This window comes from Urtica dioica, chromosome 7 (genome assembly GCF_054948205.1).
Source record: "Urtica dioica subsp. dioica isolate 48M chromosome 7, U.dioica_male_clone48M_v1_H2, whole genome shotgun sequence".
NCBI classification, from domain to species: domain Eukaryota; kingdom Viridiplantae; phylum Streptophyta; class Magnoliopsida; order Rosales; family Urticaceae; genus Urtica; species Urtica dioica.
The window spans coordinates 35,262,505-35,334,593 of record NC_142762.1 but is presented as its reverse complement, the minus strand read 5'-3'; the positions used below and the strand labels follow the sequence as shown (position 1 = coordinate 35,334,593).

General features: G+C 37.1%; 3 protein-coding genes across 3 annotated transcripts; 2 read left to right on the top strand and 1 right to left on the bottom strand.

The window, feature by feature from the left end:
* Positions 1 to 35,421: 35,421 nt before the first annotated feature.
* On the bottom strand, positions 35,422 to 38,323 carry LOC149391074 (auxin transporter-like protein 3). The gene is made up of 8 exons (XM_089618867.1): positions 37,925 to 38,323; positions 37,635 to 37,820; positions 37,428 to 37,540; positions 36,993 to 37,176; positions 36,784 to 36,881; positions 36,487 to 36,694; positions 36,154 to 36,411; positions 35,422 to 36,027 (listed from the first exon to the last, which is right to left on the bottom strand). The coding sequence occupies exons 1-8, from the start codon at positions 38,093 to 38,095 to the stop codon at positions 35,833 to 35,835; spliced, it is 1,413 nt and encodes a 470-aa protein (XP_089474993.1). The 5' UTR covers positions 38,096 to 38,323; the 3' UTR covers positions 35,422 to 35,832.
* A 6,472-nt stretch (positions 38,324 to 44,795) lies between these two features.
* On the top strand, positions 44,796 to 47,980 carry LOC149391073 (Pathogenesis-related thaumatin superfamily protein). The gene is made up of 3 exons (XM_089618868.1): positions 44,796 to 44,925; positions 46,096 to 46,762; positions 47,637 to 47,980. Exons 1-3 carry the CDS (start codon positions 44,871 to 44,873, stop codon positions 47,770 to 47,772), a joined length of 858 nt encoding a protein of 285 aa, XP_089474994.1. The 5' UTR covers positions 44,796 to 44,870; the 3' UTR covers positions 47,773 to 47,980.
* Positions 47,981 to 68,072: 20,092 nt separating this feature from the next.
* CCP2 (ubiquitin-fold modifier) lies at positions 68,073 to 71,119 on the top strand. The gene is made up of 4 exons (XM_089621233.1): positions 68,073 to 68,229; positions 68,415 to 68,512; positions 70,600 to 70,632; positions 70,826 to 71,119. The coding sequence occupies exons 1-4, from the start codon at positions 68,162 to 68,164 to the stop codon at positions 70,921 to 70,923; spliced, it is 297 nt and encodes a 98-aa protein (XP_089477359.1). The 5' UTR covers positions 68,073 to 68,161; the 3' UTR covers positions 70,924 to 71,119.
* Positions 71,120 to 72,089: the final 970 nt, after the last annotated feature.

The window sequence follows — 72,089 nt, the reverse complement described above, 5'->3', positions numbered from 1 at the left end:
CAAATTTTCAGAGTTAATTCAACAAACATATGGTCGATAATTGATAGAGGCATATAGCATCAGTATTTATAAATTAACAGCAAACATTTGAAATACAAAAAATATATACAGTTGAGGAAAAAAAAAAGAAGTACCAGAATGGGAGTTGCGTCGGTGCTTCGTTCATCGGAGTCCTACGAGGAAATTGTAATTAAAACATTACCGTCGATTAAGAACCCGGGTCGGAGTCCTACGAGAAAATTGTAATTAAAACATTATCGTCGATTAAGAACCCGAGTTCTTCTTCTGATTCCTCTATATTCATCAATAACTTAAAAAAAAAACAAAAAAAACAAAAAAAACAAAAAAAAAACAAAAAAAACAAAAAAACTCACCTAGGAGAGGGCTTTTAGGCTGAGCCTGCAGCGAAATCGCTGTCGGAGACGAACGTTGAAGGAGATTAGATTGGACAAAACTAACCACGAAGGCGTGGCAAAAGCGCGGCCGGTGTCGGACCGAAAGCGGTTCGGCGGAGTCAAGTTCGAGGAGATGGAGAGGGACTGCATGCTAGCCAACGGGGCGTCGGCCAACCTCCACGAGCGCCTCTTCACGGTCAGCGACTCGTCTTAGATGAGTGTTTGCCGCGTCTGCGACAGCGTCGCCACCGTCGTCCAGCGGCCCGTCGTCGGAGGCCACAAGATCCTGCAACTCCACCGACTCCAAGGAAGAGTGTGATTTCGAGCTTTCTCTTTGTCGCAACATTCTCAATTTCCTCTCCTTCCTTTAGGTTCGTTGGTTTTTAAGAACCATGGACGTTTGTCGAAGAAGGGGAGAAGACAGGAGAAGAAAATCAAATAGAGAAGATAAGGCTTGACCAGCAAGAGCCACGTGTCACCAAGGCTCCGTTTGGAACTTGGAAAATAGGAGCTAAAGAAAAATGGAAATCCCTCCTATTTTACTTAGCTTGTTTGGATTGAGGAAAATATGGTAGAAAAAAAATATGATGGAAAATGCGAGGGAAAGTGTATAACTAAAATGAGGATTTCATTTTCCTTCGAAAATCAAATGGAAAATGAGAATCTCTCCACATTTGTCTATGAGGGGATCACATTTGTCTAGGGTAAAAATGTAAAACTTTTTAAAAATGGACAAAAAATGTAAATAAAAAAATTTAAGAGGGGCTAATTAAAAAAAATCATGGTAAAAATGAATTTTTTTTAAAAAAATGGGTCAAAAGTGTAAATTTTTTAGGGTAAAAATGTAAAACTTTTTAAAAATGGGCAAAAATGTAAATAAAAAAATTTAAGGGGGGCTAATAAAAAAATATCATGGTGTAAATGAAATTTTTTTTAAAAATGGGTCAAAAATTGTACATTTTTTAGGGTAAAAATGTAAAAAATTTTTAAAATTGGCAAAAAATGTAAATAAAAAAATTTTAGGGGGCTATAATTAAAAAAAATTCATGGTAAAAATGACATTTTTTTAAAAAAATGGGTTAAAAGTGTAAATATATAAGGGTAAAAAATGTAAATTTTTTTAAAAATGGGCAAAAAATGTAAACAAAAAAATTTGATTGGGAGGGGGCTAGAGCCCACCCTGGACTTGAGTTAGCTCTGTCCCTAGTCTCATCGTTACTTTCCCGTCAATTTTCTCTCATATTTTCTATGACTTTCAAACACAATTAGAATTTTGACTTTTTCTATTATTTTCTCTTACATTTTCATTTTCTCTATTATTTTCACTTTCTCTCTTATTTTCCGGGTTCCAAACGGAACCTAAGGGAGTAGATAATTTTTTGTCACGTGGCGCTCAAGGATGGGGGCAAATGATTGTCACGTGGCTCACCCTGGATAGAAGTTTAAGTACCATAGACTCTTATTATCTATGGTATGGATTAGACCTTCATTGACTTTCTTATAGATGTATCGTTGAAATCAGGGACGAAGCTAGAATTTCACTTTAGGGGGGCTAATTTGTAAAAAAAATTCAGGGGGGGCTAATTTGTAAATTTTAAGAGTAAAAAATTGTAAAAATAAAATGAAAAGTGGGTAAAAAGTGCAAAAAAATAAAAATTCAGGGGGGGCTATAGCCCACCCTCACTTACACTTGGCTTCGTGCCTGGTTGAAATTGTAGTACGCCACGTGGCTTACTGATGCTGGTGGACACATCGGTGTATATTAACTCTACAACAACGGTTCTATATGGTGCTTTACAAGCTTCGTGGAAAAGGTCAATAAAAAAAGAAAAAAAAATATTTGATTATTTGTTTATTTGAACTCTACAATCATTTTTTTAAGGGGGGACTAAGTATCTAGCCCAAACAGTCCCCCTATTTTAAAATTATAGCCAAACTATTAATATATTTAGGAAAATAGCCAATTTATTATAATAACATTCTAATATTTCAATAATACTCTTAAGAGTTGTTATTATTAACTTTCAGAGTAAATATTATTAACGGTAACAAGAAAAATAGTAAATCTCATTACTCGTAACAAGAACAACAATAAATCTTATTAACTGTAACAAGAACAACAATAAATCTTATTAACTTTCATCTCCGCCGTACTCCGGCGCCGGAATCCGAGTTTTCATCAAAGTTTCAAACGATGAAATCTCAACCCTGCCTTCAAACAGTCGGATCTGTGCAGCCGTACGACTCACTGATGTTTGAGATCGTTTCCGGAGGAGTATCGCCACGGTTAATCGAATTAACATTCACGGTAAATCTAATTAACTATCACGGTTAATATGCATAATTGAACTTGCGACCTTCGAATGACCGGATCGACGCAATCGCGAGACTCGCTGATATTCAAATCATATTTCAGAAGAAGTTCGTCATAGTTAATTAGATTAACTGTGACAGTTAATCAGATTCACAGTTAATCTGATTAACTATGATAGATAGTTAATCAGATTAACTGTTACAGTTAATCTGATTAACTGTTAAACGAAAAACCCTAAAATATGAAATCGCACCTCCACCGCCACGTGCGCCGGCCCCGCCTCCGCCGCCTTCGAGTTCGACACGTGATTTAACTCCGAATTTGGCGACCCGAGCAACAACCACGTCGGAATCAACCTCGGAACCACCGATGAGGAGAATCAGTGCGAGCTTCTCTGTTAGGGACACGAGGCGATGGCGATCGAGTCCGAAGCTCGTTCTTTGTGGTCGGCGACGGCAAGTCTCCAGCGAAGATCCGGTGGATCGTAGAGGAAGATTGTGGTGTGGTGTTTGGGTGTGAGTGTGGTGTTTGGGTGTAGGAGAGAAGGGTATTTTTGGGACTTTAATCAGTGTTTGCCATCTTTTAAAATAAATTGATAGTTTGTCTACTATTTTAATCTTCTATCTTAATAGAGGCTAGATACTAATAAATCTCTTTTTTTAACGATGTTTTAAAATATATTTGGTAATTAATATAAGGTAAATCTATATACTCTTATGACGTGTTTATATATAGGATTTATAGATAAATCTAAGTCTTCTCTCAGCTCATTATTCCATATTTTTATCATCTATTAATTAAAGTTTGTCAAACTCAAAGGGCCATGAGAGAGAAACGTAATTCCAAAGATCAACTGTTTCAGTCACCCTTCTCTATAAAAGTAAGTTTTCTGATTTATTATTTGTCTTTGCAAATCATTTAATTTTAAGATCTTAAGTATTTTTTATCTTTTATTTGTCTTTGAAAATCATTTAATTTAAGATCTTATCTATTACGTTCTGTGTGATATTAGAGATTTGGGATGGGTTGAATTATGCTAACATTTAGTATTGTACTAGTTTTTTAGCATCGCACGAATGATTTTAGCATATTATAATGATAATAACAAGTAAAATTTGTAGAGGTTAATTTGTGTTATCAAGATTTGTAAACAATGGACACCAAAGAAACCGGCAATTAAGAAAAAATCCTTAAAAATAATAAACGAATAATAAAATGAAAAAAATTTATTTTGTACATTGATTAGACTTTCATGGGTAAATAAGACTTGCGTTCGCTTTCCAATGAAATATGGAGACACATATAAGGTGAAGGAAAATAAATATCAAAGAGAAACTAATAAAGAAAATATAAAACTGTTGTCGCTGTTTTTCGGACAACGATTTAGGAGTCGCAGGCGGTTAGACCCGAGGCCGGACCAAGTGGTCTCGTCTCGACTCGAGCGTGTCGGACTCGGTGTCCCGAGTCTTCCCTTAGCTGTCAGTGGTGTTTGAGCTCGCCGGCCCACCTGGAAAAGATGAGAGAACCGTGAGCTAAGAAGGGAAAACAGAGGGGGTGCCTCTGTTTACCTCTCTGACGCTCAACATTAGTGGGATTGAGGTGGAGTATAGAGGATTTAGAGGGTGAGAGGCCAAAGATGAGTGAAACGAGAGAAGTATGAGTTCTATAGTGTTTCGGGACTCAAAAATGGGTTACCTTTTGAAGATGGTGGGCTTCTTGTATTTATAGGCGACCAAGGGATCATTGGTGGGTCCCTTGGCCGAGGATAACATAGGCTCGGCCATTGGCCGAGGATAGCCTAGGCTCGGCCGAGGATAGCATAGGGTGGCCGAGGATAACATAGGCTTGGCCGAGGATAGCATAGGATGGCCGAGGTCGAGCTCGTGAGGCCGACGTCGAGCTAAGGCCGAGGTCGAGCTCATGAGGCCGAGGTCGAGCTGAGGCCGAGGCCAAGCTCATGAGACCGAAGTCGAGCTGAGGCCGAGGTCGAGCTCATGAGGCCGAGGTCGAGCTGAGGCCGAGGTCGAGCTCGTGAGGCCGAGGTCGAGCTCGTGAGGCCGAGGTCGAGCTGAGGCCGAGGTCGAGCTCGTGAGGCCGAGGTCGAGCTCGTGAGGCCGAGGTCGAGCTCGTGAGGCCGATGTCGAGCTCGTGAGGCCGAGGTCGAGCTGAGGCCGAGGCCGAGCTCATGAGACCGAAGTCGAGCTCATGAGGCCGAGGCCGAACTCATGAGGCCGAGGTCGAGCTGAGGCCGAGGTCGAGCTCATGAGGCCGAGGTCGAGCTGAGGCCGCGGTCGAGCTAATGAGGCCGAGGTCGAGCTGAGGCCGAGGTCGAGCTCGTGAGGCCGAGGTCGAGCTCGTGAGGCCGAGGTCGAGCTCGTGAGGCCGAGGTCGAGCTGAGGGCGAGGTCGAACTCATGAGGCCGAAGTCGAGCTCATGAGGCCGAGGTCGAGCTCATGAGGACGCGGTCGAGCTGAGGCCGAGGCCGAGCTCATGAGGCCGAGGTCGAGCTGAGGCCGAGGCCGAGCTAATGAGACCGAAGTCGAGCTCATGAGGCCGAGGCTGAACTCATGAGGCCGAGGTCGAGCTGAGGCCGAGGTCGAGCTCGTGAGGCCGAAGTCGAGCTCGTGAGGCCGATGTCGAGCTCGTGAGGCCGAGGTCGAGCTGAGGCCGAGGTCGAGCTCATGAGGCCGAAGTCGAGCTTGTGAGGCCGAGGTCGAGCTGAGGCCGAAGCCGAGCTCATGAGGGCGAGGTCGAGCTGAGGCTGAGGCCGAACTCATGAGGCCGAGGTCGAGCTCATGAGGCCGAGGTCGAGCTGAGGCCGAGCTCATGAGACCGGTCTTTGGCCCCTCGGCCATGGGACCCCGCGGGCGCCCGCGGGCGCCGTCGACCCGGAATGGACTGACAACAAAAACTAACATACACTCAAAAGAATGTATGTTATTGATATAGGCTACGTTTGTTTGGGATTAAAAAGCCTTGTTTTTGTTTTTAGGAAAAACAAAACTGTTTATCCGGTGATTGGCAAAACTGTTTATCCGGTGATTGGTAAAACTGTTTTTACAAAAAATTTCAAAAACGTTTTTAGATTTTGTACATGAGATAGAAAAGCTAGGATTCTTAACTTTTAGAAAAAGTGTTTTTAAGTTTGCTATATAAATTACTGTAATATCATCGTAAAAAATATTATTTATATATATGTATATAAATAAGCAATAATTATTATTTAATTATTAAGAACATAACTATTTTAGTTTTTTTACTATAATATATTTATTTTACCAAACGCTAAATCAGTTTTTGTTACCAGAAACAACTGTTTTATAAACAGTTTACCAAACACTTTGTCATTTTTATTTTTAAAAGTTTTTTATAAAATCAATTTTTTTAAAAACAAATCTATGTCAAACGGGGCCATATTATAATATAGCATTAGTAATTATGACTTGATTATGATTATAAAATAACATAAAAAAATTACACAAAATATATTGATGAGAGAGAGAGGAAAAAAAAAAAAATATATATATATATATATATATATAAATACAAAATAGATTGGATAAAAAAAAAAAAAAACGAACCAATGAAATATGTAGACACATATAAGGTGAAGGGAAATAAATATCAAAGAGAAAAAGAAAGATAATCTAATAAAGAAAATATAAAACTTATATACACTCAAAATGATGTATGTTATTGATATAGTATAATATAACATACATTATGATTATAAAATACATAAAAAAAATTACACAAAATATATTGATGAGAGAGGGAGGAAAAAAACAATATATATAAAAAAAGTTACAAAATAGATTGGAAAAAAACAAAAAAAAACGAAAAAAACGAACTAATGAAATATGGAGACACATATAAGGTGAAGGGAAATAAATATCAAAGAGAAAAAGAAATATAATCTAATAAAGAAAATATAAAACTAATATACACTCAAAATAATGTATGTTATTGATATAGTATAATATAGCATCAGTAATTATGATTATAAAATAAAAAAAAAATTATACAAAATATATTGATGAGAGAGGGAGAAAAAAAAACAATATACTAATATACACTCAAAATAATGTATGTTATTGATATAGTATAATATAGCATCAGTAATTATGATCATAAAATTAAAAAAATTATACAAAATATATTGATGAGAGAGGGAGAAAAAAAACAATATACATAATTTTTTTTTTACAAAATAGATTGGAAAAAAAAAAGAAACCCCAAAAAGGCAAAGGCAAAAAGAAAAAAAAAAACCGGAAAAGGCAAAGAAAATAGAAAAAAAAAAAAAAAAAAAAAAGAGGCTGGCAAGGTAAAAAAGAAAAAAAAAAGGAAAAAAAAAAGGAAAAAAAAAAAAAAAAAAAAAAACCGCCACGTGGCGGCGTGTGGATGAAAGTTGAGAATACCCTCCTCTTTATTATCTATGTTATAGATATGTAACTCGAGTTATTTCTTAGCTTCAAAGCCTCTTGGACCTTTCCCATAAGACACAATGACCCAATTGAATATTTAGAAGTATAAGCCCACACATAATGGGCCTCAAGCCTTTTTGCAGATCACTTGCAAATCCACGCAACAACGAAATCCCATGACCAATCTACATCATCCCCTCATTATCAACAAAAGGCATTAAATATCCTTAAATATCTTCTTTTTTCCTTTATTTTCTCTTTTTGCCCAAAAGTTATTTTTCCTGTATTTATTTTTTTCATTACAACGACAATGGTAAATATAGGGTTACTCATGAAGTTCTATTTTACAGTTTGATGGTGATACACCGTAGATAGTAGTATAGATTATTCCTATATAGTAGGCTAGTTAAGGAATATTATCCTTATATTAAGTTAGTTACGGAATAATATGTTAGTCTAAAATATTGTTAGTTAGCAAATGGCTATAAAAAAGCTTTAGTCAGTTTAATGAATCAGACAGTCAATGAACAAAGAATTAGTATCTCTTTTATGCTTTTTGTTGGAGTTCACTCTCACTCTCATGGACGCCATCAACGAGAGACAAAATTAAGCCATCAACGACGGAGTGGATGTCGCAAGATTCGGCATTCGGCACCAAAAGTCACACAAGCTGCGGAAGATGACTTGGTTTGTGAAAGACTGGGGAAAATTAAGTGCTACTGCTTGAGGTAGAGATCAAAAAAACTACGGAGATGCGACAGAATACATCAAGCACATAGAACGACGAGATGGAGGTTTTGAGCATGCCTCAACACACCCAATTAAGTGGAGGAGACGTAATTTCGGGTCTCTGGCGTCGACATTGACACTACAACAAAACTACTTTTAGAAGCGATTTCTTTTAATTAGAAGCGACTTGTCCCTTCCGAAGTATTCGACGAAATTTCATGCATTCTACCTTGAAAAAGTCAAATTTTTAACCATAGAAAGCAACAAATGTCGCTTCTAATATTTTACCGCAATTTTGAAGCGAAAATAGAAGCGATATTTTTCTCATTATTTTTCGCTTCTAATACAACCGATATTTTTCGCTTCTAATACAACCGAAATTTTTTTCTCATTATTTTTTCCGCCAAATTTTCAGTTTTTTTAACAAAACGACGTCGTTTAGTCAAATTTAGAAGAGACTTGTCGCTTCCACGATATCGAAATTTTGACTCCTTATTTTCTCCGCCAATATTTAATTTTTTAACAAAACGACGTCGTTTTGAATGACCTAAAAATTAGAAGTGACTTATCGCTTCTAAATGCTAAGTCAGACTATAAATACGCGACTTCATCTTCTTCACCGAGCCAAACCAAAAATCCCCCAAAAAACTCGACTGCAACTTTTCTGCTCCGATTCTGCTCCCTCTCTTTCCGATTCTGCTCCGAAATTTTGGCCACCACCACCACCACAACTTCGGTGGTCTTATTCCAGCCTCCTCTCTCTCTCTCTCTCTCTCTCTCTCTCTCTACCTCACCTTCACAACTCCAGCGACCACCACTATCACCACCACCTCTTCCACGACTCCGGCTACCACCGACACCACATCTACTCCCTGCAACCACACTCTACTACCCACCGCGCCTCCATCATACACAACTACCACCACCCACCACACACTACAACCGAAACACACCACCCCCACCCATACACCACAACCGAGACCCACTATTATTTAATCATGTTAGCGTGTTTGGCCTAATTAAAAACCGATCCATTTATTTAGAGACTCAAATCCGCTTTAAATCGTGTCGTAACCGTTTTGTATTTCGAGTTCAGACCAAATTGCCATCCCTAGCTCAAGCTAGCAGAGGACGTCGCGACCCCGACCCAGATGAGCCCGGATATGGACCAGCTGGAAGACCCGGATCACACGAAGGACGCAGAGGAACTCCCAACGTTGATCGCGATTATTATTAGTATTTGTATTTACACTTTTTATTATGTTATTCAGACTATGTTTATTTTGTCTAGACTTTTTATTAGACTTATTACTATGTATTTTGCTATGAATATAACTTTTCATTTCATGTTTTTGAAAATTAAATTAAGTAAAATCTGCTAATTTTAATTAGAATAAAAAAATATATTTAAATAAAAAATAATAAACAGCAATATTATAAGCAATAATCCGCTTCTAATATAGTTTTCAAATATTTCTCGCAAAATGACGGGAAGCGTTTAGAAGCGACATTTCGCTTTTAATATCGCTTCCAAACTCTTCCCGCCATTTCGCGGAAGCCATTTAAGGCACCAAATTTTTTTAACTTAGAAACGACATTAGAGGCGACAGAAGAGACTTTAGAAGTGATTGACATTTTAGAAGCGGGCGTTTAGAAGCAACTTCTGTCACTTCTAAAGATCCATTAGAAGCGACTTTTCGGCCTTAAGAAGTGACTTCTAAAGGTCCTTTTGTAGTAGTGTGAGCTTGAAAATCAATGGCGGTGGTGTTGAAGAAGACAAACACGGGTGTTGGAAATTTTGTAATTGATCGCTGGAAGCAATTGCGGTGGCTCTTGGGCACGGGAGGCGCAAAAAAAAAAAAAAAATAGTGAGGTCTTCTTCGATATTCACAGAGGCGGTGAGTTACGTTGTAGAAGATGTTGCTGGCCAACATGTTGAGGATTTGGGTTGGGCTATTAGGGTAGTCATTTAATTATTGTTTCTCGCTCAACAATATCAATAGTATGACTTTGATGAAAACAAATAATCTAGATAAGTTTTTTTTTTTTTTTTTTTTTTCTTTTTCGTTCTTTTTTCTACTTTCTAGGTACGTTTTAATTACCACCTTAAGGACGAGATGATTTTGAAGGGTTGAAGAAAGATACACCCTTGGGTACAGTGACGGAGCCAGAAAAGCCCATCAGGGGGGGTTAATTTGAAAAAAAAAATTCAGGAGAGGCTTAATTGTAAAAAATTTATAAAAATTGTGTCAAAAGTATAAATTTTCAAGGGAAAAAAATGTAATTTTTTTTTTAAATGGGCAAAAAGTGCAAAAAAAAAATTTGAGGGAGGGCTTAAGCCCCCATGGGCCTTAGCTGGCTCCGTCACTGCTTGGGTAGTAGTTTAGATTATTCCTATATATATATAAAGCTAGTTAAGGAATATTATCCTTATATTAAGCTAGTTAAGGAATATTATGTAATAGTCTAGAATATTGTTAATTAGCAAATGGCCGCCTAAGTCAATGTAATAAATCAGGCAGTCAATGAACAAAAAAATTAGTCTCTCTTTTATGTTTTTCGTTGGAGTTGGGGTTCACTAATTCGAAGAGAATTTATCTGATACACCAGGATCGTATCAATTGGTGATTGATACAACATTTTGGATAAAACTCATCTCCAGAAACTAGCTATTAAAGAGAGGGTGTCCAGAAAATTATAAATTCACACACTGTTCATACTTTATTGATGTGAGACTCTTACATGGTAATTTCATACTTGACAATGTAAGAATCATCTAAGATCGTAAGAGATGGGTCTCCGGTCTTCACTCTTCAATCTTCATATTGTTATCATGTTAATATTATTAATATTGCCAACTTCTTTATCATGCATTATCAATAACAACACCACATACACATCGCTATGAGATTAAGAACAAATCTCCCTTTTCTTCACTTGGACCAAACCCTTTTGAGAGGGACGAGTCTTGGTAATCCAATATCAAAGTCAGTGTCAATGCTCTCGAAAAGTTGAAACTATGCCGTCAGCTTTATTTACTAATTATTATAAAGCAATATAATACATATCAAAGAGAAACTTTCATATTTTTTTTGGACCCTCCCGCTTTGACCAAACAAAACCTTCTTTCGTAGCCTCTCTATATCTCTCTCTTTCTCAGCGAAGATAACATAACACATAATATAAAAGGCATTGCATTGTTTTGGATTCAGGGATTCTGAGAAAGTAAAAGAAGAAAAGAAAGTATGAGAGACTAGATCATGTGGATGTTGTATGGGCCGTAATATATATATATATATATTTTGTTAGTCTTCTTTTTAATTTATACCGTCATATCAGGTCGGTCCATTGGAGATTAAGAAGGGAAAAAAAAAAAAAAAAAAAAAAAAGTTCACGTTAGGTGATAAGTCGGTAGGGAATATTACAGTTCCAAATTATTATGTATTTCCTTACATAAGCCAGTGATTTTGGAAAGGGAAAAAAAGTCGTTTTAGAAAGTGAAAGCTTGTATATATTATTGTTTCATGTTTATTTAGAACAACCCCACCCATGCCTAAATAACTGTAAAGAGTGTGTTTTGTCCAATTTTCACAAAATTTTAATCCAATTTTACAGCATGCGGTTTAATAGAATTTAAACCATGACCAATAAAGCGTCACATCAATAAAAATCCACAAAAACTAAACGGCCGTGATTTATTTGCGACTGAAATATATTCTAAAATATAGTGAGTGAATGCGTCAAAACTACTAAGGGCGTAACATTTTCCTTTTATAATAAACAACATCTTTGGAAGTCGAATTATGGTTTCTTTACTCATTCACGTGGAAAAGATATATGAAGGTCTTTCGCGAATCATTCTAGCGAAACAATAAACTTACTATAAATACAGTTCTGCACACAGTGACCAAGATGTCTCTACATATCTTGAAACATGTTACAAGACATCTTGTCAAACAAACTTGCACTAAAAAATAAGTCAACAACACACGTAACGACATTCTTGATAACCCTTTTTATTTTCTCTATCATTATTATTATTATCCTCATTATTTATGTTTCTTTTATAAATGTTTACAACAATATATATATATATATATATATATATATATATATATATATATATATATATAAATAATACGCTACTATAACAAGAAGAAACTGGTATGAAATATCACATGATTACCTTAAATTAAAATTATAGTATAACGGTTTAAATATTTAATATATAGCCAACTCATGTCAGCATTTTTTTTATAATATAGCATAAATGTCTTGTCATAGTTTTGACTATCTTCTTACATCTTAGATAATTAAACTAAATCTTAATGTACGCATAGTTTAGATAAATGACTGTCTAACTCACCCTTATTCCAATTACTAATTATTATATAAATTAGCTTTAAACATAAAGAACTAATTAAATAGTTATTCAGAAATATTATCATCTAATAAAGTCTTGAATAAAATTATTATATAAATAATTTTAACTGTGATCAACTCAATGAGGCCATTTCCACTCTATATAAAACTCAAATTATAACACATTATATGAAAAAACTAGTAGCGTGAAACAATTACGTGTTTAAGTTTTACATGTCGGTGTAATTGTATCGATTCAATTTCTACTATTCTTCATAACCCAAATTGAAATTATGCAAAATAATTATTTTGAAACTAATTGATTAGTAAAATATATAAAGTTTTAAATTTTCAGCAAAGTACCTAAAATTACGCTGTCAATTTTTTTTTTACACCAAATTTTTTTTTTTTTATGATTATTGCACATTTTGACTATTTCACTAATTTTAGACAATGGACATTTTGGCCAGTAGCCCAACACTCCACCCTCCTTTTAAAAAGTAGTTAAAGTTTCATTTTATTTATAAAATAAATAGACCATTAGGTCTGCAGTAAATTAATTAACTAAAGAGTAATATGCGGGCATGGTTGACTATTTTTTTAATAAAATGAAACTTTGGATAGAATCTTAAAATGAGTTAGAAGAATGACTAGTTGCGACAAATTCTTGTTTAGACAAAGCTTGCTATTTTACAAATCCAATAATTTAAATTGATTATTAAACTAAATCACCCGATTTTTTAATTTTTTTTACTAGTATTTAGATAGCTAGATTGGTCGAAAATAGAAATGTAATTTGGTTATCTAATTTTAAAAACGTTTATCCGAAACAAGATTGGAAAATTTGGCATCTAGCTTTAAACTAATTTAAATATTGGTTAACTGATTCCAAAAAAAATTTATCTTGGTTCAAACATCTATGTTACGCAAATTATTTTACCGAAATTTGGCTATCCAAATAAATGGTTATTCGGTCATTTAATGTCAATTTTGATAAATAAATACACAAAAACATAAGAAATAAATTAACAAGAAATAGATAGCTGAATTTATGATTATGATATATTTATCTATATATGTTGTACAATATGAATTTAACATTTTGACTAAAACACAATAGATGGTTTTTTCCCTTACAAAATTGAGTACTCTAATTGCATTTTATATTTTACTTTTTTAACCTATTGATTTTGCCATAAGTGGTCCATGTTAATGTAGGGTCCTGAATAACCGAATTCAATACGTAAAAACCAAATGGAAAAAAGATGAACGGTAAACTTTTAGACCAATTACCAAACTATATCATTTAAACATTAACATTTAGCAGGGAAAGGAGTGACATGAAATTAAGAATAATATAATCAATTAACTCTCCATTCCAATCATCTATCTAATTTGGGGAGCGACGAAGAAAGAGTTCTAGCAACGGTGAAGGTCGTCAAACTAAACACAATTTATAATCTCACACACTCACAAACACAATATAATAATAATTATTAGCTCTTGCATTTATCATTTATATATCTCATACAAGTATATAATAATGACTTTTTGTTGGTGTCAAGTTGTCACATTGCAAAGACAATAATGGGTCCAAGAAACATTATCCATTACTGTCGAACAACATGCACGATTGGTCTCAAGCGAGGTCAAGATTTTTATTCCCTTTTATCACAAAATTACAACAACTAGAACAAAACTTCCTTGAAATCGCCTACTATATACCGCTATTCCATGCATATTAATGCCAAGCATTATTAATATCCTTGTTCCTCCGCACAAATTGCTTCTTAAATTTTAGGCTACGTACATCGAGACCTAATTTGTTGATAACGTAGTTTAGAAAATAGAGTTATGAAATTATTTATGTTGATATACAATGATGAAAACGGAGTTTAAAACGTGAATTGTTATATTATAATAGAGAAATTTATTCTAAAATGCATAATTAAGAAAAATGTAAAGAAATTATGAATTGCAATAGTAAACGGACTCTTATTCACATCAATGTGAACAAAATACTCCGTGGAGCTTGTAGCTCAATACAAAGAAAAGCAGGGAAAATAGTAATTTTAGTTTGTAAAAATAATCAAGATGCCATTTTCGCTAAAAAAAAAAGTAGTATATTATTAATAGCCGATCGAATATTACAATGTAATATGACCTTCCTTTATTATGGAGGAACACGTCACCGTTGAATTGATCTTCTCCGCTCAGCTCGCGATACGTGTTCTTTCGATTTAAAATGAGATATACGGTTGAGGAAGAGCATTGATTGATTTTCTTCTCTGAGATTCGAGGAGTCCGTTGAATGATATCAGTAAAGCGAGCTTGCTTGGGCTCTTAGCGACTAAGGCCTTAGGTAGCTGACTTCGAATAGGTCTTGCCCGGTTTGCCAAGTATGTGATGGATTGGGCAAGTCTGGTTCGGTGCACTTGGGCTAGGGGATCAGATTGATTCAGGTCCAAAAGTACATTTTTTTTCGAAAAGGACAACATCCTATACCAACAATGATCATGCTTTAAACATTTTAAAATTATTTATGCCTTACATTACTTTTTAAGATGTATTATGGGTTTCAACTAAATAATAAATATTCTTAAATATAAGCATAAACACACGAAACCCTAAAAATCATAGAAGGAACTTAAATAATTGGATCTTTTAGCTATATAGTCATTTGATTTATGGCGGTTTTTTATAATAATTAACCTTTTTGTAAATTTTCTATAAATAGACATCTCAACTTATTTACGACACTTAAAAAGACAAAAAACTCAAATAAGCGGGAATGTTTTTGGGTATTTTTGTTTTTTTAGTGCCGTAAATAAGTTGAGATAACTATTTACAAAAAAATTATAAAAGGTTGGCTACCTAGCAATTCTTAGATTTTCGGAGGCTTATTTGGCTAATTTTTTGTAAATAATTTGTTAAACTTTAAAAATATTGTTAACAACGACTACTTGAAAACCAATAATTAATTAAAAAAAATTCAAAATTTTTAATTATTAAATTGTGGTTTGCTTACTTTTTAATACATAAGTTCATTAAAGTTTTAAATGTATTTAACTTGTTGAAGTGTTGATCTATCAACATAGACATATATAAATATGCTAAAACTGTTCTATGGTGCCTACACGTTAAGTTATAGTTTCAATAATCCTAGAATATATAACTCGTATGTTGCTAATATGCCCGAGTAATTTTGTAGTTGTAGATAAGTAAGAGGAATTATTAAAAAAAAAAGAAACAAAAAACAAAAACAAGACGAGCATGATTTGGATCTAATATACATATGATATCTTAACTAAACACGTATAAGTGAGTTAGTTGAACTGAGATGGAGAACAAACCAAGGATCGAAATACCTTTACTGATATCATACCGATACTCATATTTTATTGGGTTATTGAGAGATACCAGTAGTTTATCAGGGTATCCAGTGAATGTAAGGGTAAATTGAACCGAGAAGTTACCGTTACCGACGTAGTTTACCGAAAAATATCGGATTTACCAAAGGGTTATCCAATGAACACATCATTATAAAAAAAGTGTTTTCATACATAGGATAAAAACATAAATAGTCTACAATATTTTCACTACAATACATAACGTTTTGCAATTCAACACATTCATTGAAGCAATCAACCCTCTATTGTTTAACACCCACGATCATGAGCTTAAAATTTCAAAATTTTCAAAAAGTCGGTCCACGACCATTGGCTGAATTTTTTTAAGATTTAAAAAAATTGACCTGGTTTCGGTAACCGATTCAGTTTTCTTCTGATAACCGGCGATTTCCCCCGTATCTAGCGGTTTTGTTCATACCGCTACAACCGGTATACCGACCGATTTTCTTCTGATAACCTCAATATTTCAATCCAGGAACAAACAATGAATCAATCTCTCTCTCTCCCTCTCTCTCTCTCTCTCTCATACACACACATATTATATCCTATTAGATTTTGTTTATATGAAGTTTTGAAGGAAAGATAGAAATACAAAAGAATCTATCTTTTTATTGAGTTTTAGACCAAAAAGCTTTGATGGGTTGAAGTGAAGTGAGGATCACAAATCTTTTAACTGCTCCATTATGACATTTGTGCCCATTAAGGGGTCCCTTATTTTCGCCGCTGATCAGAAATGAATATGAAAGGTACTTTAGTTATATATAGTTATATATATATATATATATATAAATAAAAATATATATATCTTTCGGCCACCAAGCCCAAAGTCCTTTTACACTATGCATATGTCTCTACCATGAACGTGGATCCTACCCAAACTATATATGCTGTCGCAATCACTTAGACCGACCTTGTGTTCAAGTTTGTTTTTTATATTTTTTTTTATGAAGTTGAATTAGAGTGATTACTTTTATAAGATCAAATTAATACCAGAAAAAACAAAACACTAAAAGACTGATATGTCATTCGCAGTGTTTATTTCTCAAGAGCGCATAACATATTTAATTAGACTTAAACGGTCTAGAACACTATTAATTTTGAGAATCCAGAATCAAACAATCACGAAACTTTTATTTAAATTAAATGTTTAGCAAAATAGTAAAAGTTTCATAAATTAATACATTTTAGCAACTTATAATGTAAACATACTAATATACTTTTAATGTTCGGGTGAATCCTTTTTTCTAGAATTTCAAAATAATTGATATAGTTGTCAAACATTTTAATTTTGCTCATCCGCAACGAGAAGGACGTGTTAAAATATTTAATCATGCTTTTAAAAAATTAATCCATTGTTCGATAACAAAAACTCAAAACCGAAAACGGAAGAAAACGAAGAAGAAGAAGAAGAAGAAGAAGAAGAAGAAGAAGAAGAAGAAGAAGAAGAAGAAGAAGAAGAAGCGTGTCAACATATTTAATCATGTTTCAAAAACTCGCCAGACGTGCCACCGTTCCGGATCTCGGTCACAGAGGCTCAGATCCAGACTCGGAACTTGAGAGTTGACTCGGCCGTGCCTCGAACTCCGTCGCCACTGGTGAAACAGCTTTCGTCTCCGTCAAATTCCCAATCCAAACCCTTGTTGGACCGCTGATCGAAGAAACCCCAACTAGATAGTCCAGCGAACCCTAGCCCGAACGAAAACCCTAACTTGAGCCAAATCCTGGCGAAGGCATCGCTGAATAACCCCGATCTAAGTTCGTTCATTCTAAATCTCGCGCGACACACGATCGCTTCCGGCGACGGTCCGATGAAGGCACTGGACTTTGTGGTGAACGGATCTCCAGCATCGTGGAATCGCCGGAGATGACGACGATCCTCCGTCGTCGAACTCGTGGATGGCGACGAGGACGAAAAGCTGGGAGTCTCTGGCGATGATTTGGATTGGAGAGGATGAAGATCGTTTACGGTTTAGCTTGATCCTTTTGATTTAAAATATGGATATTTTTGTGATTTTTCAAATTTTGGGCTAGTTTGTCTCAATTTTGCAAAGTTTGGCTATTTCGCTAAGCCCAAAGTTTTATTTTATTTATTAAAACAATCCATAATTTATTTATTATATTTAATGGAACTCAATTTCACGTGGTAGATGATCCAATTCAAGAATCGAAAAGAGAAGATAAAAATAAAAGCGATAATAATAATAAAATAATAATAATAATAATAATAATAACAACAACGAGAGTATTGCTGATGAAATGTAAGTTGTATATTGATTTTTTGAGTTACAACAAAGACTAGCATAAATATGTATATGTAAAAGTAAGTGTGTTCTCCTTCTACGATAAACTATTTAATAGACAAAGTATTTAAAATATTAGATCCTAGAAGAATGGGTGATGTGGTTGTAGCCGTTATGTCATCTCATCCTACTCGTGCCGTGTGGCCCTTCTCGATCCGCGATACGAACTCCTCTTGGTTTGATCGAGATATCCACGAGCTGACTTGGACTCCTTCAACGGCGCTTTTGTTCGTGCTTTGTTGGTTCTCAGGTCCTTTGTGGGCACGTCGTGTTGGGTTTGCCTCTTTGTGGGCCCGTTTCTTTGTCGTAGTATTTCTTTTAGAAATTGCCACAAGTAGGAGTAAATTATTAGATTTGGACACATTACTATCTTTCTTGAAAAATGGCACATCTAGGAGTAGGTATTTGAATTTGATGTGTACAATTACAAATATGCCCTTCTCCCCAATTTGTTTCCCTCTATATAAACGTTTGTTATCCCGCGACTGTTCATTTTCTTCTCCATTTCTTCTCCATCTCTTCATTTCTTTCTCCACCACTTCAACGTAACCAACGAAACCGCCGCCGAGTCCTTCACGTTCATCGTCACCTCCCTCTCCTTTTTCCTGTTTCTCCCACGATCTCTGGTTTATCTCCAAATCGCAAACCCCCAAATCGCGAAATCCCCAAATCGCGAACCTAAGTTCAAGCAGTCGCGAACCCAAATCGCGAACCAAGTTCAACCACCATTGTCCTTGTCCGAACCCCATACCATTTACAGAATACCCAAAATGACGAAAAGAGATTACCCAAAAATGAAGAAAAGAAAACTGGTAGAAGGCGATGGAAACTCCCAAAAAAACCAAAAATCCAAACTTCCCGATCAAACGCCACCGCGGCGGAATGTTAGGGTCGCTTCGTCGCCGATGAAGAAAACGACGGAGAAGAAAACTGAGGCGGAGTCATCTAGGTCAAAGAAAAAGAGTCCAGCAAATAGAACCCCAAATTCAAAGCGTCAGAGAGCGAGCAACGGTGAGGAGTCCGATTCCTACTGTGACGTTAATCAGAGGCAGGAAAACCTGATTCAGGTGTGTTGAGGTCATTTTTGCGAAACTTGTAGGGGTGCATGTTTGGATCGGTTGTAGTGATGTTGAAATTTGTTGGTATAGATAATTTACTCCTAATTCCGGTGAGTGAGTTTAGGTAGTTTTTTCAAAACTTGTTTGGGTGCATGTTTGGATTGGTTGTAATGATGTTGGAATTTGGTTGTGACTAGAAGTTTGATTTCGAAGACCCATGGTTGAAGACCATTTTTTGTGACGTTACTGTTTTTTTTGTTAAATGTAACTAATTTAGTAATGTTACTGGTTTTTATGTATATATTTATAGGGTTGGACTAGATACGTGACGGATGATTCTGTGGGGCAGTTCAACTTCAACTTCCACGGGAACGTCATGTCTTTCGTTGAAGAAGCTGCCATGTCGAAACAGGAATCAGACCTGTTTAGAGAGTCCTGCTTTGGCCATTTTTTGGAGATGCCCTCGATAACCCGCTCGTCTAAGATCCTCAGTAACCTTATGATGAGGACGGGTTACTTTGACGGACTTCCCAAAGCAGAAGATAGATTACATATAGAGATTGGTGGCGTCCCTAGGGAGTTCACCAGGGAAGATTTCAGTCTTATCACAGGTCTCCGAGTAGATGACTCGTACAAGGCGCGGAGTACGACGAGGTTGCACCAGGGGGTCTATATGTTGAAACCTTCAAGCAAGGGGCACTTGCCACACGGGGCAACATTGCAGCACTCATCAAGGACAGCAAGGACTGGAATGACGTTGAGAAGCGAGTCTGGTTTCTTCTTCTCCACTTCCTCTACAATGTGCTTCTCCCGGGCCAACGAACAGTTGCCATGAAGAACACATCATACATAAAGATGGTTGATGATCCGGCCACATTCAACGGATTCCCCTAGGTAAATGTTGTATGGGATCACTTCATGCTGACCATGAGGAGTTTTGTGAAGAAAGCTGCCAGCCCAAGTAGCCCATCCAAAACCAAAAAGGTTCATTTCGAAGCCTTCCTGCTACCTTTGCAGGTATGGGCGTACGAGTTTATACCCAAATTGGAGTCTTTGGGTTTATGCACAGTATTTAAAGACGATGCTAGACCGTTGATTCTGCGATGGTCTTCTTCCGCCAGAGTATCCGAATCTGCATTGCAGTCCATTCGGTTACAAGAGGTACCATAATTTACATTTCAAGAGGTACCATAGTTTATGCACAGATCCTAAGAAGTGTTTATAATGTTTTCCAGGTTGAGTTTAGAGCCATTGGGAGTGACATCGTACAACCCCCCTCTCAGCCCGACTCAACCATTAGTCGCAGTCGAAAGAAATTGAAAACATTTGCGGAGAATGAAAACTCATGTGCTGATCATGAGGTAATTTACATAGATTTGAGTATGGAACTAATTTATAGATTTTAGTGACCTGTATGAATCTAAGTTATAGATTATAGTTACCTGTTTGCAACTAATTTATAGATTTTAGTGACTTGTATATAGATTTTAGTGACTTGTATGTAACTACGTTATAGATTTTAGTGACATGTATGTATCTAAATTATAGATTTTAGTGACTTGTATGTAACTAAGTTATAGATTTTAGTGACATGTTTGTATCTAAGTTATAGATTTTAGTGAGATGTATGTATCTAATTTACAGATTGTAGTGACGTGTATGTAACTAATTTATAATATTAGTGACTTCTATCTATTTGAGTTACAGATTTTAGTGAGTTGTATGTATCTAATTTACATATTGTAGTGACGTGTATGTAACTAAATCACATTGTTAATGACGTTGTTTCAGGATAGATTAGCCAATCTGGAGAAAGAGTTCAGTAACATGCATACTGATTTCATTGATCTTCATCGAGAGATCAAAAGGATATCAGAGGACATGAAGTTTGTCCTGGATACGCTGACCACCTTCTCGGCACAAAAGGCTGCGAAGGAAAAGCTTATGGAGGACCAGGCAGAGAAGCTGTCAGAGGAGAGACGGAAACGTGACCATGAGGAAGAGAAAGAGAAAGAAGAGCAACAACAACAGAGAGAAGAGAAAGAAGAGCAAGAAGAAAAGGAACAACCAAAAGAGAAAGATGGGAAAGAAGAGCAACAAGAAGCGAGAGAAGAGAAAGAAGAGCAAGAAGAAAAGGAACAACCAAAAGAGAAAGATGGGAAAGAAAAGATAGCATTAGAGAAAGAGAAATGAGAAGAAGAAACAGAGAAAGATAACAAAAATGGAAAGAGGGAAGAAGATGATAATGAGGAGGAGTTGGTTACGAAGTGCAAAGAAGATTCAGTACAAAAAAAAGACGACGACGAAGAGGACAAAAAAGGAGGGAACCACAACGACACCCGCAAGACACACAACGATGAGGGATTGTGCAAGACAGAAGAAGATAAAACAACTGATAGTGAGTGTCCTGGTGGTGGTGGGGGAGGTAAAGGTGGCGTTGAAGCGTCGGACTCAGACGACAACGACAGTGATGGCATATCGGCCACACTAGGACCTCTTCGCTCTCCTCAACCATATTCTTATGGAGGGGTTGAGTCTTATGCCATGTCGGGATCTGAATGTAATTTCACTGTACCCGAAAGATCTCAAACAGTGGATGGAGAGGCATCTGAGGTGACCACTGACCAGGTGATTTCCCTTTGTGAATCACCGGAAAGACAATCACGTGTAAGGCGGGCGGCAATACATTTTACGCCAACAGTAGAGCCGAAGATCTACTCAAAGTTCACAAGAGGGCGGCCCAAACCTTTAAAGCATCCACTGGCGGACCCATTCGCGCCCCCGAACGATGGCGATGTGCCAGTAATGCAGGACTGGGTGTTGAAGGGATTAAAGAAGTTAGTCCCCTTTTTTTAATTTGTTGTTTGAGGATGATTGAATGGTGGTTATTAATTTTTGTTTTGATGAACAGGGTTATTGACGTTGACGATGAGCTTATGTACACCAAATTGGAAGAAGAACTATGGCCAAGGGTGTTTGATTTTCGTGTAGAGGTCATTTCACAGAAGACCTGGTTCTACAAGATTTGGACACCGGCAGCTTGGCTCAGTGGTTCCGTAAGTTTCATGTGGATAACTAATGAATGTAATTTAGTGACATGTTTATAACTAAATACTCATAATTTAGTTACGTCCGAATAACTAATTACGATAATTTAGTTACTATGGAGAACTGATTAGTTACATGTTGATAACTAATAACTATAATTTAGTTACTATGGACAACTAGTTACTCTAATTTAGTTACGTCCGAATTACTAATGAATATAATTTAGTTACATGTTGATAAATAATGAGTATAATTTAGTTACTATGGATAAAAAATTAGTTACATGTTGATAACTAATGACTATAATTTAGTAACTATGGATAACTAATTACTCTAATTTAGATACGTATGAATAATTAATTACATTGTTTTTGTTACTTATGTTAATTTGCAGCACTTAAATGTGGCTTTCTACTACCTGAGGAAAAAAGCAAAACTGGTGACGCATAGGTACACTACTGCGGACAGTCAGTTTTGTCAGCTAGTGGAAAAAACATACAAAGAGTGGGATGAATTGAAAGATAAAGATGATTACGATTGGACTGGACGACACGCCTTGGTTGAGCAAATTCTGGCTGAGAGACCCCGGAATAGAGCAGAAAGGCCGTGGGTGAAAGCCGGGACTATATATGTTCCCGTCCATGTCAAAGGCAACCATTGGGTCCTTGCGGTGATTTCCATCCCTGAGAGGTCTGTCACTGTTTACGACTCGTTGCTGACCGGAAGATATGGTGTCATCGATCACATGGCAGAGCTAATTCCAATCATACTCTGTAAACGAGTTTGGGATATTCGCACAGATGAATATCATAGCTCACTGCCTTTCGACGTAGTGTACGCGTCTTTCATGCCACAACAACGTAACGGGTAATGAAAGAAACATATTATACCATTGATGTGATCATGAGTTACTTGAATCTAACAACACTACTTTGGCGACTTTTTTGTAGCGGTGATTACGGCATGTTCACCATCAAAGCTGCAGAATTTCTTGTACATTACTCTCCATTGGCCAATCTGAAACAAGACGACATGATAATGTTTAGACAGAAGCTGTGTATCGACTTGTATAAGCACGGGGCACTTAAAAACGCAAGTCCGAATATTAATTCGGACTCGGAAAATTATATATAGGGTTCATATTTGGAGACAAGTATGTATGTGTTATTTAACATTAGACGTTGTATTTTGGGACAAGTATGTATGTGTTATTTAACATTAGACGTTGTATTTTGGGACAAGTATTTTGTAATTACTCATATGTAACTAAAACGTAATATTAGTTCAGAATAGTTCCTCATATGTAACTAAAACATAATATTAGTTATATATTATCAAATTCTATCTGTTAATTAGTTACGCACATGCAACTAAAATCTATATTGTAGTTACTCATTTGTAACTAAATCATAACATTAGTTATGTATACGTAACTACAATCTATAAATTAGTGTTTGGTAGTTTCTTATATATAACTAATTCATAAAATTAGTTACATATAACTATGAAGCCTCTCCCAGGCCCAAGACGTTTATAGTCTCTCTCAGGCCCAAGAAGCCCCAAAAAAGCCCCCAAAAAACCTCAACCCCCAAAAAACGTTATATATACATATGTTATGATTATTATATACACAAAAAACCCTAGGAATAAGTACTTTTAGAATTCAGAATGGAAGGAAAGCCTGACACGACCAAAGCGACTCCGAAGGTAATCATATTACGCGATGAAGCGTCTTCATCGAGTTCTACAAATAGAAGGCTCAAGTATGGGGCAGACCTAACAGAAGCTGAATACAATGAATATTTGGAGAATAGAGGATGTGAGGATAATAGAAGTCCCATATTGGTTGCTCCGTCCGTGATGGAAGAACTGTTCGGCGAGAATTGGGAGGCATTTTTGAAAGCCAATGGAGCTATGGCGGAAGTCCCAAACACTAGAGGCAAGGTTTCTGCGCCAACCTCGGAAGCGGAGAAGAAGCCCTGAAACAGATAATTCAACTTCTTTTGCTATTCTAGTTCTTCGGATTTCTAATTGTACTTCTTACTTTTCCTAATAATAGTTCCTTGTTTGTAACGAAATGATCGATTATAGTTATATGTTCGTAATGTTCCTTGTTTGTAACTAAATGATCGATTGTAGTTACCGGTTTGTAACAAAATGATCGACTGTAGTAACCTGTTTGTAACAAACTGATCAATTATAGTTACCTGTTTGTAACTAAATTATTGATTATAGTTATATGTACGTAACTAAATGATCGATTTTAGTTACCTTTTCGTAACTGATATGGAAAACCATTCCCAATCGGATAATGACGACGGCAATAAATGCAGATTTAAGAATTATGGTTGAGGGCATTTAATAACGATAAATGCAGCTTTCAAACCTGATACCTTTATATTGTTGACTATATTAAATAGCATTCAATGCTTCTTAGAATTATGGTTGAGGGCATTTAATAACGATAATGGAAGCTTTCAAACCTGATACATTTATATTTTGACTATATTAAATAGCATTCAATGCTTCTTAGAATTATGGTTGAGGGAATTTATAGTTATTTAATGCCCTACACCATAATGTTTACATTTGCATTTATTGCCGTCAACAACATTTAGTTACATGTTTGTAACTAAATTATCGATAATAGTTACCTGTTTGTAACGAATTATCGATGTTAGTTACCTGTTTGTAACTAAATTATCGATTATAGTTATATGTACGTAACAAATTGATCGATTATAGTTACCTGTTTGTAACTAAATTATCGACTATAGTTATATGTACATAACTAAATGATCGATTATAAATAGCATTCAGTGCTTCATATAGTAATGTTGGATGACATTTAATTTTAAGCTACATTTATTGTAAAATGTAGCATTATGGTAATTCAAATTCAAAGTCACATACACCATAAAACTGAAATTAAAAGTTCATAACAAATTTATTATTGCATTTCGTTCAACGGAATTGGACTACGACAAGTTGCCCGATTGTGTCCTACTCTTCCGCATCGAGAACATTTTCGACAACCATTGGTATTACCTTCGCCTTGAGATGGTATTCTTCTCTTTTTCGGTCTGCCAGCCTGACGTGCGTACGTTGAGGGTGGTTTGACTATGATCTGTTTCACGTTGTCGGGAATCAACCATGATTCAACGTTGCCGTGTGGATGGATTACACCTGTATAAGAAGATTTCCAATAGTCTGTAGTGTAAAACAAAGAAATGTAGTCCTCAACAACATAGTTCCGAAAGCGGCAACATGCGATCCCGTGAGGACATATAAAGTTGTCTATTTGAAACATTCGACACGTGCATGTCTTATTCGTCAAATTTACAGCCCATGACTGACCATCCCTGTCAATGACCTCGAACTCGTACACCGACGACGGTCGTACCTTCACAATCACAATTAATCTATTTTAGTTCCATATGACTATTATATTTTAGTTCCCTTTAAGAAACTAAAACACATATATAAGTTACGTATTGGTAACTAAATACCAGACACATACCCAACTTATATATGTTTTTTAGTTTCTTAAAGGGAACTAATTACCAAAAATTAGTTACGAGTAATTTATATTCGTATATTAGTTACTTATAACAAACTAATTACCTGCATTCCACAAGCTTGGCCGATGTACCCGATAAGCTTTGCATTCGAATCCACAGAGAGAGCAGTCATGGTACCAAGAGCTTTCTCTCTTCTTTCGTAAAACCATTTTGTCATCCTCTCCCTCAAAAAATCAAAGATCTTCGCGATCGAGAACTCCCGAGCTTTGAGAAGCACGGAGTTCAAAGATTCGGCATTGTTGGAGGTCATGATGGAGTACCTTTTTTCGGTGAAATGTGCCCGAGCCCACTTCTCATGGCCTACCTCCTTCTCAAGGTAGGTTCGGATTTCCGCATCTTCTTCATCAAGCATACCCATAAACCTTTCCCACTCGACGTGAGTGTACGCCTTGGCGGCACCGGAAAATTTCCATGCCGCTTCTTTCGTCAAACCTTTGAATTTATTCCTCACATTTTTCAGTAGATGGTACATGCAATACCCGTGATCGGATTCTCTAAATACCTTTCCAACAGCCTGAAGTATTCCTTTGTTCCTATCTGACACAATCACTTGGTGTTGTCTCTCCCCAATTGCTTTTTTTAACTGTGTTAAGAAGTAAACCCACGACTCCGTAGACTCTGAATCACCAACACCAAAGGCGAGTGGAAAAATCTGTTCGTTTGCATCCATCCCGAAGGCGGAAAACAGCGTGCCTTTGTAGTAATTCGTCAGAAAAGTTCTGTCGATGATAATTACGGGACGAAGGTATTTCCATCCTCTTTTCCACGCGCTAAGGGACATAAAGAAGTATCTAAAACGACGGGAACGTACAGTAGTCACAAGGTCGAATGAAGAACCTGGATTGGCCATCTCCATCATGTACCTCAATGTAGGCAACCTTGCGAACGATCCATCCTCAGTCCCATATAACGATTCTAAAGCTTTCTCTCTAGCCCTCCATGCTTTTTTATAATTCAATTGTACTCCGTAATCCTACTCCATGTGCGCCATGATGTCTTTGGGCCTACATGGTGATAATGTTGGATCAACGAGTCTGTGTTTCACAACCTCCCCAACCAAATACATGGTCGCCTGAGGATGTTGTCCTTGCCTGTATTGTGCAGCACAAGTGTGCTCAGGGTCGAACCTACAAACATCAGGCACAATAACAAGTTATATGCATGTAAACTGACGACAGCTTGGAAAGATTTACACTACTCTAATTGTTTTTGTAGTATTACCTCCTTATATGGAATAATAGTGTTTTCCTCAGTCTAACTGCACGCACGGTCCACTTACAAGAGTCATCACGACAAACCACGTGGAGATACTGTGTAGTAGACGTTCTAACCTTGAACGTAAAATGATTGTTGATTGCATACATGCTCAAATGTTTTTGCAACGCGGCTTTGTTAGCATACAATCCTCCTTTACATACCCTTATGGGAGAATGTATGTCCATCACGTCCAAGAGCGTGGAATCCGATGATGGAACTGTTGTCGCTCCTTGAGAAGGCGAAGGACTGCTCGGTTCGCCGGGGACTGGAGAAGGGGGCTGGCTCGGTTCACCGGCGGCTGAAGGAGGGGGCTGGCTCGGTTCACCGGCGGCTGGAGGAGGGGGCTGGCTCGGTTCACCGGCGGCAGGAGGAGGGGGCTGGCTCGGTTCACCGACGGCAGGAGGAGGGGGCTGGCTCGTTTCACCGGCAGCTGGAGGAGGATCACTCTCACTACTGTCAGATATGTTTTCGTTGATGTGGACATCAGATGGTTCACCGGCTGGCAGAGGAGACTCACGTTTCATCACAGGCGGTAAGAGAGCTGCTCCTGGAAAACCACTCTCTCCGGTATTCGGAGTCGAACCAACATGCGCAGAAGAAGTCTTCAATGACTCAATCTCCAAAACCAGAGACATTATTGATGTATTCGGTTTCTCTTTCCGAATATGTAAATAACATGCCAAACTAATGTCGGAGTCAATTACTATTGGTTTTACCGCCCCTTCTGTTTCATATTTCACACTAACAACCTTATGACTGTTTTGATTTAACTTTCCCCCGGAACAGGTGAACAGAACTTTTGTCAAATCTTCATACTTGGTCGTCGGCGGTATGAGAGCTGCATACGAAACACCGGCCTGGTAATAATCATCTCTTAGCCACTCACCGCCATGCTTGACGTACGTGAATATATCTCCTTTCATAGCCGCTGCAAAATTATTAATTACAGAGAATTACACTGCTTGCATAGCAGTGTGGCGTGTTAGTTACGTGTACGTAACTACACAAGAAAACTACCGGCATTAGTTATGGAAACATAACTAAACAAAAAAAAAACAGACATTTCTCAGTAACGTTTAATCTGGGTTTTGGCATGTCAATCTGGGTTCCGGATTTTTTTTAATCAACAATATCTGAGACTAACCTGTATTGAATTGATTGATGCAGATCTGGGCCCGAAATTTACTGGGATCCAGTGAAGATCTTTGGTATGAACACCAGCCCGATTATCGGATGGACTTGACGATGATCGGTGATCGGAAAATTTCTTCACGGCGGTTTACTTCAGACACCTCGGCGACAGAGGTGGGACACACCCCGGCGACATAGGTGGGACAACCGAAGATGATGACGTGGGACACCTCGGCGACAGAGTTGGGACAACCGAAGATGATGACGAGGCGAAAACTTGGATGGGAAACGGCGTTTTTTTTTTTGTTAGCAGGAGAGAGCCGATGGCTGGATTCGGTGGGTTGGTTCGGTGGAAGGCAGAAGGGGTTAGGGATAGGGGTTAGGTATATAGGGTGGTAGTGAAGTAATTACGGATTTAAATGGAGGTTAAAATGGGTAATTTTTTCTCCTCTCTCAATTGACCATATTTATCTCTCATTTGACTTCTCCTAGATGTGCCATTTTTCAAAAAAAGTAGTTATGTGTCCAACCACCATAATTTACTCCTAGTTATGTCAATCCCCCTATTTCTTTTGGTGTTACTTATTTCAAATTGGGCCTTCGTTGGGCTTCTATGATAGTAGGACTACTCTAACAGTCACCCCCGGCCAGTTCGATAAGTGTTATAAGCACTTAGACGAACAGAGGCTGTTTGATCCGGGCATGGTTTCTTTGTATAGGAACATAATACAAATTTATCATATCATCATTGGGAGTCGGTTTAAATTTTGGTGGCGTAGATAGACACGTGTCGAAACTCTGATTATGCGTGCACCTTTCTTCTCAAAGTGAACCATCATTAGATATCAAAAACGGTTTGGATTTCTCGCGATTTCTCGGGCAATACAGGCAAGTGGTTCCAATGAGTTCGATTTTAATTTATTTGACTCTTATAAAGAGATGAAAAGTCATTATAGTATTTTAGAGGAGGCAAAATAATGAGAAACTAAAAGAAAAAAGAAACCAAATATTACACAAATAAATGAGTGATTTCCATAGTTGAATGGTATTGTTTGAAGCTGCACACGCTGATCATGGTGATGAAGCGAAGGGGTGTTGCTTTTGTCATCTTCGCCACATGTTGTATGATGATTTGCTGCTTTGAAAGGGTGATGACTTGTGGCAAATGCTGAATGGAGAGAGAAACATGATGCTTCATTTGAAATAGGTCTCACGTCCATGAATGCACTTTGTTAATTTGAAAATGAGTAAATCACTCTCATGACACAAACGGATGCAAACTTAGAGCATCCTGAGAATTGAAGGCACGGGCTCGTCATCCACGGAGAGAAATAGAGAACTTGCCGAATGAGTTGCTTTCTTGGGTGCGAACATGATATTGGCTTTTTAATCAACAATTAATCTTGCATAATAAAATGTATCAAATTAGATATTTGCATAATTATAATACCCAAAATAACTATTTTCCAATTAAAATTGTAGTCCATAAAAACCAAGAAAATACTTGAGTAAATAAAAATCATGTGAATAATACAAATCATTAAGCAAAAATATAGTACACTTTTGTGCACTAATCAAGTAGCCATCAACGTCTCTGAATTTTAAAATTTCTACAAAGCGAGGCTCGAAGTCTTTCAAGCTCAGAAGAGATCTTGCGCCAGCTTTTCCAAAGCTCGAATACGTGGTTCTAGTGCATGGGACGAAAATCGAATTTTGAAAGAATAAGATATATTATTCCAAATATATTGCTCGTTCTGAGGTTCTTGACTCCAACCTCATTCTAATTATGGCATCCTCTTGATATCGTAATTGAGAGAGGAGGTCCAATTCCTGACATGAATTTTCGTGCCATCCGACGCACCGAGCTTGTTGACGAGATGAGGGTTGTCAACGAGCAGACCGGCTCTAAAGGGGTTGTTGAGCCCTTACCTCTTGCCTCTTTGGCGATCATCATTTCTCAAGCTTCACAAAATGATTACCTGGAACAAGTCGGACATAATCCTTGTGATGAGCCGAGCTCTTGCGATGAACAGACTCGGTAGGAGAAATATGAGCGGCGAGAAGAGCTTGTGGAGATTGAGACGGAGATGGATCAGGATATTAACCGCGAGAAAGAGTTGGAGACCGTGGATGAGACTAACCATTCTAGGAATGAAGACAATGTCCTTGTCAAGGATCGATTTGAGGATGGATCCGTCGAGGCTACTGCCTCAAAATGCAAAGAGACTATTATGGTGAGGTCGGACCCTTCTGCGTGTGGCAAAGACGTGCACCCTTAGTCGAGTACGAGGGTGAGATCTCGCTCCCATTTTCAAGAAGGATCCAAGTGCAAGGATGGTCCTACTGAATGCCAAACGACCAAGCGGGCTAAGACCAATGACAAAAACCAAGCCCATTCTTTCTCATGATGGTATACGATGCTAACGTCCCTATGGCCGCTATCCTACTTCGTGTGGCGATTTGGAAAAGCAGATCATCCTTCCCAGATCACGCCTTCATGCGGCCAAATACATGTTCGACTACGAGCAATACTGTCGGCCTACGACGACCAATATTGGTGTAATTATTTTTTTTAAGTCTTACTTGCGCGATCTATTTAGGTGTTAATCCTAAGTGTGAATAAACATTTTTTTATAGTACGTCTCTGAGGTCAACGCACTAGCCTTCTCTTACGAGCGTGAGCTCTACTAGCTACGGAGGGCTAACTCGAATTTTCGAGGAAGAGCTCAAAGCCAAGTTGGAGAAACAACGTGTTTATGTCGTGTGGAAGGATGGAATCGAGGTGGAGTTACGCAAGAAGTTGGATGAGTCTGACTCCACGCTGAGGATCAAAATCGACGAAAGGCAAATGCTTCTCGCAGATAAGAAAGATGCGAAGAAGGAGACTGCTCTGGCGAACGACATGGTCGAGAAGCTGCAGAAGGATCTTTATGCTTCGACGAGAAAACTCATGATCGATATCCAAAAGGCGATAAATGAGGGTCGGAAGGCGGCATCGATGAAGTATCGGCTCTTCCTAGAGAAGATAAAAGCTTACCTTTCCAAAAAGGAGGATGCCTACAAGACCGAGTTGTTGAATGTTTAGGCTAAGGCCAACACAACTCTCATTAAGGAGATGGATGACGGAGAGGTTTCTAATTTTCAAAGAAGTTTGATGCTTGCATCCAATCCGTAGAGAACAAACAACTTGAGCTGGATGCATTGATGATCCCCAATCTCGATGTAGACAAATTAGTCTTCACGCCATACATTGACAGCTCCCACCCGATTGTTCTCGACGATGAAGAGATGGATGATGACACAAGCCGATAAATGGATGTTGATCGAATCAAGACCAACTTAGGCCTTGCGTCTCTTATTGCTGATTAGGTGGATGAAACTCGTCTTGCAAGGGTATGGTCCTGGAATGCTTCTTTTGTAGAAACAGTTGTTTAACATACAATACCTTGAACTTATGCTCTTGATTTTTATCACATATTTTTGTCAAGTGAGGATATTCCATCTCGTACATACTGTATAATTGGTGTTCGCTAATCGGGGTTCTCGATCTCAATGAAATTGAGGTCCATCAAAATACTTGGCTCACTAATTATCTGTACTGAGATGATTTTTTTCACTTCAAGGTCCAAGGTCGAAGCTAGGTGTGCCAAGGCGTCGACGGAGGGTTCTCGCTCTTGGGGATATGTTCGAGCTTGAAGGTTTTGAACTGTTTTGCAAGTTCGCGGACTACCTCTAAATATGCCTCAATCTGTTCGTTCTTCGTGCTGAACTCTCCGCTGAATTGATTAACAACGAGCTGCGAATCGCAAAGTGCTGATATTTTCATGCTCATATTCCTTTAGCTTGTTTAAGGTCAACGATTAGGGCCTCGTACTCGACCTCGTCATTCGATGCCTTGAAGTCTAGTTGAAAATATTGTTCTACAATTTCTCTTGTGGGGGATGAGAGGTGTATATACATATCATGTATCCGTGCGTCGAAGAGGCTCAATCAACTTCCAACGTCCATTTCCCTTTTGTTTCCTGCTCGCTAGAGTTAGTGGGTAGCTCGATTATGAAGTCTGCCAAGACTTGTGACTTCGCACATGTTCGTTTTTTGTACTCGATATCGTACTCGCTTAGTTCTATTGCTCATTTTGTTAATCTTCCTGATTGATTGGGTCTATAGAGTATAGTTCGTAGGGGTTGTGGTCATCATGATTAGGAGTGTGCACCGTCTGGTCCGGTCCGGTCTAAAACCGATCAAGAAACCAAGTCGGACCGGTCTAAACGTTTTTGAAAAAATAAATTGGACCGGACCAAATAAGAAAAAAATTGGACCGGACCAAACCGGTTAAAGCGTTAGACGTTTTAGACCGTTTGTACCATTTTATATCGGATCGTTCTTGACTGTTTTAGACCGAACTGTTTTAGATTATACCGTTTTTTTAATATATTTTTATTATAATTTTCATAAATAATCGGTCCGGTCCATTTTTGAATCGTTTTATACCGTATTATTTTAAACATATTTTTATTATATACTTTTTTTAAAATATAATCGGTCCGGTTCGGTCCGAAACTTAAATTTTTTAGATCGGATTGGACACAAACTGGACCGGATCGGACGTGCATTGTTTCTATTTGTACAAGACGTAGTTGCTCTCGTACGTCAATATACTTCAATATCATTATCATAATATAGCGTAAAAGAAAATATTATTACACCATATAGCGTAATTAAGTAGATAAAGAATTAGGTATATAGCATTTCAAATTAGTTATAGTAATAGTAGTGATTAGACATGGTGACTTATTGCAACATCAACCGATCAACAGATTAGATTCTGTGGTGACTTGTAGTATCGATCACTACAAAAGATTACCCAATTGCTCGAAAATAAAACCATAATACAATATCGTTTATTAGTAATAAATAGTTTATTTGACCAGATGTAACGCTTAGAAAATACACCATATTATAATGCTTATTTGTAATTAACCAATAGTTTATTCCAAGTGTAACGCTAAAATGAATAGGTAAGAATGTCATATTTGACCGAGTTTTGTTTATTTAAGAACATATAAAGATTTTATAATAGAATTTTCAGAAACTATGGTTATAACCCATGAACTTTAGATTAAGAGATGATAATGTTAAATATTTAGTTTTTTATGTGCATTTTCAAAAAATTTGGTGGAAATTTTACTAATGGTAGTTTTTTTTGTTATATTTATATTTATTTTGTATCATAAAATTCAAGATATAAGTAATTTTTAGATTTTTTTTCGTAGAAAAAAATGTAGTTTCTGCAATTCGTCGCGTCGTCACATTTGGTTGCAACGAAAAATCTGTTTTAAGTTTTAATTTTATGGTACAAAACAATTTTGTATAAAGTAGAAAAATGATAAATAAATAAATAAAAAGTATTTTTCGGCCAAGATTAGCTAAAAAGACAAATAGAGTAAGGAAGATGTAGAAATTGAGAGACAGTCTGAACACAATAGTTCAGTATGAGTAGAGATTGAGAGACAATCTGAACATAATAGTTCAATATGTATAGAGAGAAAATATGAACACAATAGTTCTTCTCTCATGAATATATGAATGAAGTTACAATTATTTTTAGTTACATGAAGAAGCTGGAGCAATAAATGCAACTAATTACATCGGAAATTTACACCACAATAAATAATAACAATTTTCAAGATCACATTTCCCACATATGTGTTGATTCCGAAATAGTGGAGAAGGAAACGTGATGAGCTGAGGATGTTTGGGATAGGACAAGTTGTGCAGAACGAGCTGGATGTTGAAATATATCAAGTTGAGGAGGACGAGCTACATGCTGACTTTTTTTTACAGAATAATATAATCCTCTATTTTGATAGCGCTTTAATATTCATTTGTCTCGCACACTATGATATACCTAAAACTAGAATTTTTAACATCATCAACTTATAAACAAATATACTGATTATATATGGCGTTAAAATCTCTTATAATAATGGAAACAACGTATGTTCCATTTTGCCGGTTGAGGCCACTGACTACAGGAACAAAATTATATCAAACCCATTTGCTCAATTTCTTTGTCGTTTAGTATGCTGCACAAAAGTCATTAAAAGCATATATATACTGATGATATATATTTATGTGTAAACATGCAAATAAATGGACGCGCGCACACAGAAAATAAGGAAAAATAAATTATTTACGCTGCGTAATGGGACCTACTTTACGGCGATAATCATATGTGTCCACATCAAGCACGTGACACGTCTCAAAGTTTCCAATGGCAAATGGGACCCACGACGATCCTATGCTACGATGCGTTAGCTGAGCTGGCACGATCTTACTATTCTATTATGCCTTCATGATTAATGAGTTTGTTTTTTGGGAAATGATGTTATATTCCATCAACTTTATTTTCTCTCTCTCGGATACTCGCCAATAATTCCATCACCAAAATAAAACAAGCCATGAAAGAATTTCAGATACTGAGCGAACCTATCTATTATATATGATATATCATATACATATATATATATATATATTTATGTATGTTATAAATAATATATTTATAAAAAGGAGACTGAATGTAGACTTCCATGCTAGCCAGTATTTTATTTTAGAACCGATAGAGAATCAAGGATTGAGAGATCGTATATTATCAAGGCTTACCAATACCAGAGCAGCTTACAGTATTTATACTAAGCTAGACTACAATAAGCGAATACAATCTGACCATAAACTATCTATTGTGCTGATGTGGATGCCACGTCACGACACTCCTTAAAATAACAAAAAATAATAGATAATATATTCCCGATAAAAAAAGTTTGCTAGTTTTTAAGTTTTATCATAACTTATGGTTCATAAGATATGTATAGTATACGACACGTCCATGTCTTGTAATGTGATAGATTTTAGAGTGGTTCTAAATATATTACTTTTTAATGATCTGGTGGCAGTGAAATAATACTCAAAAGTTGAACATTCTAAATATATTATTTCTCTCACCACTTTATTAATTTAATTTAAAGCTACTTTTATCATCAGCACATGGGATAATTTTTCGTTTCTCACCCAATCGAACAGAGCAATAGTGAAGCATATTATATATTATGATGAAATTAGTTAGAGAAAGAAAAGTGATAGCTCAAAGGCTATCTTTTCTGTGATGTGAAATACTTTTTTTTTTCTTTTCTGTTTGGCTTTTGTAGACCCTTGAAAATCCCTTTAAGTAATTGGTTTCTCAGCAAACAAAGAAGTTAGATTGCTATCAAACACTTTGGTATCGGATATACGTCTTGACTATTGCCTAACTTGATTTGATTGATCATCAAAGAGTATATAATAAAGAGATGTGGACACACTGAAAATTGTACTAAATAGTAAATAATATTAGTTCCATAATAGAGAGAAGAAGAAAAGAAAAACTAGGCAGTTACATTGCTTCAAGGAATAATATATATAAAATTTTCAACTCCCTCTCCAAAAAGAAAAGAAAAAGAAAGAAAAAGGAAAAGGACTAATTATCAACCCATACAACATAAGACTTTAGATCTGTATAAGGCTCAATAATATCACACCTTTTTTTCCTTGCTGAAAACCATCAACAATAGATCTTACAATGCAAAAAAGAAAAAAAAAAGGATAAGAAAAGAAAGAAGAAAAAAAAGCTTAAAAAAAAGTTACAAAGGACAATCTCTTTACACACTTTGCATATGGTAGGTATGGTTCTCCCTAAAATAGAGCTTTTGCTCAAAAATTAACCCTTTTTTTTCTTTATAAAATATAAATTGGGGAATAATAATAATCTAGTGATGATGATGATGAATTCAAGTCTTGTGAGGTGGGCATTGGTAACACTTTGTGAACAAACCAAAAGAGTGAATTTGTTGGACAAAGTTGAGCATGCTTGCCCATCCCCCAAACCCAAATCCAACCACAAAAACCCAAACCACCACAAATGTGTTCACTGAGTACAGCCCTGCCCATCCTCCTACAACTCTTGGTGGCCTCTCCACAGCATTCTGTCCCACCAAAAAAAATTAAAAATTAAATCAAAATCCCACAAGCTTTATCCTAAAAAAAAAAAAAAAAAATACATATATTTGTCACGTGGCATATAAAATGGATATACATGTATATGTGTATACCTCTCTAGCAGCTGGAGAGGCAAAAGTGAGCATGTGAGCAAGGGCAGGAATAATGTAGACAGTGAAGCTGACCAGAAGTGAGCCCACAGTTGAGTTGATGGGCCCAAAGAAAGGGAATATGATAGCCAAGAACCATATTGGGATCACCACTGGCAGCCTTGCTATTGCCCTCTTCAACAAGCTCTTGGTCTCATGAACACCAATGAACTTTTCCCACACAAAGTACAAGGGTGTGCAAGCAAACCCAAATGTAATAAACTACACATAGAATGATCAAAATCAGTATCTGATCAATGGTACTCAGACATCTGTGACTGTGATCGAGATATTGACCTGATGGATGAGCATGAGCACGACCGCGGTGTCTCTGAACCCGGTTCTCGGGAGCAGAGACAGCGCGTTGGAGTGCGTGAGAAGAGCGTCTCCGTAGGCCCAATAAACGGCCGAGGCCGAGGGTAGGGTTAGGGTTAGCACGTAGAGTGTTGCCACCAAGTAGATTAGCTTGAATTTCTGGGGCTTCCACATTGCATGCATGATTTCCCTGTTGCATGATTTCCAAATTAATAATTATACATCATTATGAACGTGAATCTCTTATCTCGCCAATAATAATAGTGAATTAACACTAACACTGTGACAGCGTGTCCACCAAAAGTGTAGAGAATGTTGGTTGCCCCAGTGAAGTAAAGCACCAATTTGGATGGGCCAGAGTGCTTCACTCCCTCAATCTAAAGAAGAAAAAAAAAAAAAAGTTAATTTGGATACATAAAAAAAATAAACACATGACGACAAACATTAAGTATACATGATTTGATATAATGAATAAATAATAGACGGACCTGTCCGTGGGCAAGGGCAGCGATGGTCATATACCATGCAGTGTAAGTGGTCATGATTAGGCCCAAAAACGACCATATTCTATAATTGTGGAACGAAGGAATGAACACAGTGGTGGCACAGCAAGCTCCAAATATGTACGTCCAAGTTCTCTTGTCTAGGTTGTCGTTTATGTAGTATATGTTACTGAAAATATATACACACTTTCATTTATTAATATTATTAGCTAGCTAGCTGTGTCTGACATAACATATATACATATTTAATAATAATTTACATATTATTCTTATATTCAACATTAATCATGCACGAGAGAGACATCACTATGATTAAATAATAAATTAAATATAGGTGAATATTTCTTCTGCTATGTTACTAATACTATATATTCATGTATGTATATTCCGATGATAAGATAACTATAATGAAACCTCTACCTGGCACAGGCAATCAACTGAATAACGGAGCCGAAGAGAAGAAACGTGCAGTTGAAAAAAAGGCCAGCGTTTCTCCAGTGTTTCCCGAGAAGCCCGTCCAGAACTTCGAACCACTGTTGAGTTATAAACACGCATGTATATATATATGTCAACTGTATCTAAATAGACTTATAGTACATACATGTGTCATATGTTAAATGTATATACCTGTATGACATGATTCCTGAAATCAACTTTTTCCCTCTCTTTCCTGGTTCTGTACTCAACATAAAGCACACTGATAAGATAAGCAGTCCAACTTCCCATGAGACCGTAAAACAGCTGGAATACAATCCCAGACGCCATTCCCAGTTGAGAGAACGAGTACGGCAGTGTCAAAAGCACTTGAGCAACCTATATATACATATATATATATACATAACATTAATAAATATATGTGTAGAATATCGATATGAGAGAGAATAATATGAATAAATAAAGATATAATTTGAATTTGCCTGGTTAGAAGAGCAGCTGAACCAAGCGTCATAGGCGGAGCCACCGTGCCAGAACAGCGTTGAAAATTTGGTCTTGGCAGATTTGGGACTACCAGACTCTTCACCCTCTAACTCTCTCTCCATTTCCACGTAGTTCCCAGCTATCACTGTCTCTACTTTCTCAGATGCCATGTTGTTTATATAGCAGATTATTTATTACGATGATATAAATGGGAGTTTTTACATAAGTACTGGAGCTTCTTCTTTGCTTGGCTGTGTGTGTGTGTGTGTGTTTTGGAGAAGCAAATGGAAGAGTGTGTGACTCTTTAAATAGATAGATGAAAACTGAACTCTCTATCTTTCTCTCTCCCTCTCTAGTCTCTATAAAGCTTTCACTATCTCAATGTTAATTGTTTTCACTAGAATAATTGAGTCACCCTAGTGGGTATTGGTTCGTGACATACATATACGTCAACGACTAGTAACATTAATACTTTTATCTCTATTCATGTACAGCATAAATAACTAATTTCTAGTTTGAAAAAAATTAGGCGGAATACTCACTCTAGTTATATTATTTATAAGTCTTTTTAGAGTTGCTTTTTCCTCTCATATCATTTTTTATGTGTAAATAATTATAATTCATTGCGATTATGTTTTATGCCGGTTTCTTTATAATTTAGTGGTTAACATTTACAACTTGAAAAATTAATTTGTAATTTTGAAAATCAACCTGTTTGTTTTTTTAAATCAATTTAAATAAATATTTTGTTTATTTTCAAAATTTCCCTTTTAGTTTTTCGAAATGGGCTTTGGAAGAGACTTGATGGGTCCATTTAAGCATGTATTACACGAGCGGGATGGTCCACAAAGCACCGATACCAATTAGCTTAGATGATATAATCGAGTAATAATCAAAAGGAAAATGTATTCGTTTTCCGAGAAAATTCAATAATTAAATAATTTGGGTGTTGATTTTAGAATGAGAGAAAATAGTGGGAAGAGTTTATTGTAGGGTTAGACTTTGGGTAGGGATTTGAGTGCGTGTAGGGAATGCCTAAGATGGAGTGAATGATTGCTTTAGAGATGGGCTTTGGTGCTAAACATGATTAGTACCACACGTGTGACAACTGGCTTTACATAATAAAGAGACCATTTTCTTCCTTTTTCTTTCTTTTTTCCAATCTTTTTTTTGTGATAAGCATTGTTTAGTGAACCTAATCGTATTTTTTTTTCTCTTTTAGGGCCACCATTTAAGCGTCTCTAATGATCACATATATTAAAGTATCTTTCAGAAGGTTGCAATACAACGTTTAGGTTGTAGATTTTTTATTTCTTTTTTGATGGATCGTCTTGTTCTAATAGAAGATTTTGTTTTAGAAACTAATGGTTTAGTGATACTCAAGAGGCAACTGCTTTTTTTTTTTTTTCTGTATGTAATTAGCTATTTGGTTGTAAACTTTCAGCTTAATATTGTGTTATGTAGCTAGTTAGGAAATTAGGAGGTTTAATTGTAAAATTAGAATTATTAAATTATGTAATTATTAGAATTTAGTTTATGTAAATATAGTTTTTGGAAGATAAGATTTTGATTAGGCAATTAGAGTTATTATGTTGTGAAATTGTTTGTATAGCTACTTATATTTGAGTTTATCTTTTATCAATTAATGAAATCGTCTCCAATTAAATAACTTAATCTCTCTGAAAATGAGAACATATTAATTAAATTTATGTGAAATATTGCGTGTTCTTGAGTATTCTCGTTAGCGAAAATAAAAAATTTCTCTCATCCGGAGACGAAATCTCGGAGTTGTAATGTGCTCTACTTTGAGGAAGACAATAAAAAGACACCAATGTACTCATTTAATTTAATGTAAATTTGGCCATGTTAATGCAATTTTATTAGAAGAATTTATTTCAACTAGCAATCTCCTAACTTCTTTTAAGATTCTAGCCAAAATTTCATTTTATTGGTAAATAGTTCACCGGACCAAAGTAAATTAAATTAACTAAAATAGTTAATTGAATTTATTTCGGCTTGGTGGACTATTTTTTTTTTTAATAAAATGAAATTTTGACTATTTTTTAAAAATAAGATGAGCTATGGAGCATAACTGGCCTAATAGTCTCATAATGTTTATAAAGCTATATATCTACCAAATCTTTTATTTATTTGTATCTAAGGTTGCATACACAAATATATTTGAATAATTACAATGATATAATGATATATATTTGGTATCTTAATTGTTAATTGATAGAGAGAGGATATTTATTATATTATTTGGTAGAGAGGATATCTGGATATGTATGCTTGGTTCTGCTGTGTCGTTGCCTTCATTTCAGCAAAAGCTCGTACATTGTCACAAATGAGATTTTGTGGTGGGTCTGATCCAACAAACAAGATTTTTATCTCCTTTTCAACAAATATTGTTCTTTTCTTTTTGCATTAATCCATTGATTGTTCAAAGAAATATCTTGCTTTGTCGTAATACACAAAAAGATGTATGATATGCTGGAAAAAAAAAAAAAAAAAAAAGATGTATAAGAGATGCATATAGATTCGTGGTATTAATCGTTTAAATTAGTACTTGGTTGACAGAGGAAGAATAAAAAAAGCAATACATGTCACGATAGAAAAAATAATTCGTGATAAATGATTTGTGATGTATTACCGTGCGTGAAAACAAAATAAATGTCCTTTATTTAAAACGACTTATGATATTTAAACTTCACAGAATCAGAATCACATTGATCGACAAATAACAGCCATTCACACAATTCAGAATGTCCAGTAAAAAAAAAAAAAAAAAAAAAAAAAAAAAAAAAAAAAAAAAAAAAAAAAACTTTTGAATGCTCATATTATTATGATTACATATATAAAAGAGAAAACACACTCTTGCTCACAAATTACTATTCATTTTAAAGTATCTATTCATTTAATTATTTGAAATTACATAAATGCGGCTAAATGTTATAATCCCTTAAAATTGTTAAAATTACACAAAAATAAACTTTTGACTGTTCACATTATACATATTGTTGAACCTTTATTTTATTTATCTTGAATGGTTGATAGCTACAACACCATAGTCATCGTTGACATAAAATAAATAAATTGTATGTGAATAAAAAATATCACGAATGATGGAGAAATTAGGATTTTTATGCACATAAGTGTGGCTAGATTTTGATGCTAGTAGTGAGTGATGAGCTAATCGCTAGCTGTCTAAATGGGCCTTGGTATGGTAGGTCCATTCAAGACCAAACCTACATGTCCAAATTCGAGGAAATTGGACCTTTTTTCCTCTCTCCCTTTCTCGGTCTAGATTCATAAATTTTAGATGATGTTAATAATGGTGAACGAAAAGGGATACAAAAAGATTAAAAAAAAAAAAAAAAGGTTGAAATATGTATGTAAAGAGAACTTTTTATATATAAGTATGAAGTCATAAAAACATTTAAGTATCTGGAAGGACTACTTAAGCATCCCCTTAACGCGTAATGTATGTCGTCATTACCTTTGATTATTTTTATAATTTCAGTTTGTCGGCATGGTAGTTTCTCCTCCTGATGTGAAATGCAATGTTTTCAAATTCAAGAGTGACTTTTTTTAGGATGAATGGAAAAGTTAAAATGAAGTAATGTAAACTAGGGCACCTGTAGTTAGTGTGGTGAGTGTTCATATCAAGGTTGATCTTTATGAAAAGTGTGAGCGATTTAATCGTCTCTACGCTATGATCGTAAGACCAAAGTACTTATTGGGGGTAATAAGCTCTATTGAGAAACATGACGGAGTTCGTCTCTTATTGAAAGCAACTGACGAACAATACATTCATTCATGAGGCAGAATGAGCTCACATGTGGAAGCTATCGATTCTGGCAGTTTGGTGTTAAGTAGTGTGGCTTTATTTTTATATAGAATTAACCTCTTATGCTCCTAGTTTTTCTAAGAATTTAATTTGAGTTTCAAAACTTGTGCCCTTTGTTTCTAACTTTAACTTTTCGGATAATGGTTTCACATTATTAAATAAATACGAATTAATTGGTTATGTACTGTCTGATAGTCTTAATTCAATCACATTGCAAAAGAACATTACTTATAACTCAAGGAATGTTAATATTGGGAGCGTATGAATGAATGTTCTTCTCTTTTGTGGCACCGACGATTAGGAAATATCTCCATTTTGAGAATTAAAAGATTAGTGAATGAAGAAATACTTAGTGCTCTTGAATTTATTGACTTTGAGACTTGTGTGGATTGTATAAAGAGAAACAATCAAATAAGACTAAAAAAAGGTGCACAAAGAAATATTGAGATATTAGAAATCATACTACAAATATTTGTTGTCCTTGCATGACACAAGTATTCTGAAATATTTTAAAACATTTATAAATTATTTCTCACAGTATATGTATCTTTATTTATTCAAAAAATTGGCTACGTAAGCCACCTAAACTATATGAATTGTAAATTAACCAACCTTTGGTAAATAATTTGTAAATAGCCAACTTGCATACGTGTCAGCCTATTAACTACCTAAAATATATGTTTGGTTGTGTTAAATAAGGCTTTTATTAATCTGTTAATAAGTTTACTTGGCTATTTGCAAGAAATTAACCAAAGGTGGGCTATATCTCAATCCACTATATCCGTGTGGCTATATAACTTAATAACCCTTATTTATTTTGTTCTAAGGGCGAATCTATGGATGCCTTTAAAGTTTTCAAGGCTGAAATAGAATAAAATGCGGTAAACAAAGTAAGATAGTGAGATGAGATAAAAGTGGATAATATTATGCTAGAATAGAGAAGCACTTAGAGCATTTGCAAAATTTATTCAAGAGCATGGGAGTGTTTCCCAATACACTATGTTTGGGACACCATACTAGAATAGTGTGTTGGAAGAAGAACCCAAACTTTAACAAACATGGTAAGTATGAGTAAAACAATAAAAAAAAAAAAAAAAAACTTCCGTATGCATCAAAGTTGATCCACTGATCCACTAATTTGCGGACAAGATTGCACTCAAATTAATGATAATGCCCATTGATGATTATAGCACTATAAATACAAAAATGATTTCGAGATCTTTAAAGTCACTCATACCTTCATAAACTAACACTATATAAGAGTGAGAGCTTAGAATAACTATACAATATAACTCACTGAACAGGGAAGCTCTCGCTAGAAAATGCAATATTGGCGGAAGATGATCAGATCTTTTTTGCTTTCGCATTTACGTGTTCATATCATTTAGAATATTTGTAGTAGGTGTGATAATAATCTCTTAATATATATATATATATATATATATATATATATATACACAAATTGGCTAGGATAACTTTAAATACATACATCAATGCTAAATTGAGCGTCAATATGGTTGAAAAACTATCGGTTCCTCAATCAAATACTATGGAATATTATTGTACATAAATTACCTATTTTGAGGAATAGTTTTTAGTGGAATTGTTTGGAGGGTGGGCAAAACCAAACTTTGATTAGGGCGCTATAATTATTTACTCAATTTCAAACTTGATTTTAAGGAATTAACCAACGTTTCATTTCTTTTGGTAAATTAGCCATTTACCAAAATTAACGTATATTTATCAAAATTAACGTATGAAAATACTAATGACAATCATGTAAAATACTATCAGTTTAATGAGGTCACGTCACCAAATACGACTAAATTTAAAAGATACTTAAAACTTTGAGTAGATTGCAAATTCAATATTTCAAGTGACCTAGCCCGTGAGATTTTCCGTTTATTACATCACGATATATATGTAAAGCTCTTCAAAATCCTTGTAAACCTCTTGGTCAAATTCAAAATATCAAAAGATACTATCTTCCTAAACCTCAAGTATGATATAAGGGTTTATGGGGTTGATTAAGATTGATCTTCAATGTGTCGAAAGTGTTATACAACATTAGAAAATACAAAAAAAATTTAACTACTCACTTGAGGAAGGCGCGGAATTCTTCAAGGCAAGCGTGGGCGCGATTCCATAAAATCTCTGAAGCCCTGACACCTGTCTTAAGGTGTACGGTGCGCCATACTTAAGTTTCCAATTTGTACGAAATGTCTCGAAAACGTGCCATGTTTCTTCGAAATCGTACAATTAATAAGCTCGTCAATAGAAATCGCTAGAAAACTGAAAAATTAATGAAAAAGTCATTAAAAAACACTCGCTGGGATTCAAGTTCAAGCGCATTAGAACTGTTAATAATTTAAACCTTACATGTTCCCATAAAAAGAATAATAAAAATATAAAATAAGTGCATGTACAAGTTCTTAATTTACTTTGAAGTTCTGAACAGATTATTAAAAAAAAAACCCAATCATTGCCGTTTGATCAGATACCAGTCAAATTAAATTAAAATTATAAGAAATATTCCGCAGAGGAGAATGCACCGTATAATATTCACGTCTAAACACTTTTTTACAGCTTAATTCTCTGTAATACGATTCAAAGAGCCACTGCATATTCATAGTTGAAGAATATTTGACAATATGCAAAGAAACTTGAATTAGTTTACATATACGTACATATATTTACATATATATATATATATATATATATATATATATTTATATACGCCAAAGTGTATTGTAGACAATAGATTGATGAAAACCTTGTAACTAATTAACATATTGAAAAGGGACAAAGGAAGAGTTTTGGAACCTGAATAAAGTGCTTGAAGTTAAAAGAAAGGAGTAGGAAACGAATCAGAATAACGATCATAAAAAGTTTTCTTCGTGTTTCAAAATACTGCTCTTACTATATTGTGATTTAATTATCACTCCATATATAGCTCGTTCCACACGTATACTTTCTTCTTCTTTTTCATCATCATTTTCCCCTTGGTTTATATATATGGATCTGTATTTATGTGTTGTCTAAAGTTTTTATGATCCTAATTAGAGAGAAAAGATTAAAGAGAGAAAGGGGTCTATATGGAACCGAAATTCAGTATGCTTCTTCTAGTCTTTATCGTATTTATTTCGTCAGGTAATTAAATCAATTTATTTAATACTCTCTTGTTATTGTTATCACATTGTTTTCTTTATAAACAAATTAGCTTATTATTTAATCATTCAATTATATTACTTGGATCTTTTAGTAGCATGGAAACTTCTGATTATTTTTTCTCCCTGAAAGGAGTAGCGTCCCTATTACAGCAATAGGTTTCAACATTTTTTAAGGATATATTTTTTTTCTTCTTCTAGTTACTCTATGCGTTTAGATGAATTTTGCAGGTGAGAAATGTAGAGAATTTTGCTTTGAAAAAGAAAAAATTAATTATCCATTGAAAACTTGAACCATAATTATACATTATTTATTTTGACCTCTTTGATCATGATTAATTAGAGATCCTGAAGTTTTGCCGATATTATTTTCTCCCTGAGAGCAGTATCATTAACTTTAAATATATCAAAACACTTGGTATATTAATTTATTATTTTATTTTAAAAATATATTCTTGTTATTGCACAACATAATATAAGCTTGATGCTAATACTTTGAAAACTTTAACACATTTTTCAGTTTTTTTTTTTTTTTTTTTTTTTTTTTTACATTAATTAGCAAATTACCCATATTTAAACTTTTAAATTGCTATTTAGTCAACTTTTAGTAAATATTTGGTAAATAGCCAACTTTTATTACGATTACAACTATTATATACAATTATTTACACTATTATTTACAACTGATTACACAAAAGTTGGCTATTTATACCAAATATTTATTAATAATTGGCTAAATAGCAAACCATACATGTAAATATAGTTATATATCTACTGAACCTTTTTTTATATATAAAAACATTAGGTAAGTAGCCAACTTAGACGTTTGAAATTGGTATATAGCCAACGTTTGGTAAATAGACATAAACATGACGTGGCATTCCTGGTATACCATTTCATTGAAATAAAAAGGTAAGATATTTACGTCAATTTAAGCGTGTAAATACGTGGACGTGGCTATTTACAAAGTATTTACCAAACATTGGCTAAATAGCAATCTCAAAATGTAAATATGGCTATATTCCTAATGGAGTCTTTTTTTTATTAAGACTTTAATAGATTTGCATAAGTGTGTATCCCTGCATCACTAGTTTATAAAATAAACTTACATATATGTCCCAAACAATTCTTACATAGACAATTGTTTTTACAGGAGTAAGATCTTCAGAATCAACTAGGACTTTCACATTGATAAACAATTGCAGAGAGAAGATCTGGCCGGCGATCACAGCGGGCCCAGGGTTTGACGGCGCGGGCTACACGCTGAGGTCGGGGCAGTCGATCGTGGTGAAGCTCCCGCTCGGGTGGAACGGGCGCATATGGGGTCGAACGGGTTGCAACTTCAGCTCGGATGGGGTCGGGACTTGCCAAACCGGCTCGTGCGGGGAAACCTACAAGTGCGCTGGCTCGGGGAAGACCCCGGCCAGCCTGGCCGAGTTCAACCTCGCGGCCGACAAGGACTTTTATGACGTGAGCCTCGTCGACGGATTCAACCTCCCCATGGTGGTGACCCCGATAAACGGTGTCGGGAACTGCAGTGTGGCCGGGTGCGACGGCGACCTGCGCGTCAGCTGTCCCGCTGAGCTGTCTGTTCGGGCGAACGGACATACTGTTGGGTGTCGGAGCGCGTGCGACGTGTTTGATACTGATGAGTATTGTTGTCGCGGAGTGTATGGGAACTCGGCCGAGTGCCGACCCACGTACTACTCCACGAAGTTCAAGAAGGCTTGTCCAAAGGCGTACACGTACGCCTATGACGACCTCACGAGTTTGTTCACGTGCACGGTCAATGATTATGTCATCGCCTTTTGCACCGAGAGGTATAGTGTTCCGAACTATGAACTCGTGACCTTATAGATCTTTAACATGTCTTCTAAAGATGATAGCTCTTTGAACTCTCATATTAAACCGGATCTCAATTTTTATTTTTCTTTTTTGTTTCGTGTTCGTCAAGTACATCATGTTCTATCTTAAAATTATTAGTAGGAGTAACACTACTTTATTAATCTTATTAAGTCATTTTTTTTATTAATGATGTGACATTATTAACCTATCTTCCGAAGGTGGTAGCTCGAGCTCTACTTTGTTTTAAGTTTTTGGGATATTGATATCATGTTAATGGAGATTTCAAATTTATTGGTAGAAATAATTTGTCTTTATAAACCTTTTTTTTAGTCTGAAATCCTTAATAGCTTCATATCAAATAAAGTTAATGCAGGAAAATAAATTTCTCTTTTATGTTTCCAAACTTGCCAATACGCAAGGAATTATCATGATTTATATACTTTGCTGCCACTTGAAGTTATTAATACCATTGAAATGTGTCTCTAAAGCCTGCTGAGAAACGTTCGTCCCAATCAATTAATTTAGAATAACATATTATATAGATTATATTTTGATATCATTCACTTTGAGGAAAAAAGCCTACTGAATTTATGAATGTAGTTAGGTTACGAATATAAATTATGTACATGTGTCTTTTTTAATTGAGCGATATCATCATTTGAAGCATATTTCTGGTTAATTTGTAGCAATTGCTCAAGTCCGAGAACACATATAATTGATTATCTAACTCTATTTAATTTCTTAAAGGAATCAATATATATATATATATATATATATATATATATATATATATATTAATTTCAAAGAAATTAAAATGTACTAATTTGAAATCTCTCAATACTATGGCAGGACACATAAAGTGTGCTCGGTCCATAACAATAAAGTGATATGCAGTGGATCGCCAGGTTTAAAGGCGTTTATTGGGAACTCGTGGGCTTTGATGATTCCTTTGTTGTCCATCATCAATGTATGGATTTTTTCTTAGAGAAAAATCGTTTGTATACCTTTCTTTTTTTATTTTTGTGTGTGTGTGTGTATACATTTAGTTCATAGGTGTTTATTTAAACATAATGGTGTACATATCGTGTCAAAGTTTGTTCTGTGTTGTTCTTTCTTTATAAATTTGATCGACGTAGAAATGGCACAGTTCACATCACATGCGTACGTGGCATTAAATGAAAATATGATGGACATTATTATCATTTCTGGCTTCCGCGTAAGGGCGGACATTGTGGGCTTGGCCCTCAACTTGGTCTAAATTCTAAAATGGGGCCTAAACACAAAACAAGCAGTCCAAAAATAAGGGGGGGGGGGGGGGGGGGGGGGGGGGGGAATTACAAATACAACCACTTTTAAGTGTAATATTTCTAAAATAGCGGTTATTTAAATTCTTTCAAAAATACGGTAAGCAATTATTTTCCTATTAAATGAAACTGTAAACAATACATAAAGTTAAAACTAAAAAAAAATTATAAAAAAAGATTAAACATTCGGAAAAAATGATTGTCTATAACTTAAAAAGGGCTATTTTAGTAATAACTTTAAACATGTTGTTTTCATGATAAAAAAAAAAAAAAAAAAAAAAAAAAAACCTGCTAACAGAGACAATTTCTACATAAAGAATGTGGAAATTGAATGTGAAGAAGAATTTGCAAATTAACATAACTAACGGTAGAAAACAATAATTTAATGGAATTTGTGTCGACTCAATATCCATATTGGGATGATCATTGACCGGTCTTATAGTAGTGCCAAAGAATGCGATCATGACTCAATCGGCGACCCAGTAAAGTGTGAAGCGCATCATGAATTTCTCTCGGCCAAAAAACCTCACTAATATGAGTAATATCCTATTCACTTTTACTCAAATAGATCAGATTTCTACTTTTATTGCATCGCGAGTCGCACGTAGTTCCGTAATTGGGTGGAAAGACAAAACACAGTGGATCTAGTTATCTTGAAAATCTACTTTTTTTTTCTTGTTACCGATCATCCAACGAGAAATGATTTATCTTGGTAATACTTCGCTTTGAGAACAAGGACAACGAGCTAATCCATCCACTTTTTTTACCCCCAATTAAATGTTATGTGGATTGAAAACCCTATAAAATCAATTTGTGGAAAATTGGACCTTAAGTTATCCAATCTAACCTACTTATGCAATCAAAAACTTATTTAAAAAGAAAAACTAATCACTTTATTAAAAAAAGAAAAAAAAAGAAAAGCAATCACTTAAATCTTGTATGAACCAAATCTATATTGTTAATCGCGTTTTTGGATTAGCACTAAGAACCGTCCGTGATTCGATCTAGGGTCGGACCCTATGACCGCACGTAGGTTGAGTTTGGTGAAGTTCTTCTCTTCTCGTCGTGTTTGTTTTATTCGGATCTTCGGGTTTTTGAGTCCTTGAGTTTCCGGATCTTGGGATCTTTCGTGTTCTTCGTTGAGTTCTTGAGTCTTTGCTTCTTTCAGTCATCAACCCTTTGAATCTTCCATGTTCTTCATGTTTCTCACGTGTTCGTGTTCTTCGTGTTCTTCGGATCTTCTAGTGTTCGGGTCTTCGGATCTTCGAGTCTCCGGGTCTTCGAATCTTCCACGTTCTTCGCGTTCTTCGTTGGGTCTTCGAATCCTTGCACTTTCACCTAACCGCAAGAAAACGTGAATCTAGAGGGACGCGGAAGGTTTTCCTTCGGCGCGTTCTCCGACGCTCAACATTAGTCGTGTTGTATTGTGTTTTTGGTAAACGATTTGTACTTGTCTCTATGTTTTCTAGAGAGGGAAAGTGATGGTGTGATTTTTGTATAGTTTTGACAAGTTGAGAGAAATTTACCTTGTGTTGTGAATGGGTGAGGTATTTATAGGGACCAAGGAGTTTGGTGAAGTGGTTGGTTGAGTGGTGGAGATGACCGGGTGGTCTTGGCCGAGTGAAGACGACCGGGTGATTTTGACCGAGTGAAGACGATCGGGTGATCTTGGCTGAGTGAAGACGACCGGGTGATCTTGGCCGAGTGAAGACGACCGGTGATTTTAGCCGAACGAAGACGACCAGGTGATCTTGGCCAAGTAAACACGACCGGGTGATCTTGGCCGAGTGAAGAAGACCTGGTGCTTTTGACCAAGTGAAGACGACCGAGTGGTTTTGGCCGGGTGAAGATGACCGGGTGGTCTTCCTTTTTTGCCGACTGGGTGGTCTTGACCTAGTGAAAATGACCGGGTGGTCTTCTTTTTTGGCCGACCGGGTGGTCTTGGCCGGGTGAAAATGACCGGGTGGTCTTCTTTTTTGGCCGACCGGGTGGTCATTCTTGTGATTTTGTCTTGAAGATTTCTCAAGGAGCCTAGCTTGAAAACATTATTTAAAAGTCTTTTGAAAGACATTTTATGAGAATTAGACTCGGGTTTGACTTCATGCGCTATGTTCATGGATTTGGGCCTTGTGCGTTGACTTGACGTGTCGTTTTTTATTTTAGGGTCTCGTTTTTATCTCGCGAAAATATCGTCGTAACATTAGTCCCCCAGTTTCTTGCGCGACTTGTCGTGTGAGAAATTCTCTAATCTTCTTCTCCGGTTCGTGGATCTCCGATGATAATTCCGAAATTCTTTTTAGTCGACTCCTTTTTTTTTCACATAGAAATATATTTATTTGTATGTACTTGGATTTTCTTTATATATGGCACTTCCCTTTTTTTTGTATATATTACATATATGTATAAATGTATTTCTAGGAACGTATACATACATACTTATTTGCATATCTTCCCAAATAAGCATTTATATATATAAGAAAAAAAATATGTATATATTTATACGTATATATTTTGGCTAATGGTGTTGGGATTTTGTTTTATGAATGTCTTTGAACTTTGAATAATATGTATATATTGAGAGGGAAAAAATATGGATAAATAAATGAAAACAAATACCAACACTTCACGTCAATGGGTAAGTCACACCATGAGGCTAGAAAGAGATAGGAGTAGTTGTTAAATAATGTCCACTTTCTCTCTTCTTTGACAGACACACGGTTTGTCTTCTTTTTGTTTTATTTATACATATATATATATATATATATATATATATATATAATACATATAGATATATATATATATATATGTATAAATATTAGGTATGTTTCATCAGCTAAGTATATGCAAGGATTAAAATATCGATAGCGATATCCATATCGTAGTTTTGATTTTACTGATATATCGAGTATCGATGGATATATCGATAGATATTTTATAACAATTTCAATACCGACTACCGATGATATCGATGATATATCAATGATATATCGATTACCGACGAATGCATCGACAAAAATAGATATTATGTATATATAATTTAATGATACATATAACAATTATATTTTCAATAGATATATATATATATATATATATCTATAAATTATCTATATATATTTATATCTATAAATATACGCATTGAATGAATATATAACATTTATTTGAATTTTGAACCACTTCATTTTAACTTGAAACAATGGAATGCAAAAATAAAAATAAAAAATCTTTGATGTTATTTAGCTAACAAATAAAGTTCACTTTATTGTGAAATTATTATTTTTTTTAAATCACTCCATATAAACCTATGTGGTTCTATGAATTTTAATAAGCAACAATGGATCTTCATACTCCCAAGAACTCAAGTTTATATTTTGGGCTTGTTTAGAGCTATAAAAATAGGTATTTCAGGAATAACTTTTCTGTTTTGACTGTTATAGTAATTTTTTAGAAAAAACGGTATTTTGGGAATAAAACGATTATGGTAATTTTTTTACCGAACTTCCCATTTTTCCTTGTTATCGTGGATATATCGAGATATATCGTCGGTATTTTGAACATTGAGTATATGTACTATACATATATATATATATATATATATATATATATATATATATGTATATGTACATCTTGACAATCCATAAGGTGATTGAGTATTCCTCTTTTCTTTATTTTATTTGTGTTCTTTTTATTTCTTTGAAAGAAGGAACAACCACTTTCGGGAAAAACATCTGAGACCTCTTCTTCCATTTTGAAACTGAAGCAAAACCCTAAAACTCATGCTTTCACCATTCTTGTCGGATTGAAGCTCATTTTGCCATAGAAATTCGTCAGATTTCAGGTGAGAGAAGATTCTTGACTCCTCTTTCTTTCGTATTTCTGTTTCCTTTTTTTTTTTTCCTTTTTCCGTTTTTTTATTATTTTCTCCCTCTTCATTGATGGTGCTCAACGACCCCATTGATGGTGGGTCCGAGATTCTCGATTATGTGTCATAGTGCGAAATTAATTTGACCAGTGTGGAAGCTTTCGTCCCGGGAGAAGAATTTATGGCTCGTTTGCTCGACGACTTATTTCCCACGGAGGGGGTTCAAGGTTCGAGCTCTTCGAAGCACGGTGACTTCAACTGGATGGAAATCTCGGCGGAAGCGAACCGAGCGGAACTCGTTGACAGTGACGGAAATCGTGTCTCCGACATCGGAGTTGAAGATTCTCGCGGTGCGTGAGTGGTGGGGTCACACACCGAGGTCATCCAGGAGATGGCGAGACGATCCCTCGGTGAGATTGTTCAGGCGAAGGAGATGGCGAGAATCTCCCCGGAGAATGTTCGAAGTCCGGAGATCGCCGGTGTGGGTAATGCGATGCCTTCGGTGCGAACGCGGGCCTGGACAGCGAGGGCGGTGAGGGAGAGCGGGGCGTCGGTCATTCCGCATGGATCTCATATGAGTCAGTGGCAGACTCGGGTCCGAGGTGGCCGACGAGGATCCGACGATCGGATGTCCTTCTTCGCCTCGCGTTTCTGGTACAAGATTTTCGCATGAACCGTCGATGTCGAGTCCGGTCGAGGTAGAGTCGACAACGAGTACTCTAGTGGTGAGAGTTGTCTCGGCGGCCGGAGGAGGTACGTTTCCTTTTTTTGTTTTGTTTGTGTTTTATGTTTTATCACCATATTGGTGGTTTGTGTATTCTGTTGATTCTTTCATACGTACAAAGTGATGAAACCATGGTCATTATAATTTGTCCATGCTATATATAATAACAGTAGTGTTTGGGCTATGTTTTGGGTCGGATGTGATCTTTTGTGCCCTTAGCTTCGTACGCACGGGATGTAATCATGTAACATTGTGAGCATATTTTTGTCTCACTCGGAGTCCGTCTTCTCATTGTTTTGCGTTGGGTTGGCAGGTCATCAATCCGATCACAAGACTTATTATCAGCTATTCGCATCCATGCCTTCCAATTAAGTCCTACTAGCTATCGGGTTATCTCGGCATGCTATATGATTTTATTATGGTTTTCTGGCTGAGCGATGACGGCGGGGGATTTTTGGGATTTGGTGAGGCTTACTAGCTTGCCTTCGATTTCAGGTTTGTACTATTTCATGGACCGTACTCGGAGGCCGGTGATTTTGGGTCTTCCTGAGAGAATTCGCAGGGGATGGAAGAATCGGTGGTTTTGGATTTGTGACAAGGTGTTCAGTATCGCTCCTCGAGAATTGGTCTTCCGGCTAGTTTCAATGCGAGCAAGGGAGCGAACATAACAGAGTTTTGCCAACTAATCCGGTCACTACCCGATGACGCGTTGTGTGCTAAGTTTTATCGGTCTCGTGTCACATGGCGGGAGTTTGGTTGGCTTCCATTTTGTCCGGGCGTGGTTGATGACAATGAGTCGTGCGCGTCGAGGGTCCCTGTTGCGTCTCTTGTGCCGAGTCCTACCCCGCTGCTCCCGGAGATCTTCGGGGGCACTTTTGAGGCCTATACAAAACTTCTCGGTGACTCCGTAGCTTCTCCCGTTCTGAATCTTTCTCTGGCTATCCCATGGGTTCCTTTATCACCATCTGGGGGTATTTTGTCAAATGTGGTCGCAACCCCCGATACTTTTCCGTCGAGGGCAGTTCCAGTGGTGTTGTCCGCGGATCCATTGATTTCCTCGCCCCGACCATTGTCAGTTGACGGTATTATTTATTGGCGTGGGAGAGGCGATTGTGTGTAGCGCGTGGATGATCGTATTCCACTGATTGTGTATGCATTCCCCATATTCATTTTCTCATGTTATTACATCAATTTTGCTAATTCCTTTCTTCTTCGCAGGGATGGCTCGAGACGCCCACGCTCGCAACGAACGCGGTGGATGGCCGAGGTCGCAGTACCCGATAGTTCGCAGCCCGGGTTTGTGCGAGACGGGAGTCGTACCGGCTCGCCCCTCTATTATTCCTGAGCATCCGTCGTTGGAGGTGTTTACAAAGAAGCGTTCTTCCTACCCCATTCCCGATGCTCTCGAGAAAAGACGAAAGGGAGACTCGTCGTCCACGTCGGGGCGCTGGAGGAAATTGGGTGAACGTATCACCGCGGTTGTCAAGGCGGTCCCGCACGAGCGGCTCACATCCGTGAGTCTGATGAGTTACTCGGAGTTGATGTCCTTCCACTCGGAACGTCTCATGATGGTTAGTGGTTCTCTTAATGCAAACACTTGGAGAAACGTATTTTTGTGCGAACATATGCTTTGGATATACGCGTCTTATTTTATATTGTCATTCTCCTTTGTAGGCTTTTGTCTATCGACGATGTTGTTCGGTCGTTTAAACATGAGGTGGACGAGTTGAATGGGACGATGAAGACCTTTGAGCGTGCTCGAGAGGACAAGGGCCATCTATCAAGGGAGGTGGACTGTTTGAAGATTGACTTGAAGAATTCCGAAGCGGAGAAGAGATCTATCTGTCACACCTCCGGTGACCTGGTGAAGCAAGCTCGTGAGCTACAGTTGGTGACCGAAAAGAAACTTCGGGATCGTGATGACGATGTGGCTTTCACGCGCTCAGAGATTGAGCGGTTGGGAAAGAGGATTGTTGAGCTTGAAGCGTCGGCCGCAGGTAACATTGACTCGTGTTCTCTTTGCTTGGAGTTGGACAAGGCACTTGAGTTGATTACTGAACTCGGAGTGTCTTTGGAGGCGAAGAACATCTCTTTGGAGTGGGATGCATGCTCTATGGTCGGAGGCAGACTATGATGTAGAACCTCGGTCCGTTCACCTTTAGTTACATCCCGCCAGAGTACATCGCTGCCGATGACGCGCGCGCGGCAAGGCGGGCGGCCGAGAGGGTCGAGGTATCGGAGGGTCCGAGGGTGTTAGGGGCTTCTGATGGCGAGGCGTACCGCGTGGCCCGAACCGCGAACAGAGATGTTCTGGAGGGCGCTGAGAGGATCAATGCTCTCGATGGCATCGGCGAGTAGTCTTGATGCTTTTTGTTTATTTGGCTATAAGGATATTATTGTATGTTTATATATGCGTTTCAGGGTGAACCATCATTTGTTGGCTATTTTTCTTTTTGATGACGCGGTTTGTTGTGCATCCTTCCGAGCCCTTATTATCTTTTGTTGGCCCTCCCTCAGGGGGTATTGCCGATAAATGAAAGCTCTCTCATTCGCATACTCATTTCCTTTTGTCTTTTAAATTTTTTTTTTTCTTGCCATACCCCGCTCTTTTATTCTCGCTTACTTGAATATCTTGTGAATTATGTAGAGTTAGTGCGTTTGTTGTTTCATGCATGAAAACGCTCGAGTTTGTGCGAGGCTTTTGACATCTTCTTCCTTCTCTCGCGCACCCTAAGGAGGCTTTGCGATGGGTCGAGGTCTCGATGGTGCAAGTTTTCTCATCTCATGCTTTATGGGATTCTTTGAGTTGTGCTCGGAGTCTCGGTGCCGCGAGCTCTCCCTTTTCTCGGATCCCACAAAAGCTTTTAGGTCAATCGGGGATTTGATGACGTGAGTCCCCTCATCTCGGATCGCATAGAATTCTTTGAGATACGTTCGGGGTTTTGACTCCGCAGTAACCCATTTTCTTGGATTCCATGGATGATTTGAGGTTGGTCAAGAACTCGATGGCGCGAGTCTCTTTATCTCGGGCCGCACAGAATTCTTTGAGATATGGTCGGGATTTTGACGCCGCGAAATCCCTTTTCTCGGATCCCATGGACGCTTTGAGGTGCGTTTGGGGCTCGACACCACGAGCCCTTTGTCGTCACGATTTCTATGCCTGCATGTTTAAATTAAATGCACATATACTTTTTTTTTTGCGTTAAATTCCGAAATATTTCCTCGGAAAATAATTATTACTCGCGACGAACTCGATAAATCCTTTATTTATTCCGAGATTTTCCATCACCTTAAGATAATTTAAATCAACTCGATAAACTTCAACGTCCATAATCCATTCAAGAACTTACTTGCGACACACGAAAGCTCATTTATTAACCGTAAATTTACAAACGGCGAGATTTAAAAGTTATCCTTTACATCCTTGCATCGGCCTGATTCCATTGCATTACTCCTACTCTTTTCGGCGTTGGGAACTTCATGAAGAGGTGGTACGTCGAGGTGACTACGCGAAGCTTGTTGAGTGTCGATCGTCTCATGATTATATTATGGGCAGAAGGTCGGTCCACAATCAAGAAGTTTACCAAACGCGTGGTTTGGACTTCCCCCTCCTGTCCAACGGTGATTGGGAGATTAATGGAGTCTTCTGTGTCGACACGTTCTCCCGTGAATCCAAAAGGCGGGGTCTTGACTGGGTCGGGTGAATTTCTCCGAGATCCATCCGGTCGAGGGCCGTCTTGAACAAAATATCGACCGAACTTGTTGGAATTGATCTAGGGTTTAAGAAAAATTTTAACGCTTCGTTAAGCGGCGGAATTTTAAAAATTTTCTTTTCAAGTAAAAACAGTTTTTACTAACCTAGACAAAGAGCAAGTACACATAAATAAAACTAATATGAGCATAATAAATTTACTAACCTTTTTAAAAGCTTGAACGTTGGTGAGCCTTCGGAAGGTTGAAAACGTTCGTCTCCTCGCAGCACGTCTCTCTTTCTTTCGTCGGCAACTCGAGCAACCACGATAGTTTCTATCACTAAATCACTCGAAATAAAAGGAATCGGTGAGTGGGCACTTTTAAACACTACGACTTAAGAACGAGTCTTGAAGTCGCAGAGCTAAACTCTAGGTCAAATGAGAACCTAGGTGCCAAAACAATAAAACGAAATTGACTAGAGAGAGAGAGAGAGGAGAGGGGCGGTCACAATGTCTAGAGAGAGAGTCTCTCAATCTCTAACTTGTGTGGAATGAATGAAATGAGAGGAATGATGTGGGGTATTTATAGGAGTAGGGTTGGCCTTGGAAAGAAGTAGTTTCCTCTTATTTTCCAAGCCTTTATGAACAATCTTTTATTACCCATTCCCATTCAAATATGCGCCCATCTCATTCAAATCCCCAAGGGATTAGTTTCCTCTTTTGTTTCCCTTCTTGGTTGCCTTGGCCGATTCCCTTTGTTTCCTCATAGATGAAATTTGTTTCCTCTTTTTCTTTTGGCAACTATCTTGATACATTTATGCACAAAATATTCTCTTTCTCTTGGGTATTTGGGCGCCCATTTCTCATCTAGAAGGAACTTCTAGAAGCTTTTTCATTTGTTCATGACAACATGAGAAAGGCCCATTAAGAATTTTAAATAAAATTCTTATGAAATGAAATTAATCCACAAGGCCCAATAAGACTAATATTGGCCGAGTGAAACATGTCATTAAATGACCTTGTCAAAAAAAATTTATTGACATTCATTTCATCATATGTCTCAAAGGACAAAAATACCATTTTGACTATTTTCGTTCTTGTTTTGACTTAGCTTCCAGTTTAACTATTCCTAATCGATGTGATCCGTGACAGTGACCTCATGGATCCAAATGAACAAAGCTTGAGCTAAAATACTTGGACTCAAAAGTTCACAAACCTTTTCCAAGTTTAGCTTAATGTCAACTGACTCCACTAAAGAGTTGACATTGAAAATCTCTCGGTTCAAATAAATTTATTTTCTACTCAAGAATTCAACCTAATTGTAATGAGTGGATCCACAGAATATTATCAGTGTTTACCCTTCATGAATATCATCAGCTAGTCGGGATTTACAAAATTACCATTTTACCCTTCTAGCTGTTATTTCCTCAACTCCTTTGTCGCTTGTGAATAAGTTAGAAACAACGTATTGACGAGGAGCTACAAGTCACATTGTTTCATCCAAAAGAGTCGGGACTCAATTTGGACACTGGCCAGTTCATTTATTCACACTCCAAGGAACAAAGCATGAGGTGATATATATTGCATTTCAGCAATCTTGTACATGAATTCCATATCTATGAGAACTTCACAAAGTTACTCATGACATACTCACAACTTAGTACTTCACCAATAGGCCTTTTTCGGAGTCACATAGTGAGTCCGAACTCTGAATTTCTCAAATGAGAATACTAAGGTGTGAAATGGCATGTCTCATTTCAGGATTAAGGTAAGCACGATGCAATTCATACGTAGTGACTTCGAGGCATAAGAAGTTAAATGGTTTGTTCTTATCTTGTCTCTAGAAGTGCACTGGTCAATTCAGTACCTTCGGAAGATACCTAGAAGAACTATAGAGTTTCCAACTCTCAATGCCTCATAACCAGACATCATAGATTCTTCTAACAATCATACTGAGGTCAATAGTTCTTTGACCCTTAGATTGCGAATATATCATTTTAAGCAAACTCGAAGAGTTTGTTCATGCAAATCTACATTTGTCTCTTTGTAAGTTGTTTAGTTTGTTTATGGACTAAAGACTAATGTTTTATCATAAAGCTTCAAACAGACACGGAAGAATGAATGAACGTTTCAACTTTTTATTAATGAATAAGCAATTACAAGCAAGAGTCTTCATAAGACTTTATTACATCAAATGCACAATATAAAGATTACAACTCTTCTTGTGGGCCTCATTGACAACAAATTCCCACTTGACTCAAAGAAGATGTGTGTAGTCCTTCATGCCTAATCCCTCTCGATGTTGGTCGAAGACCTTGTTCGCTAGGGCCTTTGTGAATGGATCTGCTAGGTTATCCACCGCTGAGATCTTCTTCACTTCCACGTCTCTGCGCTGCACGATCTCTCGAATCAAATGGTATTTCCTCTCAATATGCTTAGAGCGCTTATGGCTTCGAGGTTCCTTTGAGTTAGCGAAAGCCCCACTATTATCACAATAAAGGGTCATGGGCTCGTCGACATTTGGAACAACTTCCAAATACTTAAGGAATTTTCTAAGCCATACAGCCTCTTTGGATGCTTCTCAAGCAGCCATATATTCTGCTTCCATCGTGGAGTCAGCAATGCAAGATTGCTTAATACTTCTCCACAAAACAGCTCCAGCATTAAGGATGAACACAGATCCCGAATTGGATTTCCTGGAATCCTTATCTGCTTGAAAATCGGAGTCGGTATATCCCGTCATAGTCAGGTCAGTACCTTAGTATGTAAGCATCAAGTTCCTAGTTCTTCGAAGATACTTGAGAACATGCTTAACAGCAATCCAGTGCTCGGGTCCAGGGTTGGATTGGAAACGGCTAACTACGCCAACGGCGAAACAGATGTCAGGTCTAGTGCAAAGCATAGCATACATGAGGCTTCCTACGGAAGAGGCGTAAGGAATTTTCCTCATGTCTTCAATCTCTTGTGCAGTCTTGGGAGACTGGTCCTTAGAGAGTGAAACTCCATGCCTAAAGGGTGTTTGACCCTTCTTGGAGTCTTGCATCGAGAAGCGATCCATCACCTTATCAATATAAGATGCTTGAGAGAGCGACAGGGTCTGGTTTTTTCTATCTCGAAAGATTTGGGTTCCCAGAATGTACGCGGCTTCTCCTAGATCCTTCATATCGAATTGCTTTACCAGCCAGACCTTAACCTCAGATAACTTACCCACGTCATTACCAATGAGTAGTATATCATCGACATATAGCACCAGAAACACAACTTTGCCTTCGTGTATTAACTTGTAAACACAAGGCTCATCTATTGACTGTTCAAAGCCAAAGCTCTTTACAGTTTCATCGAATCTAATATTCCATGACCTAGATGCTTGCTTTAATCCATAAATGGACTTAAGCAACTCACAAACCTTGGTCTCTTGACCTTCTTCCACGAAACCGTCTGGTTGAGCCATGTAAATGCGCTCGTCAAGATTGCCATTCAGAAAGGCTGTCTTGACATCCATTTGCCAGATCTCATAGTCGAGAGCTGCAGCTATGGATAGGAGTATGCAGATGGATTTAAGTATCGCGACTGGCGAGAAGGTTTCTTCATAGTCAATCCCTTCTTGTTGGGTATAACCCTTCGCCACAAGTCGTGCTTTGAACGTCTCGACGTTCCCATCAGGACCCATTTTCTTCTTGTATATCCACTTATACCCTACGGGTTTAATCCCTTCAGTAAGGTCTACAAGTTTCCAGACTTTGTTGACATACATCGAGTGCATTTCAACTTTCATGGCGTCAAGCCAAAGGTTTGATTAAGAACAAGCCATCGCTTGGCTATAGGAAACAGGACCATCCATGTCAGAGACGGCTACGAGAGAGTCTCCATAGGACATGTACCTGTCAGGCTTTTGAGTAGCCCTTCCACTACGTCGAAGTACTACTTGATGAGATTCTGATGAGTTAGGTTGTGTTTCAGCTGGGGCAAGAACAGTTCTTACAGATGAGGTAGAAGCTTCCTCACCCAACTTTTCTTCAAGCACAATTTTGCTTCTAGGTTTTGCATCTTTCACAAAGTCCTCCTCAAGGAAACGAGTATTCGTGCTAACGAAAGTCTTATCGTCCTCGGGACTATAGAAGATGAAACCCTTGGTTTCCTTTGGATATCCCACAAACAAGCACAATTCTGACCTACTAGCCAACTTGCCAGTCTTTTGCCTTAGCACGTGTGCAGGGCAACCCCAAATTCGGATGTGACCCAGATTTACTTTACGGCCAGTCCATCGTTCATAAGGAGTACCAGGAACCGTTTTGGACGGAACTTGGTTCAGAATGTAAGCGGCTGTTTCGAGGGCATATCCCCAAAATGAAAGAGGGAGTGATGAGTAACTCATCATTGATCTAACCATTTCCATAAGAGTTCGGTTCCTTCTCTCTGACACTCCGTTTTGTTGAGGTGTGCCAGGTGCGGTAAGCTGAGAAGCGATACCTTCTTCTTTAAGAAAGTCATCGAACTCTCCAGACATATACTCACCACCTCGATCAGATCGAAGTGTTTTGATCACTTTGCCAGTTTGCTTTTACACTAAAGCCCTAAAGACCTTAAATACGTTAAAGGTCTCGGATTTGTGTTTGAGCAAATAGACAAGACCATATCGCGAGTAATCATCAATGAAGGTAACGAAGTATTCGTATCCCCCACGTGCATGTTGGCTGAGCGGACCACATACATCATAATGTATTAGTTCCAGCAACTCAGTGGCTCTTCGACCCTTATCGGAGAAAGGTCGCTTAGTCATCTTTCCTTCTATGCAGGATTCACAAGTAGGTAGTGAACCTATTGCAGAGGCTTGGAGTGGACCGTCCCTCACAAGTCTCTTAATCCTATCTAGACTGATATGACCAAGTCTTAAGTGCCATAGGTGTGTTGATTTTGTTAGATCGGAGGATTCAGAAAGTTTGATCCTCTATGGCTCCCTAATTAGATCATTATCTATTTCGGTGTCTAAAAGAGAAGGTTGAATGGGATAGATGTAGAAAAGAGCATTCTTCATACATGCATCAGTGACAAAAGAATTATCAGGAAACGAAATACGAATTCCATTCTTAATGAACTTTAAACAATAATCTTGCTCAAGAAGACGAGCAACAGATATTAAGTTCTTCCCAAAGGTATGAACAAAATAAACATTATTCAAGTTTAGAGTGCGGTCTTCAAAAGACAGCGTCACGGATCCCACAGCCTTCGCAGACACCAGGCTCCCATCACCCTCATTTGAAACAGAACTCGCCTTCCTCTAAGCTTTTGGTTTTCTTGAAACCATTTAAGGAACAACAAATATGGTTAGTAGCAACGGAGTCAAGAATCCACGTTGAAACATTATCAGCTACTAAGCATGCTTCGGTAACTAGTACAACACTATGTTCCTTTGCTTTGAGATAGGCAGGACAGTTCTTTTTATCGGCCTTGTGAGGTCTCTTCTTAGTTCCAGAGGCAGAGGCTTTGTGCTCAGTAGCATGTGCCTCTCTTTTATTCCTCTTTCTCTTAGTGAGACCTACAGCAGTGTGAAGTTCCATCATAAGCTTGGTAACAGTGTACTCTAGCTTGTTTATGGAGTAGTTCATCTTGGAGGTATCAAGAGATGCGGGGAGAGTTTTTAAGGTCATATCTATGACATTCTTCCCATCAATCTCAGATCCTAGGATTTCCATTTTATTCAGATAATTAATGATCGGTATCATAAAGTCTCCAACAGGAGTCCTAGCCTTCATGCGACATTTCATAAATTGTCGGACTGCTTTTTGCCTTGCTTGACGCCTTTGCCCTCCAAACATCTCAAGGAGATTGTAGAGCATGTCGGCGGCAGTCTCGATGTCACGATGTTGCTTTTTCAACATATTGTTCATAGATGCTAAGATATAGCACCTCACAATCTCATCGGATCGAAGCCAAGCCGCTAAGGCGTCATTGTCCTCTTGAGTCGAATCATCATTCGTCATAGGAGGACACGGGGTGGTGAGTACCCATTTGTGCTTGTTAACGGTAAACATTATGTCGAGGTTATGTTTCCAATCTACGTAGTTCTTGGTTTTCGAGTTTGTTCGAGGAAAAGATGATTGAGAGATGGTTGAGAGACATGTTGCTTATTAAGTTGAAACAAGTTTATGATTAGTCTTTGGTTTAGGATTTAAGTTTTAAAAATTTGATAAAATCAAAAGGTGTTATAAACTAAACGATAATTTACTCCTTCGAAGGAAGGTCGCAAAAAATCTCCATTTATAAGTAAATGACACATCATTATGCTTAGTCAAGATGTCAATACACCAATTTTGACCAGCCACCTTTTAAATTGGTTTGATCACTCACATCCTTTCGCAGGGCCTCGAGGGAGGATTACTAGGGATTGAGTCTAAGTGTGTAACCAACCACTTAGTCCAAAAGATTGACTTTGAAAAACAATCCTCCGAGGGGAGGTCTTGTCTCATTGTCTCACTTTCGGATTTAGCTCATTGAGCAATGATCAGTGCAAAGCGCCCTTGCGTACTCTCATTTAAGAGAGGGCCACGAGGGTGACTCTTAGTCTAGCGACAATTGCACCTTTCATTAGTGTTTGGGATCGTGGGTTACAAACAACAAGTATAACCCTCCCACTTAGTTTTTGGAGTTGGTTCATCGACTCTTATAAGTTCAGAAATGGTTTTCCTAGTTATAGAGCGATAGAGCGGACAGCTAGAAGAGAATCCTAGATATTCATGTTCAGAGCAGTATTAGTGCATAAAGGCACAAGGTACATACTCGATCTTTTCCTATTTTCTATTTCGGGAAAGTGCGTGAGGGAAGTGTGAACTTCCACTCACTCGAACACTTGAAAGTTTGAGATTACACATCTTTTTATTTTTCGGCTTGTCTACAAGGAGACCTCTCACTTAAATTTTCAAGAGCATATAGATTTTGAACATATGTGATATAGATATAGTTTTGAAAACATTTTGAAAATTTATATGATTTGGATGACAAAATATTTTTCAAGTTTGAAAGTGAAAACGGTTTTTCAAAATTCAAACTAGTTTTGTAAAAATTCAATTTCAATTAAACTTTCAATAATCAAAACATTTTAATCTTACACATCATGTTTATAATCTTATAAAAAAAACATTTTTGCTCAAGAAATTTTTCTCATTAGAGTTCTATAACTCATGGTAGTGGGGCTGAAAATCCGGAATTCTAAAAAACTGGAGTTTCGGAACAGCCGCGCACCACGGAGTAAAATCGCCATAACTGGCGGCTCCGATGTCCTTTTGACCTGAAACCGGTGGCATTGGACAGAGGACAGACAGAGCTTTAATTTTATTTAAGAATCATTAAATTTAGATTTCTGAGCAGAGAGTTATGCCACTATTACTGCAGGTTTTACTCCAGCTCGAAGAAAAAGAAATAATTAAAGCTTGGTCCTTTTTAGGTGCGAAAAAGAATCGAGTGTAACGGAACGTTTTAGGATGTTGTTAAAGCTTTTATTGGTGTTTTATTAGCAAGGTAATAACATGGTATAACAACGTGCATAAAACGATTCAAGTAAATAAAAGAAACTAGTAAGACAAGAAAACTAGTCACAAAATTTACTCGAAAATTCTCAAACCTTTAAAACATGTTTTTCAATATAAAAAATTAAAAACTTATAGAACTGATTCTAATGTGTTTTAATAACATCCCAAACTCATAGAAAATCAACATGATTTTTAATTTAAAGGCAAGAGCAATAAATTTAAAAAAAATCTAAGAAAACAATTCTAACTTGTCACAAAATTAGTAAACTTTCGAAAACGATTTTCAAGCTCATATTTTTAAATACATGTACATGCTAATCTTTGACCATTGCTCTGATACCAATTTTTGGAATTGATCTAGGGTTTAAGAAAAAGTTTAACGCTTCGTTAAGCGACGGAATTTTAAAAAATTTATTTTCAAGTAAAAACAGTTTTTACTAACCTAGACAAAGAGCAAGTACACATAAATAAAACTAATATGAGCATAATAAATTTACTAACCTCTTTAGAGGCTTGGACGTTGATGAGCCTTCGGAAGGTTGAAAACGTTCGTCTCCTCGCAGCACGTCTCTCTTTCTTTCGTCGGCAACTCGAGCAACCACGATAGTTTCTATCACTAAATCACTCGAAATAAAAGGAATCAGTGAGTGGGCACTTTTAAACACTACGACTTAAGAACGAGTCTTGAAGTCGCAGAGCTAAACTCTAGGTCAAATGAGGACCTAGGTGCCAAAATAATAAAACAAAATTGACTAGAGAGAGAGAGAGGAGAGGCGCGGCCACAATGTCTAGAGAGAGAGTCTCTCAATCTCTAACTTGTGTGGAATGAATGAAATGAGAGGAATGAGGTGGGGTATTTATAGGAGTAGGGTTGGCCTTGGAAAGAAGTAGTTTCCTCTTATTTTCCAAGCCTTTATGAGCAATCTTTTATTACTCATTCCCATTCAAATATGCGCCCATCTCATTCAAATCCCCAAGGGATTAGTTTCCTCTTTTGTTTCCCTTCTTGGTTGCCTTGGCCGATTCCCTTTGTTTCCTCATAGAGGAAATTTGTTTCCTCATAGAGGAAATTTGTTTCCTCTTTTTCTTTTGGCAAGTATCTTGATACATTTATGCACAAAATATTCTCTTTCTCTTGGGTATTTGGGCGCCCATTTCTCATCTAGAATGAGCTTCTAGAAGCTTCTTCATTTGTTCATGACAACATGAGAAAGACCCATTAAGAATTTTCAATAAAATTCTTATGAAATGAAATTAATCCACAAGGCCCAATAAGACTAATATTGGCCAAGTGAAACATGTCATTAAATGACCTTGTCAAAAAAAATTATTGACATTCATTTCATCCTATGTCTCAAAAGACAAAAATACAATTTTGTCTATTTTCGTTCTTGTTTTGACTTAGCTTCCAGTTTAACTATTCCTAATCGATGTGATTCGTGACAGTGACCTCATGGATCCAAATGAAAAAAGCTTGAGCTAAAATACTTGGACTCAAAAGTTCACAAACTTTTTCCAAGTTTAGCTTAATGTCAACTGACTCCACTAAAGAGTTGACATTGAAAATCTCTCGGTTCAAATGAATTTATTTTCTACTCAAGAATTCAACCTAATTGTAATGAGTGGATCTACAGAATATTATCAGTGTTTACCCTTCATGAATATCATCAGCTAGTCGGGATTTACAAAATTACCATTTTACCCTTCTAGCTGTTATTTCCTCAACTCCTTTGTCGCTTGTGAATAAGTTAGAAACAACGTATTGACGAGGAGCTAACAAGTCACATTGTTTCATCCAAAAGAGTCAGGACTCAATTTGGACACTGGCCAGTTCATTTATTCCCACTCCAAGGAACAAAGCATGAGGTGATATATATTGCATTTCAGCAATCTTGTACATGAATTCCATATCTATGAGAACTTCACAAAGTTACTCATGACATACTCACAACTTAGTACTTCACCAATAGGCCTTGTTCGGAGTCACATAGTGAGTCCGAACTTTGACTTTCTCAAATGAGAATACTAAGGTGTGAAATGGCATGTCTCATTTCAGGATTAAGGTAAGCACGATGCAATTCATACGTAGTGACTTCGAGACATAAGAGGTTAAATGGTTTGTTCTTATCTTGTCTCTAGAAGTGCACTGGTCAATTCAGTACCTTCGGAAGATACCTAGAAGAACTATAGAGTCTCCAACTCTCAATGCCTCTTAACCAGACATCATAGATTCTTCTAACAATCATACTGAGGTCAATAGTCCTTTGACCCTTAGATTGCGAATATATCATTTTAAGCAAACTACGAAGAGTTTGTTCATGTAAATCTACATTTGTCTCTTCGTAAGTTGTTTAGTTTGTTTATGGACTAAAGACTAATGTTTTATCATAAAGCTTCAAACAGACACGGAAGAATGAATGAACGTTTCAACTTTTTATTAATGAATAAGCAATTACAATCAAGAGTCTTCATAAGACTTTATTACATCAAATGCACAATATAAAGATTACAACTCTTCTTGTGGGCACCATTGACAACAGAACTCCCATTGTCGATCCTCCTCACCAGATTGTTTGCCACCTGTGCTCTGACAACAATAACATCATTGTGTGGGTGCATGACTCGGTTAGCCTCCTCTTCCGTGAAATTGATCGTCTCGTACGGTGTGGTGGGCCATTTGCTCTGGGTGAGATTGATGTGATGAGAAGGGCCTTCTCCGGGTGCCGCTCTTGCGTAGTTTTTTTCGCTCGTGCGCAGTATCTCCCGCCTCGGGTCCTCCAAAAACGGTGGTCACGATATTGAGCGGGGCGTTGATCGTATTGCCTCGAGCGTTACATTTGAGACCGCAATATTGGTGATTCGATTTTTCTTCCATCGTGGGTCATTGTCGGCCTCGTCCTTACGCCGACTTCCTCTATCGTGGATCCTTCAGTTTTCGTAATACTCCTCGATCGAAATGTGTTGCGTGGTTTGAGAAATGAGCTCTGTCATTGTGGTAGGTGGTTGTTTTACTAGCGACGTCAAGAGGTCACAAGCACGCATGCCGTCGATGAAGGCGTAGATGGTGTCGCTATCCTCGTAGTCGTCCACCTTGTTCGATTCTTCGATGAACCGGTTGAGGTAATGTTGGAGCGCCTCAGTGCTTCCTTGCTTGATGTAGAGAAATGAGTGAGGAATCTCTCTTAGAGATCCTCGAACGATTGGACCGATCCTCGTCCTAACCTTTGGAATCACTCGAACGCAGTGCTAGTGAGTATGAGGCAAAATGCCTGACACATCGTCGATGGCGACTATCCTGTCATTCTCATATTTTTCTGGTATTGATGGATGTGGTAGAGTGGGTCCGTGCTTCCATTGTAGAGTGGCGTGGTAGATGGGCGAAAGTTCCCTACGGCATCATCGGCGAGCATGTTTGCAGAGAACGGCGAAGCTACGCCTTCAATCATACTTCTCACAAGCGGGGTCCTATTCTGTGCCGCTCGTAGCTCCCGGACTTCTTCTCTTAGCACATTGACCACGTTGGTCAATTCTTCATTCTCGGCTTGTGTGGTGGCAGGTGCAAATCGAGTAGTGCATCCCCTTTCGGTTGATGCTTGAGTGGCATACGGCGCAGGCGGCGTTGGCGTTGGCGTAGTCAGGGGGACAATTTCTTGTAGTTCATGGGCCTCCGGGGCGGTCTGGTGTCTTGGGATCTCCCACCGGGCGTTAAGGTGGCGCCTCAAGTCTAAGTGTGGCTCTAGGCGTCCTGGCAACCTTGCACATCGGGGTGGTGAGAACCTCATCACGTCTCCACTGTCGGCAACCTCTTCTCCTTGTCCTAGCCGTTCGAAGGCGGATCTTCGTGATTCGGTCCTTGCTCCCGCCGCGGAGCGAGCGGCTTGAGGAAGGTTGGCGCGAGATCGTGGGTCCGGGTCCCTTTGCCCATCGGTCTGATGTGCTTCCGAGCGTTGAGGTAGTTGTGTTTGCTCGCGGACAATTGTCCACTCTTCTTGGTGGTTGTGGCCGATATCTCGGATGCTCGGATAAGGAACGTCGTCTTGGCCACCTTCATCGTGGAGTTCTTCAAAAATAAATAGTGTTCAAGACTGTTTTTGAGATATAATGCTACATCTCTGGCTTAGTTTAAAATACCAATAACTTTGAGGGTCTAAAATAGAATTAAGCAAACAATATTCTGCCACATAATATCGTCTTCGTGACTTCGTTCGTATAAGAATTCAGTGAACAAAGGTGAGAGAAGCAAGAAGAAGATCATCATTATCATCAGACATGGCAACCGGAGGAAAAGTGTCTTTCAAAGTGACTCTCACCTCCGATCCGAAGCTTCCTTTCAAAGTGTTCGTTTCTCCGATATATCTCTTATCGCTTTTTTTTTTTTTTTTGTTCATCCCTCAATTGAATTCCTTCGATTTTTTTTCTCTAATTTGACAAATATATATATATATATATATATATATATATATATATATATATATATATATATATATATATATATATATATATCTTTATCTTATGCTTTTAGGTTTAGCGTTCCAGAAGGAGCTCCTTTCACGGCGGTTCTCAAATTCGCCGCCGAGGAATTCAAAGTTCCTTCACAAACTAGTGCTATCATCACCGACGGTAATCAATTTCGTTAATTTGATCCATCTCGATTACAAAATTTTCCTTGTTTTTAATTATTCGATTGGGGATTTTCGCATATTTAGAATGATTTCTTATATGTTTGTTAGTTATTTTAGTCTTTGAAATTGGATGTGCACAGAGAATTTTTGTCCATTGTTTGTCCAATACATTGCATGTTTAGTCCATCTTAATATTTTTCGATTCATTCGTATACAATCAAGGGCTGGTCTGATTTATTCAAGCTCCTTCATTGTTTGAGTTTTAATGTTTCGAAAGTCAAGCTAAGCCAGACAAAATATGGGTAGCTTCAATTAAGCCATGAGACATCAGTTGGTAGTTTGAGCTCCCTATCCTATTTTCAGCTTTAGTTTTGCAATTATGTTTAAATTCGAAACCTAAAAATTGGCCTTGGAGAAGAGAGTTATCAAGTCCACGTTTTTCTCATCGATTTTCTCTGTGGAGTTTTAATTATGTGAGAGTGAAATGATGGTCAGTGGGACTTTGAAGTGAAGGATAGAAGTTTATGTGTAGCTAAACCTAATAATTATCATTTGACCGTGACGAAAAAGCAGTTTTTGGTATCGAAAGAAATGCCAAGCCACTCCGCAAAATATATTTTATTGTATTTGTGTGAAATTGCTCGTGTTTTTTACTTCAAGGATCTTGTGTTGTAGGAACTGATATTCGTTAACTTGTTGTTTTTGAGGCAGTAGTTGGTCATGTAGACTGCTCTCTATCCCAGGTCGACACAACCCGTAATGTCCTCCTTTAAATGGGTTTCCAGAATTGTTTTAACTTCTATGTTTTCTGTTCCAGCAAAAGGAAAAATAATTTGTAAGCTCTTTAGTGTTTTTCATAACCGTGGTGTCCGTGCCAGACCCGACTAAAATTCGCTAGACACTGGCATTATCGACTCCAATTGTTGCGTCTAGTGGGAATCAAATCCGGGACTGACAAGGTCCCAAGAAATGAACTTACCACTAGAGCAACCCAACCGCTTGGGGTTTGTATGCACTTTAGTATGAAACAAAAGTTAAATGTATATGTATATCACCGTGCCTTGTGTATGATGATCTACATGTAGAGTGGTTAGGGGATAACTTTAAAAACTTACGATATAATGGAATTATTGAGCGATATGTAGAAGCAAATTTTCAATCTATAGATCTCCCTATACCACATTCCTCCTTTACAGAAATAAGCTCCCAAGCGCCTGCGACATTGGATTTTGATCTAAAACTCCAATGTCAGCAAATCTTAGACCTTAACTTTTGAAATTTAATGGGCCATGAGAATTTTAAGAATTAAAGGAATGGGTAAGTAAAACCTTGAGTATGTTCTTCATGGACCTCGGAGATCATCTTATGATTTCTTTTGAAAGTAGTGGTGAGATTAAGATATAGTAGTAAAAAAAAAAAAAAAAAAAAAAAAAAAAAGAAGCTTAAAATGTAGTTAACAGTGATCTGAACTGAATTCAATGAAATTATTGGGGATTACAACATGGTATTGGGCTAGTAAGGTGAATGAGTTTCACCAACTGAAGCGAAGCAAGATGACATAGTCTGGAGTATGTGCAAAACTTTGAAAAAGATTTGCCAGGTTCAGTGCTGATTTTCTCTTATTCTGGTAATGTGAAATATACCATCCGATCAGTGTTTCTGGGAAATCAAGGACATTTGACACGCTTAGAAATAAAACAAAAGGAGAAAATAGGAACCCTAGTGATATTGGACATAGATTATAAATTACATATTAAAAATTGCCACACACACACACAGCCATGGGGGGTTTAAACTCTAGACCTCCCGGATGGAGGTGGTGTGGGATAACCGGTAAGAGATAGTAGAAACCACATAGTTAGAAGCAAGGGAATTTGTGAAGCAGGCTTAATAGATTACTTGAGCTCAAACGCGGCTTCCCTATTAATTTTCTTCTTCTTTTAATTGTACCTATACAGATTTTTTTTTGTAAAGATGTGTGCATGTTGAAAGCTATGTGGAAAAAATGTGGGAAAACTTAGTTGTTACTGGTTAAAGCATTTCTGCTTATGGTTTATCAAAGCTAATTTTTTTTTTTCTACGCAGATGGTGTGGGAATCAACCCTCAGCAAAGTGCAGGTACCCCAAATTGCTACAGTTTGTTTATGTGTTCTCTTCCAATCCGCTCAAACTAATAACCTGGATTAAGCTTTTCGAATTTCCTTTCTCAAATTCAGTCTCATGAGCCTCAAAACATCTGGAAGATCTTTCTGATATCTTGGTAATTTATAGCAACATTTGGGTTCTAAATTGTTTTGTTCAACTATCCCAGGCAATGTCTTCCTTAAACATGGTTCTGAGCTACGACTAATTCCTCGAGACCGAGTTGGAGCTTTTGGGACAATGAATGCCTCATCGCTGTTAGTTTGAAATTAGTATATTTACTATTTATTTACATGTGGCGATATGTCATTTTCTGTCTGCTTTGTGAACTATGAAGTTTGGAGGGTTTTGCTATTCTCATATTTTTGTACCATGAACTCCATAAGCCTTTAATCAAGAAAAACAATCAAACAGTGGATAAATGATATGAAGAGAAGAATAAATATTGTCTTATTCTGGTTTACTGTCTCTCAGTCTTTGGGAGTAGAATATGTCTTCATTTTCTAGTCGTTTCTCAAATTATTTCTTATGATCACATTGATACTTGCAATGAGATTTACATTGGTACACACTGTTATCAATTATCCCTATAAGACTAGCGCGGTAATCAAAGGCATGTTATGGTTTCTTTTATTTATATTTATTTATTTTGACTGAATTTTTTTTAATATGTTATGGTTTAGTGGTTGTTTCTTTGTTTTTCAATTACTCGGGGGTTTCACTCATTCTGGGGCAGTGAAGTTATAGCCAGAACCAGAACTATTCTCCCATTCCATCATCATGTAATTTGTTTAATAGATGACTTCGTTTCTCAAAACTACGATAGTTGATAATCTGTTTAACTAGTCAGCATGTGACATTTATCCTTATTTTTAATCAATCCTCTTTGTACGACCAAATAGACTTTTGAAAAGGAAGGACAACTTGATTTGAGGTTGGAATTGTTACGTTATATTTTAAAAAATGGTAGAATATATTGTGGTGATTGCTTCGGGTAGTCATTTTTTTTTATCGCAAATTAAAGTGTACTTTTTATTCGAAATAGCGTTTTTTAAGTTGTAAATAGTCATTTTAAAAATTAAAAAAAAAATTGGTTACAAATTATATATATATATATATATATATATATATATATATATATGTTTTAAGTTCTATTTAAGTTTATTTACTATTTTAAACTTTTTTTTATAAGAAAAATCATTATTTGAAGTTATCTTTATCGTATATAAAAGAATTGTTATTTTAAAAATATTTCATAGAACGACTTATTTAGTAAGGCAAAAGAACGACTTATTATGGGCCGTCTCATAATGAGCTTGGATTTTACAGCATTGTTTATAATTAGGGATATGTAATGTGACGGAGCCGGAAAAGTCCAGGGGGCTAATTTGAAAAAAAAATCAGGGGGGGTTTGATTGTAAAAAATTTATAAA

Excerpts from the sequence above, each read along its gene's own strand:
- LOC149391073 (XM_089618868.1), top strand. The coding sequence starts at position 44,871 with ATGGAACCGAAATTCAGTATGCTTCTTCTAGTCTTTATCGTATTTATT. Across the intron at positions 44,926-46,095 it reads TATCGTATTTATTTCGTCAG|GAGTAAGATCTTCAGAATCA; the intron begins GTAATTAAATCA and ends TTGTTTTTACAG. Across the intron at positions 46,763-47,636 it reads ATCGCCTTTTGCACCGAGAG|GACACATAAAGTGTGCTCGG; the intron begins GTATAGTGTTCC and ends ATACTATGGCAG.
- LOC149391074 (XM_089618867.1), bottom strand. The coding sequence starts at position 38,095 with ATGGCATCTGAGAAAGTAGAGACAGTGATAGCTGGGAACTACGTGGAA. Across the intron at positions 37,821-37,924 it reads TCAGCTGCTCTTCTAACCAG|GTTGCTCAAGTGCTTTTGAC; the intron begins GCAAATTCAAAT and ends ATGTATATATAG. Across the intron at positions 36,412-36,486 it reads TGCTCATGCTCATCCATCAG|TTTATTACATTTGGGTTTGC; the intron begins GTCAATATCTCG and ends TTCTATGTGTAG.
- CCP2 (XM_089621233.1), top strand. The coding sequence starts at position 68,162 with ATGGCAACCGGAGGAAAAGTGTCTTTCAAAGTGACTCTCACCTCCGAT. Across the intron at positions 68,230-68,414 it reads CCGAAGCTTCCTTTCAAAGT|GTTTAGCGTTCCAGAAGGAG; the intron begins GTTCGTTTCTCC and ends TTATGCTTTTAG. Across the intron at positions 68,513-70,599 it reads TAGTGCTATCATCACCGACG|ATGGTGTGGGAATCAACCCT; the intron begins GTAATCAATTTC and ends TTTTCTACGCAG.